The sequence below is a fragment of the Enhydra lutris genome, unplaced genomic scaffold (genome assembly GCF_002288905.1).
Source record: "Enhydra lutris kenyoni isolate GAN:26980312 unplaced genomic scaffold, ASM228890v2 scaffoldscaffold11, whole genome shotgun sequence".
Taxonomy (NCBI): Eukaryota; Metazoa; Chordata; class Mammalia; order Carnivora; family Mustelidae; genus Enhydra; species Enhydra lutris.
Genome location: NW_019154095.1, coordinates 18,757,541 through 18,828,996, shown reverse-complemented (window position 1 = coordinate 18,828,996; position 71,456 = coordinate 18,757,541). Strand labels below are relative to the sequence as shown.

Sequence of the window (71,456 nt, the reverse complement as noted above, 5' to 3'; positions counted from 1 at the left end):
CTCACGACCGGGCACTTAAAATGAGAGTCTGATCCAGATACTTGCCCAAGAATTTGGGAACCCGGGAAGTTCCACAATCAGAATGAAAATCTTTTGGTTTTTTTTTTAATTTAAAACATTCTTTGGCATTGCAGAGCATGAAAATAAATACTTCCACATACACGCCCTTCTTTATTGGCAGATTTTCCACAAAGGGGTCCTTCAACATTCTTGTGAGACCAGGCTCAGTATTGCCCTTCAGGGCTCCCTGATTTGCTCCCCATTTGTACTCCATCTCCAAGAACAGGGCATCCGAAATGCCAGAAGCTTAAGGTGGTTAGGAGCATGGGATGTGAGGTTGGCAGTTGGCAGACAATTAGTATGTTCCCAGAGTTAACTTTTCCCAGCTTCTTTAAAAAAAAAAAAAAAAAGATTTCACAAGAAAGCCATTTCAAATAAATCATCTCATCTCTCTGAGATAGAGTCTCTCCATCTATAGAATAGGCACGACCTGCTTGGCCCTTCTGTATAAAGCAGAAGCGTAAGGAAGACAAGGAGCTCTCCCGAGGTCAGAAGGCTTCTGAGTTCCTCAGTGATGGCCAGTGCATTAGTGTCGTAAGTCAGCCTTAACCAAAGACCATGCATTGAGGGCCCTAGACAAGCAAAATGTATTGTTTCACAGCTCTGTGGAGGCTAGAATTAGAGATCAAGGTTATCAACAAGACCATGCTCCCTCTGAAGGCACTAGGGAAGGATCTGTTCCAGGCTTTTCTTCTGGCTTCTGGTAGCTCCTTGGCTTGTGGCAACGTAACTCCAGTCTTCATGGGTGTTCTCTGTGTGTGTGTATGTGTGTCTGTCTTCTCACACGGTACCCTTTTTATAAGTTCACTAGTCCTACGGGATCAGGGGTCCACCCTACTCCAGTGTGACCTCCTCTTAACTGATGACATCAACAATGACTCTATTTCCAAATAAGGTTACCAAATAGGTGCTGGGGATCAGGACTTCAACCCATGAATCTGGAGGGTGTACAGCGAACCCCGTGACAGCGAGCGATAGCACAGTTGCCCGGAGAGGGCAGTCCCATGTTGAGTGCCCGAGTCTGTTATCAGTAATGGTTCTCAGTCATTCGGAGGCTGGAGGAGGAGGAGGAAGAAACAAACAACTTGCACCTGCTCGAAGACTGTATGGCTGTGGACCTGCCAGTGTTGGAGTAAGAGTCCGAGAACTGCCGTGCTGCTTCTCAGTAACCAAGGGGAGGTAACCAAATGCCGCTGTGGGGCCTTATGAGACAGCTGGCTGCGTGGGCTGATGGCTGCGACGAAGGTGGGACAGAGCGTGACACCAGGAGGTTTGCAGGTCCCGGTGAGAATGTGACACGGGGCTTCTGAGGCTCAGGCAGATGGCCCTAGCTCGCTGCCTTCACCATGTGCAGGGGCTGCCCCTCCCCGCACCGGTGCCCTTCGGACAGATTCCCCGAGGCTGACTCACCTCGCTCGCAAGTCCGCACACTGAAATGTCAGCTTTTTATATCTGCCGAAGGTTCTTTCTTTCCAGTAACAGAAACGCTCCCATTCCTGTCAGGAGCCCAGAAGCTTCACATGTTAACATGAATCAGAAGGATGCTGAATGAGCTTGGAGTGAAGGCTGGTGAACCTGAAGCATCACCCTCACCTGACCCACCACGGTCAAGGCCTTTCCAGTGGGGAGCCCAGGGGAGGGTGCCCCTCTCTCCCCAATGTTCTGGGTGAATGCTGGGGAGCTCTGCCTCTGCTGTCCTCTCTCTGCGCCCCAGGCCGACCCCTCCCTGACGCTCACACGGTCTTTCTCCACCAAGCCTGTGGGAGATTCTTGTGAGGGTTCCTCCAGATGTCCCCAGGGGAACCCAGGGAGGGAAAGGGGAACGGGGGTCCTCTGTAGTCTCCACAGGACTAGTGAGATCCCCTCTCTGTGTGTCTGAGAAAATGAAGAAAGCTTCCTCTCTCCCCACCTTCCCCAGCCCCCAGTAATCCTAGGTCTTTCCAGCACATCTGCCTCAGTGGGTCATGTACCTGAGGAAGAACACAGCTGGCTGGGGGTCTCCTTCAATATCCAGGCAGGCCAGAGGTCAGAGGCACTCTAGGGACTACCTCAAACACGGATATTACAGTTCAGCTGCACCCTCTTCTCCCCGCTAACTCTCTCTCTCTCTCTCTCTTTCAGCTGGCCTCCAGAAAGGACCTTCAGTATACCAGTTGCCATCTGTTGCAAAGCCGAGGTGTTGGAGCCCCCTACATGTAACGCTTCGCTAAAACTATTCTCCAGAAAGTTTCTGCCTGCCAGAATTTGGAGGAACATCAAGAATTAACTCAGTAATTCTACTCCTAAGAACATACTTATTGAAAATAATTCCATATGCCCACACTACACACACACACAGACACACAGACACACACACACACACACAAGTGCTTACTGGAGCTTTTCTTATATAATAGGAAAAATTAAAAACCTAAGTGCTAGCATTAGGAAATGATTTTAAAACATTTGTTTTATCCACACAATGAACTATGAATTGGTTGATTTAAAAACAAATTCTTGCAGATGTTGCAATGTCTTCGGGAGATGCCCACGAAGTAATTATTAAAAGAAAAGGGTAGGCTATGAGACTATATTAAAATAACATTCTCTAAAAGGCTAGTGGTATTTATCCTTAAGTTTTAGTATATGAGTGATTTAGTCTCCTTCTTAAGGCTCTTTTTTTCCCTTTTTCTTTTCTTTAGGCTTTTCTGTATTTTCTAAGTTTTCTATAATAAGTAAGTGTTACATTTATAAACAGAGAAAAACAACAATAATGAACACATAAGAAACTATGTCTCGTTCTTTCCCAGAGACCTTCCCACCTGGTCCCTGGGCCTTGTGTGGTGGAATTTCTCCACTTCTTCCTGTGGCTCCCTAAGAAGTAAACAGGCTGGATCCAATACCTAGCCAAGGTCAACCTTGCTTTTCTTCACTAAGACAAGTCGCTCTGGCTAAATTCCTCTCCTCATTCCTCCTCCCTATACCCTTGACACTCCTGGCTCCAACACAGAGAATCCTCCCAAATGTGGCAAGCAGCAACCTGGTCTTTGCCCCTTGGCCCTGCAAGGTTCCCTTTGTCCTAGCCAGAGCGAAATTTCCCCAGAGAGAGCAAGCAAAAGAGGGAGGGAGAGACAGAGACAGAGGAGAAAGGGGGTGGGGGGACAGAAGCTGACTGATCTGGCCTTTGGCCATCTTGGATGGATTTTGTCCCGTTCAGACAGGACGAATGAGGAACACAGGCCCATTCCTTCCCACATGTTTGGAACCCTGGCCCCGAGCCCTGAGTCCAGCATTCCATTTATCCTTTTTGTGGGCTGAACAGATGAAATTGCTTTAGCTGAAATAAGTGGCATGAATTTACTTATGTATTAGATTCACAGGATGCATCCATCATACCGACCCTGGGACCGACTGGAATCATGAGCCAAGTACACATTCAAGCAGACATCTGAGTGCCGGGCGCTCCTGTCTCGGGGCCAACAGGGTGGGCAGTGCAGCCCCCTCTCCGTGCACATGGGTAGGGGGCTGCCGCCCTGGGCCGCTCCCCTTCCTGCCTGTAGCAACGCTCCCAAGACCCCACAACTGGCAAGAGGAAAGGCTGGTCCCTGGGAACTCCACTTGCCTTCTTGCCGGCACTGTGAGACCCGGGCCCGAGGCTCGTCTCAGAGCTTGGCCGTCCTCACATCTCCAGCCAAGCGGACAGCGTGAGACTCGTTAAGATAACCCATCCCGGGGCGCCTGGGTGGCTCAGTGGGTTAAAGCATCTGTCTTCAGCTTGGGTCATGATCCCAGGGTCCTGGGATCGAGCCCCGCATGGGGCTCTCTGCTCAGCAGGGAGCCTGCTTCCTCTCTCTCTCTCTCTCCCTGCCTCTCTGCCTACTTGTGATCTCTGTCTGTCAAATAAATAAATAAAATCTTAAAAAAAAAAAAGATAAACTGTCCCAAAGGCAGTTCTTTATGTTCTTCTTTCCTCTCTGCCCACAAACTCTGCCCTCCCCGACCCCTACCCATTTAACAAAGAACTCGGCCTTGTTTCATCTCTCACCTGTTCTAAGACATCTTAGGCTGAAATGCCACAGGGTCCTTCTGTGATGAATATTAATATTAAACCTCTCTCCCTCCCAGCACCAGGCTCTCCTCCATACCTCAGAAGGGAGCCCCCCTGCCACCCCCCCGGGGCCCTCCAATTCCCCATTTTCACACCCCCACGATGGCTGCATTCCTCCCTTACCAGACAGAGGCAACGTGTTAACGTGTCCCCACCTGAGACAAAGAAAGGAGCCTTTGTTATACCTGCAAGATCCGAAATATTATCACCATGTAATTACTGCCGTTCTCCCAAGCCAGCTTTTGGCAGGAGGCACTCCTTCAGCTAAATAGGCTTTTAAGTTTTCCCAGGGAGGCTGCATCAGAGGTAATTTGTGAATAGAGACTAATTTGGGGTGTTGCTGCTGGTATAAAAAGGTGACTCCAAGGTAACAGAGCCTTACAAGACAAACAGGTGAAAGGTTAGGCATTTCCTTTAGGCACAGATCATCTTTTGGAAAGGGCCAACCCTCTCCAATTCAAGGTATAGGGCACAAACCGGTGGACTGTATTATTAACTGGCCCAGATTTCAGTTCTTTTTCTTTTTCTTTTCTGTATCTCTCTCTCTCTCTCTCTCTCTCTCTCTCTCTCTTTTCCTAACACGAGGAGAGCTGGGTCACATTCATTATGCCTAGGGTTGCCGGGAATTGTCTCTGGCTTGTGTGCTGAGGCAGAAGGACAACTTGACTTCAGTCTTCTGGTATGTGCATCCACCAGGAGTGTCTGCTTGACCCTGAAAGGTGTCAGAAGCTTTCAGATTCTACAATGTCGCTCCGTCTGCAAATAGTATCAAGTGTGCCATACCTGAAAGGACGACATTCCAGGCAAAAATGGCCCAGACTTTGGAAATGGGAACCCTGATTTGCGGCAAGCGTTAATGGGACCGTGGGAACTCAGACGCAGCTCACACTGCCAGGACGTTTCTAACTGTATGTGGTTAGGTCACAACCCTGCCATTTCCTTACGACATTCTCATGGAACATCTCGATTACGGGTTGCTTTAATGCTCCCAGCTGGAGCAGTTCCCCAGTAGTACTCAGTTTTGGCCACCTAGATTGGGAAGAAAATCAGCTCAATCAAGTCAACGAGATCATTGACTGTTCCTGAAGTCAGTGGACTGGGGCTAACACCCATGTGTCCCACTTTTCTCTCTCCATCTTAATATTATTATTATAATTGGGACATAAATGACATATAACATTGTGTAAATGTAAGGTGTACAACGTGTTGACTTCATACATTTGTATATTGCAGTGTGATTAACTACACCTCTGTCCATCACATAATTATTTTTTGTGGTGAGAACAATTAAGATTTAGAGTCTTAGCAACTTTGAAGTTTATGATACAGTAATTGACCACTGTAATCCCCAGGCCATGCATTAGCGCTCCAGTAATTATTTATTTAAGATTTTATTTATTTATTTGACAGAGAGAGATCACAAGTAGGCAGAGAGGCAGGCAGAGAGAGAGAGGAGGAAGCAGGCTTCCCGCTGAGCAGAGAGCCCGATGCGGGGCTTGATCCCAAGACCCTGGGATCATGACCTGAGCTGAAGGCAAAGGCTTTAACCCACTGAGCCACCCAGGTGCCCCAATTATTTATCTATTAATTGCAAGCTTGTACCCTTAAATGATATCCCCTGGATTCCCCCAACCCCAACCCTGCTAACCACCTTTCTGCTCTTTGTTTTTACCAAGTTTACCTTTTTAAAATTCCACATATAAGTGATATCATATGGTATTTGTGTTTCTCTGTCTGACTTATCTTAACATTATGCCCTCAAGGTCCATCCATGTTGTGGCAAATGGCAACATTTCCTTCTTTGTCACAACTGAATAATATTCCATTATGTGTCTTCCGATGGAATATACAGCATCCTAATCTCAAAGTTAAGGATAATTGTAGTTTGCAAGTTCTATCATTAGAAGTCATTCTTAGAGGGGCACCTGAATGGCTCAGCTGGTTAAGCATCTGCCTTCTGCTCAGGTCATGATCCAAGGGTCTTGGGATCGAGCCCCACATCGGGCTCCCTGCTCAGTGGGGAGCCTGCTTCTCCCTCTCCCTCTGCTGCTCCCCTACTTGTTCTCTCTCTCTCTCTCAAATAAATGAATCTTTAAAAAAAGAAGAAGAAATCATTCTTAGAGCACCATTTGCTTCAAAACTCTAGAAAAGCTAATGAAATTATAAAAACAACGAAGAAAACATATGGTGAGGTCAGGGGAAAGTGGTCAAATGTGAACTGGGTGAACTCTGCAGACAGAAATTAATGATGATACGACCACAAAAGAAAAAAAAAAAAAAGAAGGGGAAAGAATACACATCACCATTATGGCAAAACTTTATTTTAAAAAAAAATGAGATAAGTAGTTATCTCACTATTTTTACCTCCTTAAAATGCATACATCAAGATTATCTGTCACATGCATTCTTCCATTTTCAGACCCAAAGTGACCATGCTTTGTGAATGTGTGTGTTAAATACAGAATAGTGTTCCTTCGGAAAGCACTCAGGTGTAGGTGAGGGTGTGAGCAGACAGATGTAAAGAAACATAGTTCGAGTCAAGAAGAAGGTTTAGGCGTGTGTAGGGACATTACCAGGAATCGCACCCTGAGAAGCCCTGAGGAGAAAAGTGAGGTGGGAGGTTTGGGGTCCCCTCTGCTTAGAGAATTGCCCCACTCAGAATCCTGAATGTTTTGTTTATTTCATCCTGACGTCACCTTCTTGGTTCTGGTGTCGAAAACACCGTGTGTTGGAGGGACTCTCTGCACACCGCCTGGAGAGGGCTCATGTGTGTTTGTGCTCAGTGCGATGTTCTGATCCCAGCATGTCTGTGTCAGCGTCAGGAGCTTTGCTGGGATCCTGCAGCGTCTGCGAGGTCATTCTGTTTTTGAAGAGACGGGCAGCTGCTGGACAACGGTGCCACACCCTGTCATCTCTGGGCAATGCAGGTAACTGTTCTCTAAAGGAAAAACCAGTGCCCTTCTCTGCGTCCCTCTCCTCACATGGAGAACATCAGTTATTGGACCACTCACTCCTTGCCAAAATCTGGGAGAAGTATCTCACACTTACTGTAGTAGATCAGTATCATTTAGTGTGTTCAGCCCACCTTGAGAGTTACTTGTTAATAACACCTAACCACTTAGGTGTTACCATCCACATCTTACAAACATAGAATGAGTCTCTGAAAGTTAAACAAAACAGGAAAAAACTTTGTTCCAGGTCACTGGTAAGTAGTGTCAGACCTGAGATTTGGAGCTGTTCTTTTAAGTTCAAAATTCTTTTTTTTTTTTTTTTTAGTTCTTGGGAGAGCAGACAACTTCCTTTTGGTGGTGGCTTGCATCCCTTCTGTTTCAAATGAGGTTGAATGATCTACGTGTGGATTTAGACATTTACCCACAGATGCCTTTGTGGGGGGGCATCCTTGCATCTGCCTGGCCACACGGGGCCTCTAAACACCTTTGCTTAAAGTTTTTATTATTTTCTTCAAATACCCTTTTATAGCACAGCAAAATAGCTGTGCCCTCTCTGAGGCTCAAACTCAGGACCTTCAGATTATGAGACTGACACGCTGCCCACTGCGCTAAGAGGGCTGTGAGAGTAACCTTCAACATGAGGAATAATGCCTCTTCAAGCGGTTAACTCCTTAAAGAGAAAGGTATCCGCTCATCTATGTAGTTCAATACAATGATTGAGTGGATTTATAATAGCATCAAAAATGTTCTTTTCCCACATCTCCTCCCATAGCAGTAGATTCCTAAGTAATCTGGAAGATAACTCAGCAAATGATGCATGTACTTTGGAAAAACAAAAAGACCTCATTATGTTAATTGTAGCCCATAAGCAAAAGAACCAAAATGTGATTAGGCCCATTTAAAAGAGTAGGTGTATAAACATATAAATATTAACAAAAATTAAGCACTTGTCTACTTTGGTACAACTATCACTTCTTCCTTGGGTATTGGAAACTTATCCATTCTAGAAAAGCCAGAGTCAAGGTGTAGACAGTTGAGTTGAAAAATTATTGAACAAGACTTCTGAGTGAAAATAGAGTAACGAATGTACCTATCTGTAGCCACTCCTTCCTGAAACCTCCTGAAATAACAATAAAAAGATCTTGAAAGGCATAAATGCAAAGGACAAATGGAGAAAGAGAAAGGACAATAGCAATAAACTTGGAAGGTAGAAAATAATGTTATGGAAACCGTGTCTTCCTTTGTAGAACCTTCCAGAAACTCAGGAGCTGGTAGCACCAGATACTTCTGAAAGTGGAGGTAAACATGGAGCTAAAGACAGAAAACTGGTCTAGTTAGTTTGTTGAAAAACTAGGGAGACCCTCGGGTGGCCTTCCCAAAGCCGAACACCAGGCAGATTCTCCTGCCCTCACCAGGAAAAGACAGGAAGTATATTCTCTAAAGGGTAAAACAGAAAGTCTCTGGACAAGAGATACCAGGCCCACTGAGGGAGCCACTCTGGAAATGCAGCCACATATCAGGATAGAACTTCTCTAGCCTTTTGCCCTAGTTGGCTCCCCAAATACAGGAAGTCAGGATTGGACTTCTGCTTAAAAGTTCATACTCTGTGGGATATGACCAGCTCAAGAGAGGGAGGAAGAAACGAAGGGTACGAACATCAGGAATCTCCTTGAAGAAAACAGTGCAGCAAAATCACCTTACAAGGAAGACCACCCATGAGCACAGAGCTCTAGCAATCAGCTGTTTAGTACCTCATGCATAAACATGAACAGAAAGTCGAGGATCACCAGACATTTGAGGAAATCATATAAAATAAAATACAAAGACTTAAACAACCTGTATTAAAAGAACTTAGAAGAAACAAAGATTATATAGGGGTAAGAAAAAAGTATTTAATTAAGATCAGTATTCTTGGAGAGATAAGATACATTTGGATCCATAAAGCAAGAATAGATGATACACAAAGTGAACATTTGGGATAGCACATAAATCGCATTTTATTCATACAGTAGAGTTACCAAAGGCAATGAGACTGAATAATTATTGCCGTGTGTCGTGATGAATCCCACAAACATGATACAGAAATTTAAAAAGGCAGACACACACAAAAATGTATATATTCTGTGATTCCACCTATATAACGTTACCACAAAAGGCCACAGGGTTGAGATTTAGCATGACGGTTACTCTGGAGAGAGGGTGCGGAGAAAATCTTTTCAGTTTCCCATACAAAAATAAAAATAAAACAGGTTTTATACAAAGATTAGGAGTTGGAGTAATACTGAATTTCTCAACAACAACTAGAAACTACAAGATAATAAAGCAATTCCTTCAAATTTCTGAAGGAAAGTGATGTCCATATCCTGCAAATCATCAATTACTTGTGAAGTTCCACTGATGATATTTCCAAACATCCAAGTTATTTCAAGATTTACCTTCCTTTTACCTTTTTTCAGGCAAGCAACTAGAAGCTCTCAGGAGCTAGATACACCAGAAATACACCCACGGAAAGAGACAGAAGGGATCCAGGAAATAGATGAACCAATGGAAGAAAGAAGCAATGAGAAGTCCCAAGATGGCGGCCAAGGGGGAGCGAGCCCAAGGTGACAGGTAAACAGCAAGCCTAGAGAGCCACAGTACAGTGATGTCCTCGAGATTCATTGACTCACCACACAGAAGAGACACAATTAGGGAAAGTTTAAGATTAAACATATGTATATTAGATACACGTACTATTGTAAGTGTTTATAATTAAATTGTATACATGTAGTATTGTAACTAATATATTATGCACATTATGAAACAAAATGTAAATAAGAAAGGATGAAATAAAAAATGCAAATAAGAATGCTGTCATGTTCTTCCCTTGCCCTGGTTAATATCAGACACCTCTCTTGCTTGTACCCCACAGTGCACCCCTCATATAAGTGATAACTTCCTTGTGGTGGGTGATCAGATTAGCCAGGGAAGATGGTGCCTTAAGGAAATGGGCCACAGAGAAGGTAAATGTGGACACCTGGGAGAGAAGACCAAACACTGGCAAATGCCAGCCTCCGCTCACTCCAACATGAGGCCCTAGAGCCTCAAAAGACCTGGATCAGAGAATCAAAAACTCCCAGAGAAAGCAAATACTTTTAAGACCATCTCAGTTACAGTGCTCAGTTTACCAAAGAGAACAATATAATACTTCAGAATCTTGCCTAAATCTAGTTCTAAATCCATTTAACATATCTACATTTTATGGATGCCCAAATGAATGTATGAAAAACAAGTAGAAAGAAAAAAAAATTTCTTTTAATTTTCAGGTAATCTCTACACCCAACATGGGGCTTGAACTTATGATCCCGAGATCAAGAGTAATGTGTTCTACCTACTAGGCCAGCCAGGCACCCTACAAACCTAAAGAAATCTTACGTGTGTTTAATTTCTTGTCCTCATTGTCTTCCACTGCCTAACTGGGCTGCCAACTCTCTTGTTTGCCAGGATCCAGAATATGTGCTTTCTGGATCAATGCCTCTGCAGTTCCTGTGTAGGTTCTGAGCTGGAGCTGGGAAGTTTCTTCAGAAAATACCCTCGGGGTTCCTGGGTGGCTCAGTCAGTTAAGTGGCTGCCTTCCGCTCGGGTCATGATACCAGGGTCCTGGGATTGAGCCCCACATCAGGCTCCTTTCTCTTCGGAGAGCCTGCTTCTCCCTCTCCCCCTGCCTGCTGCTCTGCCTACCTGACCTCTCTCCCTCTATCTCTCTGTCAAATAAATAAATAAAATCTTTAAAAAAGACAGAACATCCCCTGAAATATTTTGAAGAGCTTCACAGAGCCCTTGTTATCTAATAAATAGACCAAAAATCTGACTGCAGGCATGTTTTCCTTTTCTGTTCCATCAAAGGAAAATAAAGATGAAAAGACTTTTTCTAAGTGCTTATGTCTTATTAGGACTTTTTTAAAGTAAATAGCTTTAGTCATAAATATTAGAGGCAATCTGCCTAAAACAGAAGTATATTTAATCGGTTAGATTTAATAAATTCCAATTTACAAATTGAACTCATTGGCCATAATCGCTTACAACAGTTGGCTGTAAACAACTATGAAAGATTAGCATAATTGTGATTGCCACTCCTATTAGCATTTATAAATATAATTAGAGCCAAGTATTGGGCTGTGCTGGAAAGATGCCACTGAAATTTCTCTTGTGAGGATGTGAGAAGCCCATGTTCCTCCACCAGGAGGCAACATCATGATTAAGGGATGGATTGGTTCTTTGACCTTTAACCTCTCAGTGTCTCATTTTCCATCAGCAAAACACTGTGTTTAAATATGCACTTAATATGCATGAAAAGGGGACTGGTTGAGGAATTCCACTCAAGATGGAATAAAAAGGAGAGATTTTGTCTGCTGCCTGAAAGAAACAGACACACAAACAAAAAACAAATTTGGAGAGCTCTACTATTGCCCCAGCTTACTACCTCCAGAAAGTTTCCAAGCTGTGACACAGGAAGGGGGGCCCAGGCAGAGCCTGGTGGACTCCCCAAGGTGAGGAGATGAAGGTGGGGGGCCAGGGAGACCAGGCAACTGGAGTGCACAGACAGAGCACCAGACCAGAGATAGTGACACCAAGAGAGCATGCTGGTGATCTGGAGGGGGTCCTCTCGAGCTTTCAGCAGAGTTCTCATCCTTACACACATGTGAACCTACTACCTAATGCCCGAGGAAGAAACAATCTGATAGGATCAGGTAAAAGCACCCAACACTCTCACAGCGCCAAGAACATAGCCCGTTCCTATAGTCAGCCTGGAAAAAATTCAGATTTAGCAGGACACTGGACAGAATATTCATGAAGGTTGTGCCTCATCAGTGGCAAATATTTAGACCCAAACCAAACACTGACCCAGATCCACCGCATAAATCAGAAAATAGATCTGAAGAGCTCAAACTATTTCCAAGTAATTTAATGGCATCCCAATGCAAAGCTCAAGAATGGCTATAGAAAAACAAAATATTTTATATCCAACAAAGGTAATAACACAATGACTGGCATCCAGTCAAGGATTGCCAGACATTCAAAGTATAAGGAATATGTAACCCATAGCGAGGAGAACAATCGGTCAATCAAAACTGACTCAGAACTGAAATAGATATTAGGATATTAGCTATTAGACAAGAATATTAAACTGTTGTTAAAACTGTATTTCAGATATTAAGAAGGTTAAGTATAAACATAAGAATGTTTCCAGATAAGCATACCCAAACTGAACTTCTACAGATGAAGACTGAAACATCTGAAATGAAAAATAAACAGAAGGGATTAATAGTGGATTAGACTTTGCATAAGAAGACATTCATAAATTTGAGGGGCACCTGAGTGGCCCAGTCAGGTAAACATCCAACTCTTGATCTCAACTCAGGTATTGATCACATGGTTGTGAATTCAAGCCCTGCATTGAAAAAAGAAAGAAGGAAGGAAGAAAAGAAGGAAGGAGGGAAGGGACGGAAGGAAGGAAAGAGGAAAGGGATGGATGGAGGGAGGAAGGAAGGAAAGAAAGAAAGAGAAATGAAGAAAGAAAAGAAGAAAGGAAGAAAGAATGGGGATGTCAGTAAACTTGAAAATGTGACAATAGAAACTATGCAAAATAAAACCCAAAGAGAAAAAAAAATCTGGAAAAAATGAAGAGTATCAAGTGGCCTAATGTATGTGTAAGTGGAGTTGCCAAAAGAGAGATGATGAAACAAATATTTGAAGAAAAATAAGTCCAAAAATATTCCTAATTTAATTAAAATTATAACCTCACAGATCCCAGTTCAACCAATCCCCAAGCAAAATAAGCATGAAGAAAATTACATCAAGATCTGCCATAATCAAATTGCTGAAGAAACCAATGATAAATGGAAAATTTAAAGGCATCTAGAGAAAGGGATAAGATATTATATAAAGAGACACAAAGATAAGGGTGGGAGCAGAGTTTTGTCAGAAACAATGTAGGCAAGAAGATATCTTTAAAATATTGAAAGACAAAACTGCCAAAAAAAAGTTTATGCCCAGGGACACCTGGGTGGCTCAGTCAGTTAAGCATCTGCCTTTGACCCAGGTCATGATCCTGGGGTCCTGGGATCTAGTCCCACATTGGGCTCCCTGCTTGGTGGGGGGCCTGCTTCTCCCTCTACCTGCTGTTCCCTCTGCTTGTGCTCTCTCACTCTCATTCTCTCTCTCTGACAAATAAATAAATAAAATATATTTTTTAAAAAATTTTTGCCCATCAAGAACATCTCTCAAAAATGAAGGCAAAATAAAGATGTTTTTAGACAGACAAAAACTGAAAGAATTTACCAGCAAACTCACACTACAGGAAATTTTAAAGAAAAGTCTTTTGGGCAGAAGCAAAAGAAGACCAGATGAAATCAGTACAGATCTACATAAATGAATAAAAAGCTCCAGAAATGATTAATATATTTTTTTCTGATTAAATCTTTTTATATGATTATTGTTTGTCTAAACAAAAATTCAAACAATGTATTGTGGGGTTTATAATATATGTATAGGTAAAATATGTGAGAGCAATAGCATAATAACCAGGAGAGGGAGGTGGAAATTTTCTATTCTAAGGTTTTTACATGCATGAAGTGGTAGATAATCATTTAAAGAAAGACAGTAATAAGTCAGAGCTGTGTACTATCTTATACACTGTATACACCATATTTTAGCAGCCATTAAAATAACAAAGCAAATATTTATAGTTAAGAAGCCAACAAAGGAGGGTAGATGGAAGCACAAAAAAATTAGTTAATCCAAAAGATGGCCAAAAATAGGACAAAGTGGATGAAGAAGACATGGAACATATAAAAACAAATAACAAGATAATAAACTAAACCTAACTATATCAATAATCACATTAAATGTAAATTATCTAAACAACTCTAATTAAAAGACAGAGATTGATACATTGAATGAAAAAAAAAACAAATTGCAAATGAATGTTACCATAAGAAATGTGCTTTAAGTATGAAGTGTGAAGACTTTATTAAGTGTGAAGACACAGGTCAAAAGTGAAAGGATATGAGATGATACACTATGCTAATACAAGTCAAATGAGATCTGGAGTGGCACTATAAATAACAGAAGCACATAATAATAGAACTACAACTACACGAAATAAAAACTGACAGAAGTACAAAGAGAAATAAACCCAAAATTATAGTCATAAATTTCAATAATTATCTCTCAATAATTGATAGCACAAGTAAAAAGAAAACCAGTAAGCATATAGAAGATTTAAAAGTCCTTCTTAACTAATTTGATATAATTGACATTTATAAAACACTCCACCTAAGAATAGCAAGATCCACATTATTTTTAAGTGCACACAGATCATTTACCAAAATAGACCATATTCTGGACTATAAAACAAATTATAATAAATTTTTAAATGTTCAAGTTATATAAACTATATAAATGTTCAAGTTATATAAAGAGTATAAAGTATTCTCCAGTCACAGTGGAATTAAATTAAAATAACCTGTGGAAATAATCTCTGGAAAATCACAAATTTTTGCCTAATGGAAATGAAATAGTACACTAATAAATACTAAATGAATTAAAGAAGAAATAAAAAAAGATATCAGAAAATATTTTCAGTGAAATGAAATAAAAAATATGTGAAATGCTCTTAAAGCAGTTCTTGAGGGAAATTTATGGTACTAAATGCTATATAGTTAAATCAATTACCTCAACTTCTACCTTAAAAAAAAACAACTAGAAAAAAGAAGACCAAATTAAATGCAAATTTATAAGAGTCTTTGAGTTTGCTTAACACTTACGGATTTTTTATGATAGCTTCTTTAAAGTTCTTATCAGAAAATTCCAATATTATATCATCATATCATTGGTGTCCATTGATTGTCTTTTCCCATGAGTGGAGGTTTCTGTAGTTCTTTATATGACAAGTAATTTGGGTTCATGTCCTGGACATTTTGACTATTATGCTATAAGACGATCTTATTTATATCTGCTAGTTTCATAGTACTTAGAATTCTGGGTTCCTCCCCAATCTGCCTGCTGATTCAATTTTCAGAGTTCTCAAAGCGCTGTTCTTGCATTCTGTCCAAGTTTTATAATTGAGTTCAATAGGAAATAGAGAGATGTGTGTTAATTTCACATGATCCCCAGACTTCTAAGATTAGTCCCAAGATGCTGCCCCTCGTGTAGATGCCCCTCATAATGCCTACCATCCCCTTCAGTGTGAGCAGATTCATAAATATGATGGAATATCACTCCCATGGTTATGTGACTTTATTTTTTTTTATTTTTTTGGTCTAGTCTTATAGTTCTTTGTATTTTTTTAAGTAAGCTCTAGGCCCAGCTTGGGGCTTGACCTCAGAACCCCAAGTTCAAGAGTTTCATGCTCTACCAGCTGAGCTAGGCAAGCTCCCAAATTATATTATTTTATATAGCAGTAGGGATCTTACAAATGTAATTAAGATCCCTAATTGGGCGCCTGGGTGGCTCAGTGGGTCAAAGCCTCTGCCTTCGGCTTGGGTCACGGTCTCAGGGTCCTGGGATCGAGCCCCACATCGGGCTCTCTGCTCTGCAGGGAGCCTGCTTCCTCCTCTCTCTGCCTGCCTCTCTGCCTACCTGTGATCTCTGTCTGTCAGATAAATAAATAAAGTCTTTAAAAAAAAAAAAAGGTCCCTAATCAGTTGACTTTGAATTAATCAAAAGAGCTGATTAGATCAAGATGTTCCTGATCTAATTAGATGAGCCCTTAAAAGCTGTCAAAGAGGTTCAAAGCCAGAAAGGCTCTCGGCTAACCTTGAAGATGCAGCTAGAATGTAGCTGAATTCAGCAAAGCTGCAAGGAAATGAATCCTGCCCGCAGCATATGAGCTGAAAAGAAGCCCTCGAGCCTCAGATGAGACCACAACCCCCGCTGTCACTTTATTTTTTTTTTTAAGATTTTTATTTATTTACTTGACAGAGATCACAAGTAGGCAGAGAGGCGGGCATGGCGGGGGGGGGGGGGGGGGGAGAGGCAGGAGGAAGCTCCCCGCTGAGCAGAGGACCCTGAGATCATGACCTGAGCAGAGGCTTAACCCACTGAGCCACCCAGGCGCCCCCAGCTGTCACTTTAATTGCAGACCTGTAAGATCCTGAGCAGAGGGCTCCGGTGAGCCCTGCCTGGGCTTCTGACTTAGAAGAAACTGGGAAACTAACCCAGTGAGCAGTGTTGCTTTGAGCCTCTGTGTCGGTGATAATCTGTTCCACTACAAAAATCTAACGTGCTTTTTCCTACCCGCAGCAGTGTTGGAAACAACGTGCCTGTTCTCTATGAGCGAATGTTATTCCAAAAGCGTTGATTATTTCTCAATATGTTTTTAGCTAAGTTCTTTGTTGGGTTTTCTTCCTCTGAATTCCCAGGATAGTATTAGAGAAATATCTCAATATTTCAGATCTGCTCCTTATCAACTTTCTGGCAGAGTTCAATGCAGCAATCCATCTGTGTGTGACCATAATCTGCTTTGTTGCTTTCCTTCCCTTTGCTCCTCTTGGCTCATCAAGCTCAATGAGTTTTAGGAAAGAAAAACTAATCTTACTAGATTATTGTATTAATTATTACGACATGAATCACCCAACAGGGACGAATAGCACAGCTGGTATAATTAGTAAACTAGAAGTAGCCATTTTTAGCCACCCATCAGCCGAGTTATCATGCCAAGTTAAGATCACCATGAACTGACAGGTTTTTTCCCCCCTAAATTTAACAGTTGTCAAAAGAAAAGCATGATCTCCCCATGATAGATGAGAGGAGTCATACCCATCTAATCCACATATGGGGGGGGACATGGGACACATAGAAACAAGACAGCGTTATCTTTTGGGGACATTCCTTGAGAAAAAAATCTCTAATCAAATATTTGGGAAATACTACATACAAACAGGCACCACTTCTAGATCCACAACACTCAGTAAAGACAATCCAAGACCTGATTAACTTGGTAAATGCCAGCATTTCCCAAATTTATGAATTATGTATTCTGTCCAGGTTTTATAGTTGAGTTCAGTGGGAGGCAAACAGAGGTGTGCGTTTAATTCACATGCTAGGTAGAATCATTTCTTTGGCGCACCGATTATTCCCTAGAAACTCAAATGTTTTTGCATGGAAAATATTTTGGGAAATGTGGACCTACAGATTTAAGTTGATTGTGTTCATTCATCCTGTCCCCTCTTTCTGATGATATTCCACTCTAGGTCAAGTGTTGGTAACATGTGAATTGGCGGGAAAAATTCCTAGCGTAACTATTCTCAAATAGAAATAGCTCTCCCAACCTCACTTCAAGCTGCTGTGAAGCACTGATGCTCCCTCCAGACATAAAATGCATCCTCACGGGATGCCTGGGAGGCTCGGTCGTTAAGTGTCTGCCTTCAGCTCAGGTCATGATCCCAGGGCCCTAGGTTGAGCCCCACTTCCGGCTCCCTGCTCAGCAGGGAGCCTGCTTCTCCCTCTGCCTCCCGCTCCCCCTGCTTGTGTTCATGATCTCTCTCTCTCTCTGACAAATAAATAAATAAAATCTTAAATTAAAAAAAAAAAAAGAAAAAGTCGGTTAAAATGCATTCTGTGAAACTCAAAACTGTCCCACCAAAGCATTCACCAGACATTTGCTAGGAACAGACTTTGTGCTAGGCTCAGTGCATTCCTAGCACGCCAGCAGGACCCTGGTTTTGCAGGTTCACAGAGGTGTGGCCCCAACTCCCAGAACCCCCAGAGGCTCAGGGGTGGGGGTGGGTAGATGATGAGCAGCCCAGCTGGAAAGTGACATTCAGCCCCAGTACGGAGGCCCTCACAGGAGGTGGTGGGGTGAGAGCTTCCCTGACTCTCAAGCAGGGCCTTGGACGGGACTGGGTGGGGTAGAGAACCAACCCCCCAAAAAGCAAAGCCAATTTATAGCACACATGAGGTTAAATCAACCCCTGAAGGAAATTTCTTCAAATTAAAAGACACACACACACACACACACACACACACACACACACACAGGACTAGGAGAGAGAGGAATGTCAGAAAGGGAAAGAAGGAGTTACTTTGCATTTTGCATTGATTCTAAGATGTGTGTGTTTTTTTCTTTTGTTAACAACCCTAAACTCTGAAATCGGAATATGTCTTCTGACGCAGAGCATCTTACAATCGCGTCCTCCAGGCGTCAAGGCGACCCAGTTGTCCTTGCCCGTGCGTGCCAGGTCATTCACCACTGATGCTACTGTCATCACTTCAGCGGGATGCTGGGCCTTGTTGGTCCTACATGTTCAGGGTTTAACTGCCATGTCAACCGTCTTTAGAAAGAGTCCCCCATGGTTCAGGACTGAAAGGAGAACTTAGGTGTATTAAAAAAACCAGGGAGCCACACATCTGATATTTGTGACGTGAACATTCATTAGAGGAGACGGGCTTGTGATTCCATTGTTTCCTGCGAAACAAACCAAGTGCTTTCCCCAAGCTGCTCAAGTTGTGGTCCCCAGACCGGGGACCGGGGTGCTGCTGAGCGTGAGCCCTGCACGATGCCACGGCTGTGGGTTCCAGGCTGTGGACCATCCTCCCGCTAGTCACAAAAATGGCCTTTGACTCCTTATCCTTTCAAGTGATGTTTACATCCATTATTTTGTATTTTTTTCTTCGACAACTCTTATTGTGTCTTAGTCCTTATCATCTCCTTGAGTCCGACAGCCATCCCTGGCGAGTGGCAGCGTGAGCTGGGAGTGGGAACTTTGGGTGGTATTTGTCCTTTCCAGGGTAGAGGTGAAGAAAATGGGTCCAAGATGGCCCTGTTGGTGAATAGCGGAATTGCGATTAGAGCCTCAGGCTTCTGAAGGTTGTAACTGGAAAGCAGGTGTTGTTGGCATTCTGTGCAAGACAAATCGGCTCGGGAAGTTCAAGTGAGTCTCCCACGCTTGAAACTGTCACCGTTGGGGTATCCGGGCAGTTTCTTCTATTCCCGACTCCTTGGCAAAATCTGCTTAGTTGTTCATGATTTGGAGAGCTTCCTGTTTCGGCTATAAAGTAAAGAGCTGAATGGTCATGTTAACTTCACCGAAGAGCATGGGTTTTATTTGAAAATACTGAAGTTAGTCACCAGGGAGCTGTAGCCCTCACGTGTATCTTTGAGAGCACTTCAGGCAAGGAGTGTCACTGGGGCAGAGCCCACACCTGCCACACCTTTGATCCACAGCTTTTATGCCAAAGCCCCATCTCCTCCTGTCTGATTCCAGAGTACAGCCGAGCAAGGCAGGGTCCCTGAGCCAGGGCGTCCCTGCCCAATGTAGGAATCCTTTGATGGTCAGGCTTTGTGCTGGGACTCCCCAACAGCCTGGCCAACACTTTCTCAGGGAGGCGATGTGGACTGGGTGTCCTACCTCCTCCTCTCCTAGTTTCAGAATAATTTTTGTTATCTACAAAAGTTTCACCTTACTAGGACTCTGTTAGAAATGGTGTTGAACTTGTAAATCAGTTTGGAGATAGTCACATCTTTCCCATATTTGGTCTTCCAATCTATGAATTCAGTATATCTCTCCTTTTATTTATACTTTCTTTGCTTTTTTTTTTTTTAAGTAGTTTGCACACCCAGTGTGGTGCCCAACATGGGGCTTGAACTCATGACCATGAGATCAAGAGTTGCATGCTCAACCAGTTGAACCATCCAGGCACCCCTACTTTCTTTGCTTTTTTATTAGCACTTAGCTAATAAAGTGTTGTTCTTAGCATACAAGTCTTGTACACATTTTGCTAGATTTCCACCTATTTTTCTGTCTCTTCTTTTTTAGCAAACGATAAATTGCATTGTGTTTTTAATATCAGTGTCCACCTGTTCATGTTTAGTACATGGAAATACTTTTATATCATGATCTTCTATCTTGCAACCTTGCCAAATTCACTCATTAGTTGTAGTAGTATTTTGTAGACATGGGGAGATATTCTGTGCTAGGCTTTCTAGCACTACGTTGAATCAGAGTCATGAAAACCAACATTCTTGCTTTGTTGTCTGTTTCTTCCTGGTTTTCCAAATTTTATTATTTTACAGTTTCTTTCATGTCTGGAGAACTTCTTTTAGCCGTTCTTTGCAGGGAAGTCTGAATTTATTTTACAAAAATCAGAGCAGAGCCTTGGCCGTTTGTTCATCAGTTGTCGGTAGCTCCCTCCCTCCTGGAACGGCAGGGCTGAATAGTTGGAGGCGATGTTCCAATCCACGAGTCTCCCCAAACTGCAGACGTTTTGAGGTTCTTGATGTAAGGCTTTCTAATTCTTCACAGAAATCTTCCCTACCCCTAACACTTCTGACATTCCTGCATCTACCAAGCCAGAAAATTTCTTGCAACTCCCTGAACACCTATGGTGGAATGGAGGAGAGAAAGATTACTGCGGAATCTTAGCTCAAGTTACCCCACTGTCCGTGTCCTGGGTGCCACTCCCAGAGGCAAACGGCCCCTCTCGAATCCCCTCTGAAAGCTGGTTGTTGCCCAAAGACGTCAGATCCTAATCTCTGGAGCCCACAGAATTCCCTTATATGGCAAGGCTTTGTAGATGCAGTTAAGGATCTTGAGATGGAGAGATGACCCCGGATTATCTGGGTGGGTCTTACATACAAACACACGTTTCTTTATTAGAGGCGGAGGCAGATTCCTCATGCAGAGGAGGAAAAGATAATGTGACCATGAGGCAGAGACTATAGCAATGTGGCCGCAGCCACAGAACACCCCAGAATGGAGGACAATCCTGCCAGACTTCCAGCTATCTGAACGCAAGAGAATCAGCCTCTGTGGGAGCTTGTTGGGGAGCTACAGGGAATTAATAAACCCTTCCTTTACTTACTGTGCAAAGGCTAGACATCAAGTTTTTGTTTTGTTTTGTTTTGTTTTAAGAATTTTATCTATTTATTTGAGAGAGAGAGCAGGGGGAGGGGCAGAGAGGGAGAAGCAGACTCTGCGCCGGAGCCTAGATCCCCATGCAGGGCTTGATCCCTCAACCCTGAGATCAGACCTGAGCCGAAATCAAGAGTCAGACACCAACTGAGCCACCCAGGCACCCCTGGAAGTCAAGTTGTGAATATAAACGGGGCTATTGTCAGCTGAAGAAGGAATGATGAGGGGAGGCATTTGGTGATGTCTCTCACCAAATTTTTCCCTAATACTCTATTTCTAAGGTGCACTATAGCAGTAGAGAAGTAGAGAAAGCTAAGGTATTCTGGGGCACCTTATCCTGAAAAGTAGGTAGGGTTTTGTTCTCATCTTAACAGAGGAGTTAGTGGTGGCTCAGAGAGTTTGTCACATAAGCACCAAGAGTGTGACAAAGCCCGCAAAAGATTTGTCCTGATATTTACATTCCGTGCCCCCCCACTAGCCATTTCTCAAGGATGATACTCTGTCTCTTTTAAGGAAGCCACAGCAAACTGATAGGGACCCTACTGGTAAGTATCTACCCATTTGCTTCATCCCTCTCCCCCTGCCCCCAATTTGGGGACAAAAGACTGCATCTTGAGAAGGTGTATTTTGCTCCGTGATATTTGCTGCCATCTGCTGACCAAGGGAATAATGGCACAGAGTAAAGAAGTTTTTGTAAAAAAAGACCCCTGCTCATCCCTGCCAAGCCACTCTGTGGGCCGGGGTGGTGGTCGGACGCCAAGTCTCAGAGTGTCTGGGCCCTGTGCAGCGTGTAATTAATACTTGCAAGGCAAGTACTGAACTCACGGAGTCACCGTGGACAGATCCCCGCAGTTCCTTGCCTCTGCTTTCCTGCGGCAACCGTATGAGACACACTCGAGTTATCCTAACTAAACTCTTACTGACGCAGGTATGTTCAGATAAATAACCACCATAAACACGAACACACAAAGCCATCCCATTTACAACTGGGTCTAGAGACGAAAACCAGGGCTGGGCTTCTGAGACAATAAAATACCACTTTGTTCCACTAGGGGGAGTCAGAAGACCAGACGAAGCTTTTCCTGGGCCTTGACAAGTATTTCCCGAACCCTGGGCAGTTTTAATTCTGGTGGAATCTGTGAACAAGGTTCTAGGGAACCCATGTCCATCCTCATTTACATGTTCCCCACATCAGCCATCCTTTTATGTATAACTTACTCTTCCACCAAAACCACCCCACTGTGTGTGGATGGGACCTCCGAGTACCAGGCCTTGCCTCCCTCCTGGTTACCCTCACCTTGTACATCTCTCTCTAATTCAGCCCTAAAATCAGCAAATCATGCTATCAAAACACCAAAATGTTCTACCTCGCAGACGCAACTTCTTCCTCAACTCTACTGACCATAACAAACAGACAAACGAAAACAAGGAAAGAAACGAATTTTTATTGAGGACCTGTTGTATTTCTGGCATTTCCACGTGCCATCCACAGACAAATGGATAAACTAAATGAGCTGTATACGTATAAGAATACTATTCACAAAAAAGAATGAAATTTTAGGGGTGCCTGGGTGGCTCAGTAGGTGAAGCGTCTGACTTCGGCTCAGGTCATGATCGCAGGGTGCTGGGATCAAGTCCTGTGTCAGGCTCCCTGTTCACAGAGGGGCCTGCTTCTCCTCTCCCTCTGCCTGCTGTTCTGTCTACTTGTGCTCTCTCTCTCTTCCTGAGATGACAGACCAAGAGTCATTGGCATATGTGTGAGATGGCCTGATGGTCTAGGCAGGGGGGGGAGAAGTTTGTCCCTGAGCAGGGTCCTGGAGCACCTCACACTTAGAAACCCACAAAGAGAAGGAAACTACAGAGACATGAAAAAAGGACTGTGCCGTGAGAGGAATTCCAGACAGCTGGAAGTCTTGGCAGCCTGCAGAAACGTGTTGTCAGAAGGACAGAAGGCTCAGCTCTGAAATGCTGCTCTGAGGATAGAAGACTGAACTGGAGATAGCAGATGGAAGTCACTGGTGAACTTCACAGAAGCCATTCTTGTAGAATTCCAGGGACAGAGGACTGACTGGAGTGGGGTGGGGAGGACAGGGATGAGAGAGCAGGTGCAGCAGCAACTCCTTTGAGACTTACCCTGGTGGGAAGCTAAGTCCTGGGCCAGTCTCTGAAAGGACATGTAGGAATCAGAGATGAAAGACAACATGGTAATTGCACTACTGGGTATTTACCCCAAAGATACAGATGTAGTGAAAAGAAGGGCCACCTGTACCCCAATGTTTATAGCAGCAATAGCCACAGTCAACAAACTGTGGAAAGAACCAAGATGCCCTTCAATGGATGAATGGATAAAGAAGATACGGTCCATATATACTATGGAGTATTATGCCTCCATCAGAAAGGATGAATACCCAACTTTTGTATTAACATGGATGGAACTGGAAGAGATTATGCGGAGTGAAATAAATCAAGCAGAGAGAGTCAGTTATCATATGGTTTCACTTGTGGAGCATAAGGAATAGCATGGAGGACATTGGGAGAGGAAGAGGAGAAGTGAGATGGGGGAAATCAGAGGGGGAGATGAAGCATGAGAGACAAACTGAGGGTTTTGGAGGGTAGGGGGTAGGGAGACAGGTGAGCCTGGTGGTGGGTATTGTGGAGGGCACGTATTGCATGGAGCACTGGGTGTGTTGCATAAACAATGAATTTTGAAACACTGAAAAGAAATAAAATAAAAATGAAAAATAAAAGAAAAGAAAGACCGCATGGTGCACTATACTATCTCCATTCTTCTCATCAAGTTATACTACAGATATTATTGTCTTCATTTCAGGCATGAGAAAACTGAAAGGAAAGTTCATTTCCCACCCGCCAAAATTTTAAAACTAACACACAGCAAATGCTACTGTTATAAAAGACCCGAATTATTTCCGCTAAACCCTGTCACATCCCATCAAAACAGAAAAAAGCAAAGGTTAAGAACCTCTGTTTTCCTGCTCAACACAATGACCCAGTTGAATGCCAGGGAGCACAAATGGCTATATTTTTTTTATCTTCCTGTTATTTGTTGACTTGAAATCACTCATTAAATACAGAAAGGTTTTGTCACATTTTAATCACTCTCTGGTGTTTGCCTTGATCAAGCCTGAATTTGGTTTCCAAGCTGGCAGTCCTCCTCCTCATTTCACCTCTCAAATCCATTTCTGCCGAATACACAGAGGATTCAGAAACGTCACAGTTAACGTCGTCTACAAAAGCATGAAATGAGTTGGTGTGAGCTCAGGGTTTTGCCCCATGCATCGCAGGCCACCAGAAAATGCAAGCCACTATTGTTTTGTCATGAAAGATACATGATCTCAATTTTATACTCAGCAGAAGAGTTGCTGAACTTGGCCAAAGTCTTGAAGTATACCCATAATGTGGAATTCCACTTCCAGAATTATAAAGCTTTCATGTATCCCACTATTTCAAGGCTCAATGAATGGGAAAGGAAATGCTAGCATTCTGAGCTTCCCAATGGTTCAAGGAGACATTCAGAGAAGGACAGAGTCCATTTCCTCTCTTCGCACTGCAACCCTGCAGAGTACAGACCAGAGAGACGACCCAGTGTCTGTGACTTCCCTCTATTTGGGAAGATGGGAAAAGAATATTGAGAAAGGGAACAGAATATTGAGAAAGTGGATAAGTACGAACTATGGGTATAAAGGTAAAAACGGAATGTGGAAGATAAGAAAACTGACAACTCTATACTCTTCAAAAAAAAATATATATATATAGTGATATTAGTAACTTTTATTTTCAAATGGGTTGACTTGTGTTCTATTCAATTACATGCTAACTATTAGAACAGACCATTTCAGCCTTAAAAAATGCATAATTTTTATACAGAAAGCAACACTAAAAATCTAGGGGACTAGAAGTTGACAGCAAAAATCACCCAAACAGGTGAGAAGAGTCTGAAAATGTTGGCATACCCAAGGAGACATTGAGCTAGCTTAAACAAAAGGCATCACATTTCACCATGATCCCCATCAGATCTCTGAGTCATCTATGGAATCTTTTTTAAAAATTCCTTTTTATTCATTTTTCACTTTTTAAATTTTAATTCTAATATAGTTAACATACAGTGTTATTAGTTTCAAGTGTACACAATAGTGATCCAACAATGCTCCACATTACTCAGTGCTCGTCATGGGAAGTGTGCTCTTAATCTCCTTCCCTTATTTAATCCATCCCCCTCACCCACCTCCCCTCTGGTAACCAGCAGTTTGCTTTCTATAGTTAAGAGTCTGTTTCTTGGTTTGTCTCTTTTTTTCTTCATTTGGTTTCTTAAGTTCCACGTATGAGGGAGATCGTATGGTATTTGTCTTTCTCTGACTGACTTATTTCCCTTAGCATTATACTATCTGGATCCACCCATGTCCCTGCAAATGGCACGGTTTTATTCTTTTTTATGGCTGAATAATATTCCATTGTGTACGTATTTCTTCTTCTGTAGGTGCTATATATTCACCTGTCAATGGCCATGAGTTTGCATCTCCATCAACAGTGCAAGAGGCTTCTTTTTTCTCCACGTCTTCACCAACACTTGTGGTTTCTTGGTATGGAGGGGGGGTTGTTTGTTTGTTTGTTTTTTATTTTAGCCATTCTGACAAGTGTGAGGTGATAGCTCATTGTGGTTTTGGTGTGCATTTCCCTGGTGATAAGTGATGTTAAGCATAGAGAATCTATTTTTTTTTTTAATTCCAAAGTACCCAAAGGCAAATTCACCCACACTCACGTCCACAAGCCCTAGCCCTCTACCTTCCCCAACACCCAAGAGTTAGGAACGCCCACCTTAACTCCTGGTTGTGGTTTTCACCATTCATCCAGACACCAGGCTGAACACCACCCCCACCCTTCCCTCCCCATGTTAATTTTGCTTTTCTCTTCTCCAGTAGGATCGCTTCTGTCCAAGTCTGCCATCTGTCACCTGAAGCATTACAATGAACAGCCTCCTGGCCAGTCTCCCTGACTCCTACTTTTCTCTGTTCTGCTGGAGAGGTGACCCGGCAGAACAGGGCATTGCCTTGCTTTACAACCGGGGCACTTCCTTTGTCTGCAGGTTGAGGGCGCTCCTGAGCACGACAGGTTCTTTCAGAGCACGCCTTAGCCGTCTCCTGGGGCTGCCGGGGCTGCTGCTGCCCATGACATCGCCCACGCACACATTTACACAAACACACATTTGCTGATTCTCAAGAACCCCTCCGTGGTTTTGCTCCTACCGGTTCCCCTGCCTGACCCCGTTTCCCCTTTATCAGCCTGGTGAAGTCGCATCTTCAAAGGACCAGTTTACCCTGCGTCCTCTAGCTGGCTTTCCTCAAACCACCCCCTGCCCCATCCTATCCAGGAAGGGGCCTCGCCGCCCTGTCTGATAGTCTGGGCACTGTTCCTCCTGAGGACTCCGCAGAATCAATGCGGGCACCTAGCTTAGTGGGGGCGGGGCGGGGATGAAGGCACTCAAGAAAATCAAAGCAACAAGGGGACATCAGTTCTAAATGACAAATATGCAAGCACACTAAACGAAAAGGAAAGGGTCGCTGAAATGAGAAGAATGAAGCAAGTGTGACAATGTGTCCACACTTTTAACTCACAAAATGAGAGAAGATGATTTCAGGTCCTTCTTTATTTTCAAGTGGCTCGATGTGACATTTTGTCCAAATGTACTTTAAGCACTGGAATAGTCCAATGCGGCCTCTTAAAAAAAAAAAAAAAATTGCCACATTCACCAGCAACAAGTAATTTGTCAGGTGCTCAGAAAAGAATCTGAGTTCCTTAACAGTGTCAACAGTGCAACTTGTAAATGAGGATGTGAGTAAGGCAAGATAAAAACAATGCTTGAAATATTTTTTCCTTTTTATCTACAGGGATAAACAGATTAGCTAGACAACAGACTAGAATTTTAAAACTCCCAGGAAACGCATTTCCTTAGTTACATAATGAGACAATGAGAAACACTTGAGTCTGGGCCACATTCCAAAAAATGATACTCAGATACACTGCATCAGGAAGTTCAAGGGCATGGTTTGATGACAGAGGGGAGTGTGCAGATCGGGGTGAATTCCTAAGGTCTCCTCTTCCATCTTCTGCCCAGAAGGAAACCAACCATTCTTGTCAGAAATGCAGATTATCTCCAAAAGCCAAAAGTCACGTTGGGGATTATGTTCACCTGTCCATTAGGATAAAACTGAGCAGCAGTATCGTATTGAAAAGAAAACAGCAGAAAGGAGAGAAAGTGTCAATCCTGAACCCCCTAGTAAAATATTACAAGAGTTGTCCTTTTAACCTAACAGACCTTAGCCGGAGCTTCTTGTCAAAAGGATGGTGAAGAGTTAGATTGGGGGAAAGTTGGTCTGAAATGGATTGGAAGATGGGGCGCCTGGGTGGCTTCGTTGGTTAAGTGTCTGAATCTTGATCTCAGCTCAGGTCTTGATCTCAAGGTTGTGAGTTCAGGCCCTGGGTTGGGCTCCATGGGGAGCCTACTTAAAATAAATGAATCAAGTAAATAAAAACAAAACAAAATGGACCAGAACAAAGGGGTCTACCATAGGCAAAAGTCAAACCAAATTTAGTCTTACTACCGGGCTGGAGAATGGAGTGTTCACCATTTCCGAAAACAGGCTTGTGCTTAGCCATTTCTGGGCTTTGGTCCCTCTGTCTCTGCCTGGAATGTCCTTTTCCAGCCTTCTCTGGCTCACCTGTCTTTATGACCGGAGCAAAGGCACTCCTGTGACCCTTCCATGCTTGCTCCATGTCCCCAGAAATGGCACTCTTTGCAGACCTTTCTTACAGTGTTTCTCTTTCTGTCTCCATAACTGTTTGTGTGTCTCTCTGTCCCTCTAAACTGAGCCATTGTGGTCCGTCACCAGGAATGAAAGTTCCGTGAGTGAGCTCAGTGATCACTCACGAATGTGTGGTGGAAGAGAGAATAAATTAACGCACTAACGGAAACTAAATTTCTGGCCCCAAGCCTGCTCACGTCACCCCTCATTTACCTCCCTAATCCTAGCTTCCAGGACCCCTCTGTCATAAGGAAATACAATGAAATGATTTCTAACGTGACTACCACTCTAGGATTCTATGCACATGTCCTTTGATATCCGTGAATGATTGCTGCATAATAAACCACCCCAAGAATGAATGATTTACCCCTTATTCTTTCTCTGCAGTTGCATTGGCTGAGCTCTCTCATGCCAGAGCACTCAGCAGGCTGGATGGAAGCATGAAGCAGGACTCACATGTCCAGGGTCTTGGTGTAAGCTGGGGGCCTTGGTTCCCTCCCAAGCCTCTCAGCCGCCATCCACTTACTTGGACCCGCTCCTCTGAACACGCGCTGATCAAGCCTCTCTTAAGTCCTCCATGCGCATGCCCATGGGCCTGGGCAAGTCACAGGACCAAGCAAGTCACATGACGTGCAAGGGCGCTTGCACTTCCCCTCTTGTGGACAAAGCAGCAAAACTTTGTAGTCACCTTTTTTGGTTGTTTTTTTAGAGATTTTATTTTTAGGTGATCTCTACACCCAATGTGGGGCTAGAATTTACAACCTGGAGATCGAGAGTCACAGGCTCCACCCACTGAGCCAGCCAGGCACCCCTGTATATTATTTTTAACCCACTACAACATCACAGAAATACTCGTAAGTTAATTTTGTTGTCCCCACTATTGCAAATGGAGAATGGGACCTTTTTTCTTTGCTTTGCTTTCTTTTCTTTTTTTTGGGGGGGGGGGGGGGTTGGGGCAGCAAAGCAAGTTTTATTGAGCGAGAGCAAAGTGATAGTACAAAGCTCGCAAGGACAGAGGGGACCCAAGAGGTTTGCCCCCGCAGTTTCTAAGTGTAAGGGTTTTATGGGTTTGTTGGTGGGCTGTCTTCATCTGATTAACTCTCCTCCCTGTGCCTGTCATCCAGTCAGGTTTTTGTCACCAACCTATCCTATGGGATAGGGTGCACGGCTCCTTCCAGGGTGGTGTAAAATCCTTTTCAGGGTGGTTTCCTCTTCAGAGGATATAAAGCAGGTTAGGGCATTTAGGAGACAAGGCCCAAAACACAATGCAAGACCGAGGACAGCCAGGAGTCCTGCAAGAGATAGAGGCCGTTTTAGTGAATTCTTCACCTACTTTGGGGAGGAGAGGGCTGGCCCAAAGGAATGCAATAAGGATTATGATTTTGATGGATATAGGGAAAGTAACATTTAAGAAGACTTCTCTGTATCTTGTCACTTGAAGACTAGTCCTCTGTGGGTTCAGAGGCATTTTGGTTCCTTGTTGTTAGGCGCCGTTGGGGATCAGGGTTTGACTCTGGAATGGTGGGTCCAGGCTTCAAATGTAGGCGCTTTGACACTGTCGGAGTGACTAAAATCCCCTTTTCGGGCTTTCCCAGACCGGCTCGCACAAGTGCTTGCTGATTATCCCATTTGCTGTTGCGCTGGCCCCCAGGCCAAGGCCATTCCCTTTAAAGCTGGGGCACTGAGCAAGGCCCTCTTGAGATTTTTAAAAGCTTTTTCTGACTCTGGATCCCACATTACTAGATGGGTACCGGCTGTCGGGGTGTCCTTGATCAACCAATAGAGGGGCCTTGCTCTTTCTCCAAATCCCAGGATCCTGTTAAACCCAAAAAACCTTTCCGACAAGGGGAAGTTGTGGGGTCCTTAAGGAGTATGGGAACGGGCACTGACCCACTTTGGCTTGATCTGCCCAGACCTGGGACTGAGTATCAGCCTCTACTAAGGGGAGGGCTTTGCTAGTCTGCCCAGGGGCTACCAGTAGGAGAGTGAAGAGCTCTACCCCGGAGACGGGTGGGGCTCCCAGCATTAGGAAAGGGTGAGAGATAATTGGATCTCCCCAGGGATATCCCAAAAGGCGAGAAAAAAATGTGACTATCGGGTCCCCCGGTGACACCCTTAACGACAACCCTGCGGTTGGACAGTTGGCCTGGGGTGGAGCAGAACAGAAAAGATGGTTCCAGTATCTGAAGGAAATAGACCAGTTTCCCTTCTATGTCCAGAATTACCTGCCACCCCCGGTTCCCTGGGGTGAGCAGTTTCAAAGAGGCCATCACATAGAGCCCCAGACCCCATCAGTCCTGATCGGGGGTGCTGGCCACCTGAACCTTCACAGCTTGAGGTCCCCCAGGGCATTCAGATTTCCAGTGTCCCCCTTCTCAAGTGGGACAAGGGTTGCTGGGCCTTGGTTTTTGCCAATGGAGGCATTCTCACTTCGGGTATCCTGGGTGGCCACAGAGATGCATTTGGTGGCTGAGCCTTGGGAGGCGGAGCTGATGACGGTTTGCAAGACCACAAGTAAAGCCTCAGCTTCTGGTCCTCACTCTCCTCTTGTTCCCAACTGCAGAAAACCCACTGGCAGCTCGTTAGAGCTCCTCTAGGGTCCCCTTGGGGCCAAACAGCCAACTTTTGCAGTTTTCTTCCAAATACCTGGGGCCCATTGGGTCTTAGAGAAAGATCTTGACCTTGGAAGAACTGAGGAGGTAGCTGTGTATTGAGAGCCTCTCTCAAGCTTTCTAAGAAAACTGTTGGCTTGTCTTCTTGAGTTTGTGTGGGCAGTTAGCATGTTTACCAACAGACCCAATATCCTTTAACAGCACAAACCAGGGGCGCCTGGGTGGCTCAGTGGGTTAAAGCCTCTGCCTTTGGCTCAGGTCATGGTCCAGGGTCCTGGGATTGAGTCCCGCATCCAGGCTCTCTGCTCAGTGGGGAGCCTGCTTCCTCTTCTCTCTCTCTCTCTGTCTGCCCCTCCCCCTACTTGAGATCTCTGTCTGTCAAATAAATTAAAAAATCTGTCAAATAAATAAAAGATCTTTTTAAAAATAATAAATAAATAAAAGCACAAACCTCTGTCTTGTTATCAATGCTTTTCCCACTTACTCCTATTTGGAAAAGACCTGGATGTAATCCCATTGATCATCCAAGCAAAACTTTCTTAACAATTACCCAAGAAAACTTGGAGCTAGACAAGATTAACTGCCATTTTTAAAAAAGATTTTATTTATTTGACACAGAGAGAGCACAAGCAGGAGGCAGCGGCAGAGGGAGAGGGAGAAGCAGGCTCTCCGCTGAGCAAGGAGCCCGATGCAGGGCTGGACGCCACAACCCCAGGATCATGACCTGAGCTGAAGGCAGACAATTAACGACTGAGCCACCCAGGCGCCCCAGTTAACTGCCATTTTAACTCGAGTTTATTTGACCTTCAGCTAATCTAGGTAGAATCATTCCTGGTTCGAACCCTAATCAGCTTGGACAGATGAACGCACGCTTCGGTTTTTTCCACCAAAGTGGAACTATGCAGTTTGTGTCGGGCTGGAGAAGACAGGGAACTTCCCCAAAACAAATGGAGTTTCAGGAGTTTTGTGGGGGATTTTTGTTTTTGTTTTTGTTCTTTTTTGTTTGTTTTTGCTTCCTTCTTCCAACACATCTACCCTCAGATTTAGGTTCTTACCTCATTTCATTGCTTAGCCCTTCCAGGTCAACGTGAAAAACTGATTCTGAATTTATTGGGAATTTACCACTTTTCTGTTGGCTCCTGACTTAAGTACATATTCTTTTTTTTTTTTTAAGATTTTATTTATTTATATGGCAGAGATCACAGTAGGCCAAGAGGCAGGCAGAGAGAGAGGAGGAAGCGGCTCCCTGCTGAGCAGAGAGCCCAATGCAGGGCTCGATCCCAGGACCCTGAGACCATGACCTGAGCCGAAGGCAGAGGCTTTAACCCACTGTGCCACCCAGGTGCCCCTTAAGTACATATTCTTTACCACTGAGGGAAGCCTCTCTTTTTTATTTCACTAAGGGTGTTTGTTGGTATTTGTTTTAGTTATAGTAATACATACTGAATGTGAACAACAAAAAAAGAGTCTTTTAGGATGATTATTTCTTTGGGTTCATTTATACGAAGGATCGTATTAATAGATTTCCTGCTGTTGAGCGCTCATTCCTTTTTTTTTTTTTTTTTTTTTTGAAGGTCAAGCAAAACTTTATTTCGCACCAAGCATCAAGAATCAGACAGACCGTCATTCCTTTTTTTATATGGGGCCTCCCTCCCAGCCCCTCGCCCTTGGCCACCAGGGATGTGGGCAGGGCTGGGAGGGGCGACTGTTCTGCGTCTGGAGGGACTGTGGGGTAATCTCAGCCTTCCTCATCTGTTAACGGCCACATCTGTGCTGCCCCAAAGCACAGGGTACGTTCTGAGCTGCCTTGTGCCTTAAGTGTAAAACACATTAGATTTTGAATGCTTAGCACAAAAAAAGTAGACCCTCATTAATAATGTTATATTGAGTTATCATATGATCTCCCTAATATGAGGAAGTTGAGAGGCAACGTGGGGGGCTTGGGGGGTAGGAAAGGAAAAAATGAAACAAGATGGGATTGGGAGGGAGACAAACCATAAGAGACTCTTAATCTCACAAAACAAACGGAGGGTTGGGGGGGCGGGGGGGTGGGAGGGTGAGGGGGGAGGTGTAGGGAGAGGGTGGTGGGGTTATGGACATTGGGGAAGGTATGTGATATGTTGAGTGCTGTGAATTGTGTAAACCTGGCGATTCACAGACCTGTACCCCTGGGGCTAATAATACATTATATGCTAATAAAAAAATAAAAAAATTTAAAAAAATGTTATATTGAGTACATGTTGAAATGATACTATTTTGAATATATTGGGTTAAATAAAACATGGTATTAAGATTAATTTCACTTTGGGGTAAATACCCAGTAGTGCAATGGCAGGGTCATAGGGAAGCTCTATTTTTAATTTCTTGAGGAATCTCCACACTGTTCTCCAAAGAGGCTGCACCAACTTGCATTCCCACCAACAGTGTAAGAGGGTTCCCCTTTCTCCACATCCTCTCCAACACACGTTGTTTCCTGTCTTGCTAATTTTGGCCATTCTAACTGGTGTAAGGTGATATCTCAATGTGGTTTTGATTTGAATCTCCCTGATGGCTAGTGATGATTAACATTTTTTCATGTGTCTGATAGCCATTTGTATGTCTTCGTTGGAGAAGTGTCTGTTCATATCTTCTGCCCATTTTTTGATATGATTATCTGTTTTGTGTGTGTTGAGTTTGAAGAGTTCTTTATAGATCCTGGATATCAATCTTTTGTCTGTACTGTCATTTGATACAGATGGAGTGAAAAGAAGGGCCATCTGTACCCCAATGTTTATAGCAGCAATGACCACGTTTGCCAAACTGTGGAAAGAACCAAGATGCCCTTCAACGGACGAATGGATAAGGAAGATGTGGTCCATATACACTATGGAGTATTTTGCCTCCATCAGAAAGGATGAATACCCAACTTTTGTAGCAACATGGACGGGACTGGAAGAGATTATGCTGAGTGAAATAAGTCAAGAGAGAGAGTCAGTTATCATATGGTTTCACTTATTTGTGGAGCATGACAAATAGCATGGAGGACATGGTGAGTTAGGAGAAGGGAGTTGGGGGAAATTGCAAGGGGAGGTGAACAATGAGAGAGTATGGACTCTGAAAAATAATCTGAAGGGTTTGAAGAGGTGGGGGGGTGGGAGGTTGGGGGAACCAGGTGGTGGGTATTAGAGAGGGCACGGATTGCATGGAGCACTGGGTGTGGTACAAAAACAATGAATACTGTTATGCTGAAAATAAATTTTAAAAAATGATAAAAAAAAGTAATTTCACTTGTTTCTGTTTACTTGTTTTTAATGTGGCTACTAGAACATTTAAAATTACTTTAACATGTTTAGATACCTTTATACATATATAATCACATAATACCTCTCTTACACCACACCAATCCAGATGAAGGCTACTCTTTGGTTACAAATATTTCTAAAAGATTTCGATAGTCTTATTCAAAGATAATTGGACATACCTGTGATAAATGGTTGCAGGAGTGGCCCCAATTTGTTCTCATCTCCACTCCCTGGATAATCCCTTCCCACGCTCACTCTGGCCTTGGCAGTGTGACTTGGCAAGAGTGAACAGAGCTTTGCCGAGAGCTGGTGCATTAAGGGCCACCCTCTCTTGCTGCTGGAACCCTGGAGCCGGACATGGCGTATCTCTGGGAGCCTCCCAGGGACCCAAAGACCCTAAGGAGAGGCCATGCTGTGTGGGCATCCCAGCTGTGACAGCAGAGCCTAGACCCCAGCCCCAACGTCAGCGGCAAAAGGACCACCCAGCCAAGCCACAGAATCAAAAGAAATCGTCAACTGTTATTTCACGCACTAGAATTTTGGTTATAATTTTTATGCAGCAAAGGCCAACCGATTCAGTACTTTCAGTCTTGAAGATGGAACTCATGCTGTAGGTATCAATGTAATTATATGTAAGTGGAAACCACATTATCAGATCCTCAGAAGTATCTTTTTTTTTTTTTTAAGATTTTTATTTATTTGACAGACAGATCACGAGTAGGCAGAGAGGCAGGCAGAGAGAGAGAGAGGAGGAAGCAGGCTCCCCGCTGAGCAGAGAGCCCGATGTGAGGCTCGATCCCAGGACCCCGGGATCATGACCCGAGCCGAAGGCAGAGGCTTTAACCACTGAGCCACCCAGGCGCCCCCCTCAGAAGTATCTTATGATGGGTTTTAAAGTAGCCAAATCGGTCACCACGATGTCATCTCTTACCAGTGTCCTCCCTTACTTTTACCTGCCTTATCATGCGGTTCAAAATTCACGTACTTTATAGATCTCTCTCTCAAGAAACTTCCTCTTCCTCTAACCATTTATAGATAAGCACCCTTGCCTCCAGGAGGTGACTTTTATTGCCCCAGCAATAAGAGACTTTTTACAGGTGATGTGACTAACAAGTAGCCCAGCCAGGATTTCTGAATCCTAGGTCATTCCTTCTCTTGGGAGACTTCCGGCTGACACCCTGGGAAGCCAGACTCCTCCCACCAGGATTAGCAGGTGTTCCCCTAGCAAAAGAGAGAGTGCATTTCCAGTTAATTAAATCTGTTATTTACGACAGAGCGAGCCCCCAAGTAACTTCACAACTAGAATTGTTTGTGAATGGCACTCTAGTAAAATCAATTGCCCAAGAAATTTAAAACATATTTATTAAATTTTTAAAAATACTTTACTTATTTATTTATTTATGAGAGAGACAACACAAGCTGGGGGAAGGGGCAAAGGGAGAGGGAGAAGTTCGTTCCCTACGGAGCAGGGAGCCTGACGTGGGGCTCGATTCCAGGACCCTAGGATTATACCTGAGCTGAAGGCAGACGCTAAACCGACTGAGCCACCCAGGCTCAGCCCCTTAAAACATATTTAAATCAAAACCTTGAATAGCATGTGTCTGAGGTCTGATAATAGCATAGGGTACCCGCTGGCTATCCTTCTAGGTGTCAGGCAGAATGTTTCCAGTTCTGATGTCACTTTCTTTTGATCCACTGTCTTCCTCATTATACCGATGATATTTTGTATATCCTCAACAAAGAGTTATTCCAATCTAGAATTTACATTTGTAGAGAAAAAAAAAAGAATTTACATTTGTAGGGAAGAAAAAAAAGGAACTTACATTTGTATTGTCCAATTATACATAAGCATTCTACTTTCAGACATGTTCTGCTACATTTTCAGTGACTGAGAGAAAATATTTTAAATCCGCTTTAGAGTTTTGTATCAACACTGGCCCGAGCCAACTTCTAAGATTTTTATGCTTCTCCTTCTGCGAAACGAACTGAACTTTTAAAGTCTGTGGGTTTTCGACACTTGAATTTGCTTTACAGAATGACTGACTAAAACCTAAAGATCAATGAAGCAGGAGTTAAGGACTCCGGAGGTTAATGCTGCCTGGGTTTGGAGATTGGATGCACTGGTTTAATGGCCTTGGTCACGTGCTGGCTCTTGCTCTTAGGGAACCCTGGATCTACCTAAACGTTGCCTTTTATTTCAAGTTCCACCACATCGTCAACCTGAGCACCTGATCTCTGCTATGCCCTTGAGACTTACAGCTTCCCATCTTTATTATATTTTGGAAACCCTGCAAAGGCTAATTCGTTCATCTCTGTAACCATCTGGTTGAGTAGAAACTAAGTGCTCCGCTTTGTAAGTTAAGATTCCGGGAACTGAACCCGCCCAGAGGCAAACAAAGCAGCGGTGCTAGTCTTACACTCACATCAATCAGTCAAAGCAGGACCCGAGTACCTTCCCTCCACAGGTTTGAAAGTCACTTTCCTCCGCACCTCTGAATCCACATCAGGACAATAAGGAGGCTGGAGCACCTCCTCACGGTCCTGCCCTCCCCTGCGTGTTTCCGTGCACACACCCTGCGGGGCTTGCCAGTTTCTCTGTGGCTGGTTTTCGTCTGGGTCTTTCTGGTGTGGAGCAGGGTCAGGAGCTGGAGGGCACCTGGCCAGTCAAAATCATGTGCGGATATTGATCCAGTGGAACCGAAAACCTGATAAAATGCCTGACTGATGGCATCAAGCTTCACAAACAACGGACGAGTTCTACGAGTTGAACAGGTTCCGCCTGGAATTGCTTCTACAACACAGAGGTGGAGAAGAAGGCTGGGCTGGGGAGAAAGGGGTCTTTCTCGAAAGCTTCTGCTGAGAAACGGTGCTATGGTACGGCATTCGTCTGCCAGCTACCAGACTAACCAAATCCCGCACCAGCCGGGAACGGAGTAATAAGACCTGTCTGCAGGTTTCCCGGTGATGTGCTTGAGAAATCACTCTCCGGTGGCAGGAAAATAAAACCCCTCTGTGTCTCATCCTCAGGCTGTTTCCGTGAAATTCCCCCCAGCCTCTGTCTGTTGATGGGAAACGGAACTGTGAACAGAGCAAGACAGGACAGAGAACTTTCCAGCACAGTCTACACTGCTTTCTCCTCTTAGTGATGAGGGGCAGGGGTGGAAAATCTACAACCATCCAGACAAGGGGGGTTATCCTCGCTCTGGAAATAAGGAGGACAGTATGTTTTCTTATACTCCTTTTTCGTTACCAAGTCCAAAGGATCCGTGAGGCAAAACAACTGCTTGCTACATTTATTACCCTTTACTTTGCCCTGATAAATCCTATGGATTTAGTTCCCTTTAGTTCCCTTTAGAGGCACAATACTTTTTATCTTTAGACTAAAATTTCCCTTTTAATCTAACTTAACCTGCCTAATTGAAGCCTATGGACTCACAGTATAGCCTTTTTGCCTGTTACTGGGTTCAGTGCATTTCCCACACGTATTCGGATGTAGCACAATATGGTAAACACAATATTGGGTCATTCAGAGAATTGTATTACCTGCTTAGCAACCGCAAGAAAGTGTATTCAGAGTTCCAGGAAGAAAAAGAGAGAACATGTTTCTTAATATTCATGAGTATGAGCATTCACCACAATAATGAACATGGTATTATTTTTTTTAAAGATTTTATTTATTTATTTGACAGACAGAGATCACAAGTAGGCAGAGAGGCAGGCAGAGAGAGAGGAGGAAGCAGGCTCCCCACTGAGCAGAGAGCCCGTTGTGGGGCTCGATCCCAGGACCCTGAGATCATGACCTGAGCCGAAGGCAGACGCTTAACCCACTGAGCCACCCAGGCGCCCCAAGAATACCATTCTCAAACCGAAAACTATCTCAATGACCTAGAGAAACCCACCCATGCCTGGGCAACAGTCTTTGCTCTGCAGTAGGCAGGAATAGACGGGGCTGGAGAGAAGCGGGCTACGATGGAAGGCAGCCGGAGACTCCTCTCCCCGCCCACACCATGCAGCCCCATGTTTGCACAGCAGCAGCCTGAGGCTAAGGCAAGAAGGGTTTAAGATTTTATTTATTTGAGAGAGAGAGAGAGAGAGAGAGAGAATGAGCCAGGGGGAGGGGCAGAAGCAGGCTTCTCACTGAGCCTGACTTGGGACTCCATCTCAGGACCCTGGGATCATGACCTGAACTGAAGGCAAACGCTTAACCGACTGAGCCACCCAGGTGCCCGGGTTTGAAGCCTTTAGAAGATAAAAGCTAAGCAAGTTTTTGGGTTTTTGTTGTTGTTGTTGTTGCCTTTGTTTATTTTAATGGCATGATCCCTTCCGATATGTATGAGAGGGATGGCAAATAGGATCTTGCTTTGGATAGGCAACCACCATACAGAATGAAATGGAATAAATTAGAAGCTATATGCCATCATATGCACAAAAGCCAAAAGGTGGAAACAAACCAAGTGCCCCCCCAACAGATGACCGGATAAGCAAAATGTGGTAACACATACGATGAAATCTTTTTCAGCTTTAAAAAAAGAAAGAAAATTCTGACAGGTGCTACCACAGGGATGAACCTGGAGGACATTACGGTAGGAGAAGTCAGTCATGAAAAGACAAATAGTGTATAATTCCACTTACATAAGTTGCACACAGTAGTCAAATTCAGATTTTTTTTTTTTTTTTAAGATGTACGGTGTGGGGCGCCTGGGTGTCTCAGTCAGTTACGTGTCTCACGCTTGATTTCGGCTGAGGTTATGAACTCTGGGTGGTGTCAGGCTCTGCACTCTGTGAGGAGTCTCTTTCTGTCCCTCTGTCCCTCCCCACCTTTAAAATAAATAAATGAATCTTTTTTTTTTTTTTTAAAGATTTTATGTATCTATTTGAGAGTGAGAGAGAGAAAGCACATGCAGGGAGGAGAGGGAGAAGCAGACTCCCCACTGAGGAGGGAGCCTGATGTGGGATTGATCCCACTTAACTGACTGAGTCATCCAGATGCCCCATAAATGAATCTTTTAAAAAATAAAGTGAGGTATGCTGTAACTTCATTATGTGTTACTGTGTGGAAATTTTACAAAACTTCTTTAATCAACTTAGTACATATTTACATACTGCAATGATTGAGTAACTACTATGAGCTAGAAATAGTCTAGGTGCCAAAATACAGCCACAAACAAGACCAGCAAGGTCCCTAGTGCTTGGAATTTAACAATGCAGTCGGAGAAATGGACTATAAATAGGTCAATACATAATTAATAAAAAATAATTTTTGGTAGCAGTAAGTTCCATAAAGGAAATAAATTAGGGGATGTGATACTGAGCTGACTGAGTGCTCCTTTAAATAAGATATCAAAAGTTATTTTTTATAATAATAAAAAAAGTTATTTTCTTAAATAATATAATACAAAGGCTAGCAAAAGCGCTGTCAGGCTATTTGCCAACGAGGAAATCTAATGCTATATTGAAGGGACTTAGTTCTAGCTGTTTTAATGCTGTTTTAAAATAGAGAAGGAGGGCTGCCTGGGTGGCTCAGTGGGTCAAAGCCTCTGACTTTGGCTCAGGTCATGACCCCAGGGTCCTGGGATTGAGCCCCTAATCGGGCTCTCCGCTTAGCAGGGAGCCTGCCCCCCCCCACCCCCAACTGCCTGCCTCTCTGCCTACTTGTGATCTCTGTCAAATAAATAAATAAGATCTTTAAAAAAAAATAAGGAAACAAAGAATGATCATAGTTTAATTTTTTATAATTTATTTTTTATTCCATAACCTACTGAATTTGCCTTTGAAAGCCTAGCGACAGTGTTTAGGGCCTTCTCTGTGGGGAGTAAAATGTAAGGACCTTGAGAAGGACACTGAGGACACCTCACAAGAGTGCACTGATGGGGCGGGTCCCTCTGGGCCCCTGGAAGTTTATCATGTGACTTCCAGGATGACATCATTGCAGAAGATTGGAACTATGTGCTCAGTGTTATCTGTGACCAGCCTGTGAGGGCTAACAGGGGACCCAGACTTCGTCCCTTTAGAATTAGTGGCTGGGAGCTCACTATTGATCTGGAAACCCAGGGCACAGTGAGTAGATTCTTGTCTTACCATAGGACCTGTCTTCAGAAAAGAAAGCTAGTCTAGGGCCCTGGGATCAGCTTTCACGGACAGGTACGATCTCAGCAACAATTCCTTCCTGCCGCACTAGGATTTGTGCTGTTTCTCACTGAGCCTTACAATGAACTTGGAAGTCCGTGGAACAGGGACAGGGTGATGCAGGTCTGCGGTCAGACGCTACAGAGTGCAATCTTCCCTTTCTCTTACCACTGTAGAAAGTGACCCCCCCCCCCCCCCCCCCAGGGCTACCCTGCTCTGTCAGGAACACCCGGAGCTGGCCTGTATTTCACTGGTTTCCATGCTGAGAAAAGCAAGCGCTCATACAACCACCAAACAAACCCGTTCACGGAGATGCGGTAACCACCTGGTTTGGCCAGGCGGCCGTCTGGGAGACAAGCCTGTGGGTACCGTGTGGAAGAATGCGGGCAGAAGGAGACAATCGGGTTGCTAAGTGGCTACTGTGGTCAGGCCCTAAGATGGATTTCGGGCCAGAGCAGAACAAGAGAAACATCACCCCTGCCCTCAAAGACTTTACAACCTCGCGGGACAACCAGGTGGTTCAAGTAATGAGGAACTGCGGCCCGTGCTGCAGTGGAAGAGAGTGCGCGGCAGGGCCCAAGGGGAAACGTGAACTCAGTCCGGGAGACCGAGAAGCCTCCCAGAGAAAAGAGTATTTAAAGCAAAGATCTGAAGGGTGCCTTGGGGTCCAGAAAAGGAAGGCAGGATTCCAGAAAAAGAAACAGCATATCAAAGATCTAGGGATGAAAAGGGAAAAAACAAAGAGAAAAAAATCCAGGTTTTGGGGGGAATGGTGTGAAAAAGAGGCAGTGGAGGGGAGGTGGGCAGGAGTGGGTAGCTGGGGCTGGGCTGTAGGCGGCCTGAAAAGAGATTAGTGTAAGAGTGCCTGGGTGGCTTGGTTCAGTGTCTGACTCTTGATTTCAGCTCAGGTCATGATCTCAGGGTCTTGAGATGGAGTCCCAAGTCAGGATGCACACTGGGTGTGGAGCCCGTTTCATCTGTCTCCACCCTGCCCCCTGTATGTGCTCTCTTTCTCAAAAAAAAAAAAAAAAAAAAAAAAAATTTAAGGCAGAGGTTAATGTAAGCACAAGATTCAGTTCCAGTTTTACAACGTCAGTTCTGAGGGCCTGGGTGGCTAAGAGAAAGGGACAGAGTAAGTGTGGGTATAGGAAGTCACTTAGAAACCAGTCTAAGGGGAAGATGATAGGATGTCCTGGGTTGAGGGAGAGGCGAAAGGGAAGAAGGAGACAGTGCAAGGGCAGGAGACAGATTGAGGAGACAGAACAGAAAGGATTCCTATCCTCTTCCTCCCAGGTCACATGGCCTGGGCTTCCTTCATTCCACACAGGAATCCACGTGGGGAGAGGACTCAGATACTTTAAAGTCTTCCCCAAGTCTCTCTGGGTTCTAAACCACAGTAAATTAGAGATAATCTGTGAAACGCTGTTCAAAAGCAAAAATATCCTCTTAGAGCTGAGGGGGGTTTCAATTGTTTTTGGCTACACTGGCTTTGTGTTCCAGACTTCCCTAAACCTAAGAATCCCCTGAGGGCTTGCAAACCCACAGATTCCATCACACTACCCTGGGGATTCCCATTGAGTGGGAATCTGTGTTTTCCCTAAGTGATGGCCCCAGGTAATCTTGAGTTCAGACAAATGAGGGGGCTGCTGGCCCCGGGGAAAGCATGCTGATAGTCTCTTGTGGGTGATCTATATTGTGTGATTGCACTCCTACAGAATTCTAGAAAATGCAAACCAATCTATACTGACAGAAAGCAGATCAGTGATTGCCTGGGGATGGGGGGACGGTGGCAGGGGGAGAAGAGAGGGAGGATTACCAAGGGTAGAAAGAAACTTCTGTAGGTGATGGGTGTGTTTACTATCCTGACAGTGGTGATCACTTCGCAGGTGTTATGTATATATCAAAACTTAGAATATGTAATGTGTGTACTACATTGTATGTCATTTATACCTCATTAAAAATATAAAGGTCAGTAACTTCCAATATGCAATCTCAGAGTGTCTTAGATCAAATTTCAGAACACATTCATCAACAACATATTAGCAAGCAGGGGCAAAAACAGTATTTCAATCGGTTTCGTAAATTTGACGAAGTCTCAGTTCTCTCCGTCCATTGAGGGGCTCCAAGAGCATCTGACAGGAAAGTTCCCTGGAGGCAATATTCTACAGCAGGATTAGCTAACCCTCTGGCTGGGGTCGAGAGAGATGGGCTTCTCTGAGGCTGCCGCTACACACAGGGTCATTTATAAATCACAGCTGGGGCTGCATTCTTGTGGGTATTGGGTATCTAGATTCTAACACTCTGTTCCTGGAGGGCCCAGAATGCCTTGCTCCTATTTCTAGCCAATTCCCAAATCTCAGACAGGAATGACTGCACCAGTGAAAGGGCATTAGTAACCGGTACTATGTTCATTATCAAAGTCACTGGTACTGATTGAAGACAAAGATGGCTGAAGCTTGTAGATTCTGCTTAGGGAGTGTGACTTTTTTTTTTTTTTAAGATTTTATTTATTTATTTGACAGAGAGAGAGGTCACGAGCAGGCAGAAAGAGGGGGGAAGCAGGCTCCCCACAGAGCAGAGAGCCCGACGTGGGGCTCGATCCCAAGACCCGAGACCATGACCTGAGCCGCAGGCAGGGGCTTAACCCACTGAGCCACTCAGGTGCCCCAAGGAGCATGACTTTTTGACTCAGGCTCTGACATGTCGTCTACTCACCCATACAGCAACTCAAAAGGGGGAGCAATCAAAGCGTGCATCAAAGGATGACTGGATAAACAAAGCAAGGACATTCTGATACATAGCAGAACACAGAGGGACCTTGGGAATATCATCTAAGTAAAATAAGCCTCATAAATACTATATGATTTCACTTAGATGAAGTATCTCGAGGACCCAAGTTCACAGAGGCAGAAAGGGGGATGGTGGTCACCAGGGGCTGGAAGCATGAGGAGTGGTGGCAAAATGGGGAGTTATTGGTCAATGGGTTGAGTTTCAGTTTATGAAGATACAAAACTTTGAGAAATGGACATTGGTGATGGTAGCACAACAGCATGAATGTGCTTAATGTCAATGGGCTGTATACTTAAAAATGGCTGAGATAGTAAATTCCATGCCATGTGTATTTTACTATAATTTAAGAAAAAAGTTTTTAATGACAAAGGTATTCCTTTGATTCCTATATCTGGTTATTATTCACTCTAGAATGTTTAAAATTATTTCCAAATCAACACATAACTTTGATTTTAGGAATAGTTTTCATTTTAACCAATTATAAAGGTAATACACTTCCACGGTAAGAAGTATGGAAAATGAGAAAAATATCTTTAAGAATAATTTTTAGAAAAATGTAAAATCATGACTCTCACACAAGTATAAAATGAACACATGCCAAAGATTTTATTTAACTCATTATTAATAAGGGAAGGAATATGATGTTAGGACCAGTTCAAAGAAGAATGCACATTTACAGGCATACAGCTGAGAAATTTACAAATCAATGTCGAATTGGTCAGTATCCATTGGGCAATCATCATTTTGGTTGTACTGACTCAAGCTCATTTGCATTTCTTTTTTTCTTTTTAAGATTTATTTATTTATTTTAGAGAGAAAGGGAGGAGAATGTAAGGGGTAAGGGCAGAGGGGGAGAGAGAGAGAGAGAGAGAGAGAGAGAGAGAGACCCAAGCAGACACCCCGCTGAGCGCAGAGCCCCAGGCTGGGCTTGATCCCGCCACAGGACATCAGCACCCTAGCGGGAATCGTGAGTCAGAGGTCCAACCCACTGAGCCACCCAGGCGCCCCCTCATCTGTATCTTTATGAACAAAAGTCACCGACAGGTATAAAGGTATAAAGCAGCTCAAGGACGAGAAACGGACACAGGACCCTATACGGTTAGACACAACTGAAAAGTGTGCCGCACAGGACGCCCAGTAACACTCCTCCTTTTTTTGGCCTCTTCAAACTTTTCCATGGGAATAATAATAATAATAATAATTAGAATCCTCTGAAACCCTTCATCCCAGAAAAATACTCCCTTTGATTCTTTTGAGCGGGACTGGAACTGCAGTGTGGGGCTTTTACTCAGCACGCTGAACACGGTTTCTTAGGCCACCGAAGCGCCGCATCCCGGGACGCGCCGCCGGGCCGGGACCCTCGGCGCACACCTGCCCGACGCATCCCCGGCGGCCCACGGAGGAGCGCGGGCGCCGCCCGCTCAGCCGCGGGTGGCCGAAAGTCAACAGCCCAGAACTGCAAACGGACGTCGGACCCGCCGGGAGTGGAGCGGGGAGAGGCGGGCTCCGCCCGGCGGACGGGCGGGGACCGCAGGGACCGCGGCGAACCCGGGTCCGCCGAGCGGAAGGGCGGTGGCGCGGCCCCCGAGTCAGGTGCGGCAGTACGGACGGCGCCGCCCCCTCCCTCCTCCCCCCATCCAGGACCGGGCGGGCCGCGGGGCCGCGCGACGAGCAGGGGCGGGGCGACCTTCGCTCGGTCCCGGAGAGCCCGGCGGCGCGGCGGGGTGTGAACGCGGCCCGGAGCCCGCCGCGCGCGAGCTGCCCCTCCGCCTTCGGCTCGCACCCCCCACCCCTCCCACCGGGGCGGGCTGGGCCCCGCCGGCCGTCCCCGGGCGCCCGCACCTCCGGCCGCAGTCTCGGCCAGACGCGCCAGCGAACCGGTTTCGATTGGGGCCGGCGGCCGCGCGGGAGGCGGGAGCGGCGGGGACGCGCGGAGGGCCCGCGGAGGCGAGCGGCCGAGAGGGGACGGTCCCGCCGACTTGGCGCGGGCGGCAGGTGCGCGGCCCCCGGGATGCGGACGCCGGCGGTGATGACGCTGGGCATGGTGCTGGCGCCCTGCGGGCTGCTGCTCAACCTGACGGCCACGCTGGCGCCCGGCTGGCGGCTGGTGAAGGGCTTCCTCAACCAGCCTGTGGACGTGCAGCTGTACCAGGGCCTGTGGGACATGTGCCGCGAGCAGAGCAGCCACGAGCGCCAGTGCAACCAGCCGGACCCGTGGGGCTACTTCGACACCCAGCTGGTGCGCGTGGCGCGGGCCCTCATGGTCACGTCGCTGGCCACCACGGCCCTGGGGCTGCTGCTGGCGTCGCTGGGCGTGCGCTGCTGGCAGGAGGAGCCGCGCTTCGCGCTGGCCGGCCTCTCGGGCGCGGTGCTCTCCGCCGCCGGCCTGCTCAGCCTCATCCCGGTCTCCTGGTACAACCACTTCTTGGCGGACCGCAGCGTCCTGCCCGCCGACGCCAGCCCGGTCACGCTGCACGTCAGCTACAGCCTGGTGCTGGGCTACCTGGGCAGCTGCCTGCTGCTGCTGGGCGGCTTCTCGCTGGCGCTCAGCTTCGCGCCCTGGTGTGAGGAGCGCTGCCGCCGCCGCCGCAAGGAGCCCGCGGGCGGCCCGCGCCGGCCCAGCGTCAGCACGGTGCACGTCGGCTGGCCCAAGCCCGCGCTGCCGCCCGCCATCAAGTACTACAGCGACGGCCAGCACCTGCCGTGGCCGGCCAACCCCGGCGCCGCCCGCCGGCCCAAGGCCGGCTTCCCCATGCCGCGGCCGCAGCCCGGCGCCTACACCAACCAGATAGACGTGCTCCGCGGGGAGGACGCCCGCTCCTCCCGCGACTCCTTGGGCAGCACCTGGTCCTGCCACGCCTCGCTGCCCTGCGACTCCGACCTGTAGACGGCGCACCCCTCCTCTCCCAGGCCTGCTCTGGGCCGGTGCTGCGGGGACGAAGGACTCGCCCCCACCACGTCCAGCCCTGAACTTGCCCAGTACCTTGAGGCTGGAAACACCTGACTCGGCGTCCGAAATCCCGGACAGGTTCCTGGAACTGGTTTGGAGGGTGATCTTCCTTTCTTGTGACTCAGCCAGACTCTGGGCGATTAGATCAGCTTGGCTTTGCTTTTCTTTCTGTAAAATTTAGTTTTCCTCCCCAGAGGGATGAGGATCTTCTTACGGAGTGACGGGATTTTCATACTTGAAGCTGCAGGAGATCTAGAAAGGACGCCTTTGCATCGTGTTGACACAGGACCGTGACAAAAAGCCAAAATCAGCAAAGAGAGGCTCAAAAACCATGTTAACACCTTGAAATAGTATCCGGAAAGGCCAGTGAACCTTACATCAATATAATGTTTTTTTGTTTTTCCATCGTATAACTTATTCTCCTGCAGACTCTCAAGAGACCAATATACTGGCTATGTTTGATTGAAGCTCTTAAAATAAACTTGGAGCCATGCAAGCACCAGGGGCTCTTGTGGCTTTTATGGAATAACTTGATTAACTCTTATTTACATTTCTTCAGATGTACATAGGATTTGTCTTTATTACTTACTTTTGGTGTGAAAGTCGAGGTCACTGCAGTTTCCCTCCTAGAAGCCAGGTAGGATTGAACAGACTTACTGCTCCATTCTTGGGCTACCTCACACTAGACATAGGGGACCATAAATTACGTATTTGGTACAGAATGGAACCTGTTAATCACATTAGGTAAAGAACATGGGCATATATCTCTTATTTATAAATAAAAGCTGAACACAAGCGTTTCAGTAGACATACAAAAGCTTTTTTGTCTCCAATACAAACTTGGGGAGTTTGCTCATCATTACTAACGATTTCCTGGCTGCTTGGGCACTGTTTCTGAAATCTAGCACTCAGATCTTTGCCCTTCTTGGCATAAGATTACTAAAAGGAGCCAACGGGCCCCACTTAAATCCTTGATCGCTTTATTTTCAAGTTGGTGCTATTTTCTGAGCAAAGACACTTCTATTGTTTGAAAAAACTAGAAGCACCAGTTTCCAACATGAAGTGAGACTAGAAATCCTCTCCTCTTGTAAAGAGTGGTGCCTAAAATCACAGGCAGCTCTGCATTCCACGAAAGGGACTAAATCTCAGGCAGGGCCCACTCTAATTTCAAGTAGTTGATTTTTTTTTTTAAATATTTTATTTATTTGACAGAGAGAGAGATCACAAGTAGGCAGAGAGGCAGGCGGTGGGGGGGGAGCAGGCCTCCTGCTGAGCAGAGAGCCCGATGTGGGGCTCGATCCCAGGACCCTGAGATTATAACCCTGGCCAAAGGCAGAGGCTTAACCCACTGAGCCACCCAGGTGCCCCTCAAGTAGTTGATTTTAAGGGCGCCTTTCACTGAGTTGAATTTCAAGTTTAAAACCAGCCGGTGGCAGCCCATTCAGTTGCAGGAACATTCAGTTCAGCAAGCACTGGTAACAGCGAGCTACAGCAGAACGAAACAGCACATTCTACTCATTAGCAGGGGAAGGGATAGTACAGATACACTTATATTTTACATCTTTTGGGGACCAAACCTTAAAGTGCAGGCCTATGACCCGGCTATCTCTTTCAAATACAAATTCTCATTGAGTAGGTCTGGAGCAGAGGTCAGAAACGAACTTTTCCTACCAGGTCCCAGGAGGGAGCCACACCTGGGATGCCTGTGGTCCCCCCACTTGGGGCTGCGAGGCTTTCCTGGGAGGGGTCTTCACCCAAATTGCAACCCCAACTGGCGGCAGAGAATCAGACCTTTGAGAGCTTGCCGCTCCAGGGAACAGAGCCGGAGGGAGAAGAGGCAAGCTGCTTTCTCAGGGAACACCTCCAAAGGCAGGCATGAGGGCTCTGGGAAGTCAGGACCTAGCCGATTACAAAGATACCGAGTTCCTAGCAAGTGCCGAATCTACTCATCTTGCTGCATAATAATTCCAGATATTTCTCAGGGAGGCCTGCGTAAAAACAAAACTAGGGCTTTGTACGTTTTCACTTTTCCTCCCCGCCCAGCCATTCGGAGGCTTGTATCCAGAACATAACCCCCCTCTGCTAATTAAGGATTTGTTGTCAGGAATGAAAGCTTTGTTTTGCCCTAGCAACAGAAATGAAACCGAAACTCCTTTTAAAAAAAAATGCAAACTGCTTTTTGCTGTGAAAAAAGTCAAGACAGCATGGAAAGGCACTCCTGAGTCAGGCTGGGATCTGTTGTGGGCACACGGGTCATTCTGTGCCGCAGCAGCAGAGACAATGGCTCTGACACTCAAGACCCTGGACCAGGCAGGAGCCTCCGGAGCTGCTGCTGTGGGCGTGAACTTGGCCTAAACTGAAAACCCATGAGCCAGGCAACCTTCCCACAGGGAAGACACTGCTGGGGAACAGCACTGCCCCCTTGCCTCATACCCACCCGCGCCGCCCCCCCTTGCGCCATCACGACCTGTTCTTAATGAACCTGATCACATACGAAGTATGTGTCCCCAATTAATGGGCGAAGTCTTCTCGAGATTACTCAGCTGTGCCTGCCTGCAGGGACCGAGGAATGTGTGAACGTAGAGCAGACACTGTTCACAGGGCTCCTGCTCTGCCTGTTGGCCAGGCTGGCTCTGACCTAGCAGCATGCCTTCTGTGAGGAGGGGTGAAGATCTCAGCACAGAAGCTGTTGCACATTTGCAGATGCTGTAGGAGGCGCTGTCAAGATGCTTCTAGACCATGCTCTTCTTCATTGCATAGACCATCCAACCAGTAGGTGCGGGGGCACCTGTCGTTTTGTCGGCACATCTGTGGGCACCTTGGAAGAGGCTCTGCCTTTGGGGAACTTACACAATCTAGCATAGCCTGAGAGACATGTACTAGGAAAATGAGGAGAAACAGACCAGCAACAAGGGCTTGAGGAGAAGAGGGTGGTGTTTTAGGGAACGTGGTCAGGAAGGAGGTGACGCTTGAGCAGAGAATGGAAAGAAGGGAGAAGAGCACATTCCGGGCCCAGAGAACAGTGATGGCGCAGCAGGCATGGCACCAGTGTGTTTTGCTTCTATTCGGCTCTAGAACTGGCTGCTAAGGACAGGAAGAAGCTGGCTGTGTCTTTGAGTGAGGCTGGGAAAATCTTGCCCTCTGCCCTTTGTCAGGCTAAGAGCTTGAGGAGGGAATACAGTCTGTTCTGGCACAAACTCAGTCAATCATGTCTTTAAAAGCCCTAGGATCTTCCTTAGGTGTTGTCCTCTCTCAGCTTAAACTCCATTCATGGCTTGGCCAAGGCCTATGTTATCACCATCCCCCCACACACCCTAAATAGCTACTTTCCCCCAACAGCTTCGAGGGGTTCTGTTGGAACATATCACTCACATGTTCAAGTGTGTCATTTTCTTGATGTACTTTCCTGTTTTACCTCTAAATTGAAAGTAAGGGTATGATGGTTTCTATGTCTATTTGTAGTCCCAGAACGGGTGTTAACACTTGTTTGGGAACCATTAGAAATTTAATAAGTTACCTCTAAAATCTGTTTCTGTACCCTAAGTGCCTCTTTGCCTTATACACAACTTGTCTTGTACAGAGTCATTTGTGACCGAGGCCACAGGCCCACAGGGTGTGGAGGAGCATGGACGCTGGCGGGGAATGGGTCATAGGACCAACTTTGAGAACTGGGTTACCATCGGCTTGCAAGGACCAGGCCAACACAACCAGTGCCTCCTCTGGTCCCAACATGTCATGGATGAGATTTTCTCTATGTGAGGGGAACAAAATAAGGGACAACGTCACGACTTCAAATACAAACTTGTGTGAGGGGCCAGGGAGGGGAAAAATACACAAACTTGTGTGCAATTCTCATCCAATCTTCCCCGTGACCACCACGTACATTCCTCTCTCTCCTCACTGCACGCAGTTCAATGACCCCCTCCAGCAAAACTCCATTACAGAGGACTGAACACTGGAAAACAAGGACATTTGTCGGAATCAAGGAAAACACAAGACAAGGCTTTTGGAGTGGAGGACGTGGGGGAGACAATGATGACGAGAGGGCTTCCTTCAAGGTTCACATGTGGAGAGGATGGCTTGAAACAAACAGTAAAGACAACTCTGCCACCCTCCCTCAGGTCCCACTGGGCTGTCTAGCACCTCCTTCCTCTGACAGGCAGGTGGGCGGAGCCATGCTCATAAACCAGCCTGAGGTCCATACAGCCTTTCCAAATGCACTTTTTTTTTTAATTTTAAAACAAATTTTATTTAATTTTTAAATTTCGGTGTTCCAGAATTCATTGTTTACGCACCACACCCAGTGCTCCATGCAGTACATGCCCTCCTTAATACCCACCACCAAGCTCACCCACCCTCTAACCCCCTCCCCTCCAAAACCCTCAGTTTGTTTCTCAGAGTCCAAAGACTCTCATGGTTTGTCTTCCCTTCCAATTTCCCCCAACTCACTTCTCCTCTCCACCTCCTGATGTTCTCCGTGTAATTCCTTACGCCCTACTAAGGGAAACCATGTGATAATTGGGTCTCTCTGCTTGACTTACTTCACTCAACATAATCTCCTCCATTCCTGTCCATGTTAATACAATAATTGGGTATTCATCCTTTCTGGTGGAGGCATAATACTCCATAGTATACATGGACCACATCTTCCTTATTCATTCATATGTTGAAGGTCATCTTGGTTCTTTCTACAGTTTTTGACTGTGGCCATTGGTGCTATAAACATTGGGGTACAGATGGTCCCTCTTTTCACTACATCTGTACCTTTGGGGTAAATACCCAGTAGTGCAACTGAAGGTCATAGGGAAGCTGTATTTTCAATTTCTTAAGGAATCTCCTCACTTTTCTCCAAAGTGGCTGCACCAACTTGTATTCCCACCAACAGTGGAAGAGGATTCCCCTTTCTCCACATCCTCTCCAACACATGTTGTTTACTGTTTGTTAATTTTGGGCATTCTAACTGGTATAAGGTGGTATCTCAACGTGGTTTTGATTTGGATCTTCCTGATGGGTAGTGATGATGAACATTTTCTCCCGTGTCTGATAGCCATTTGTATGTCTTCATTGATGAAGTGTCATTCATGCCTTCTGCCCATTTTTTGACGTGATCATCTGTTTTGTGTGTTTTGAGTTTGAGGAGTTCTTTACGGATCTTGGGTATCAGCACTTTGTCTGTACGGTCATTTGCGAATATCTTCTCACATTCTGTGGGTTGCCTCTTTGTTTTGTTGACTGTTTCCTTTGCTGTGCAGAAGCTTTTGATCTTGATGAAGTCCCAAAAGTTCATTTTTGCTTATTTTTTCCTTTGCCTTTGGAGACATGTCTTTTTTTTTTTTTTAAAGATTTTGTTTTTATTTATTTGAGACAGAGATCACAAGCAGGCAGAGAGAGAGAGAGGAGGAAACAGGCTCCCCGCCAATCTGAGGGTTTTGAAGGGGCGGGGGGTGGGAGGTTGGGGGAACCAGGTGGTGGGTATTGGAGAGGGCACGGATTCCAAACGCACTGTCTTGAGAGTAAAGCTTAAGAATTAGATGAGGCTGAGAGGAGAGAAGTAAATGTGAACAGTGAAGGCTGAGGAAGCAGACTGATCTGTAAATCTGGTAAATGATGGCAACAAACTCCATGTTCTAGTTCCTGGTTTCTCTGGATTTCAAAAGCCTTCCAGCAGTTAAAATAGTAGGAACCTGTTGCATTGCTCCCAACATCAATGATCTCTCCCCCATTGGTTTCCTAAAACAAGTAAGTAGCAAGAGTTTAACTGAATTGCTAGCTAGAGACCTAAAAGGTCAAGTTTTACACAGGGCTCTCTGAACCTAAAGCATGAAACTATGAGCTTTTCTAAAGCTCCTTGTCCCTCTCCAGAAGGAAACCCAAACCTACCACCAGGTTACAGATGTTGACTTTTTACAAAGAAATTCAAATTTGGGGGCACCTGGGTGGCTCAGTGGGTTAAAGCCTCTGCTTTCTGCTCAGGTCATGATCTCAGGGTCCTGGGATCAAGCCCCGCATCAGGCTCTCTGCTCGGTGGGGAGCCTGCTTCCCCCTCTCTCTCTGCCTGCCTCTCTGCCTACTTGTGATCTGTCAAATAAATGAAATCTTAAAAAAAAAAAAATTCAAATTTCACATCTGCTATGGAGTTTATTACTTCGTCTATTCAGGTGGAGAGAAATTGAGAAATTAACACCTAATACGAAGATCATCAGTATTATCTTACAGTTAATATGCCTTTGCTCCAAACAGCTAAGTTTGGGTAACTGACATATGAAAGACAGTTTTGGGCATAGCAGTGGTTAGGGATTGTTAATCTTATGAATGGGTACTTAACATTTATACTTCAGTCTGTCAGTGAAAAGGAGTTCAGAGGTGTCTTGTAAATTCTTGAATTGGGGATGCATAAAGATGCATTAAACTGCATTCAAGCGGGATAATACTTAGGCACACACTCATAGGAGACCAGATAGGAGAAGACATGACTAAGCCCGGGCAGGAGGTAGAGGGAAGGGGTACCTGCGCGACACACAGATTGGGTTGCTGTCAGCCACCCTTTCACCCGGAAAAGGAAATGGTGGAGCGGCTGGGGTCTAGCCAGGAGGCGGAGCTTGTGGAGTAGAAGGCGGGGCCTGTGGAGTAGAAGGCGGGGCCGGTGGTACCATACCAGCGCACAGCCTGCGGAAGTCCAAGGTCAAGGGAGCTGGCTGGAACTCTAGTCTTGGAAGTCTGCTGGACACTTAGGGTCTGCAGGAGGTGAGGGCGACAGCTAAAGTGTGTCCAGACAAAGTGATAATGCCACTGCACGTCATTCATGCACGTTTTCCAGCCAGACTCTCGTTCGTGTCTTTTTTACTCGTTTTTCCACAGATGGAGGCAGAGCCTTGCCAAGGGCCAACTTGGAAGGGAGATGGTTCTTGGGAGCGGTGGCAAGAGAAACCAAAGAGTCACTCTGTGGTGGCGAGGGGTCTCGGGCGCTTTGGTGTGGAAATGGTTTCTCTCAAATACAGCTAAGCGCCCCCAGGAAACTGAATGCTGCTGCGGGTGTCTCCTAGCCTCGGGAAGGGTGGAACCCCTAGCATTTGTTTTTCCTGTCAAGTTGATCTGTACTTGGGAATTTTTATACTTGACTGCAAAGCACAGTCAATTTTATGTTCCATACCCACAGCTATAAGCTTAGGACTGCTCTTAGCCTTGAAGCCTACACAAACGCCTGCTGTAAGAAACGAACTTAACTATGAATAGCCTAGACAAACAGCCAAGCAAGGAAAGACTTCCAAGACAAGTCATGACTATCGTTTGGACTTAGGTTCTCAGCTTCTGGTACTACGCACTAAGCAGTGCACGTATTTTTATATCTTCATGTAATGATTCACTGGCTGATGTAGGTTCTCTTAACCCTCTTGTTACCATTGGAGAAACAGTTTCATATTAAGTGATCAGCCCCAGGTTGCCACTGAATGTTAGACAACGCTCCTGTTACCTGTCTCCCGTCACAGATTCAGTGCCCTTGATTCCTTATGTAAGAGTGTAAAGGAAGATACCATCTGGAGGGCCAAAGGGAGTCCAGGATCTAAGTAGCATCTGTGAGTTTCCCAGCAGGCTAGAGCTCATTAATATGAGCCCCAGTCCACACCGGTAATGCTATGTTGAGGCCCCCAGTGTCTACCTACTTTACTTCAAGCCTTAGACAAATCACTGTCTGAGTTTCTACATCAGTAGAATAAATCCACCTGCACAGCTGATCCTGGGGCAGACAGGGGTTGGGACACCCACCCACTGTGGTAGAAAATCCACACACGCCTTGACTCCCTCCAGACTTAACAGCTTACTGTTGACCAGAAGCCTTACCCATAACAGTCAGTTAACACATATTTTGTGTATTATATGTATTGTATACTGTATTCTAATAAAGCTAGAGAAAAGAAAATATTACTAAGAAAATCATGAGAAAATGCATTCACAGTATTGTACGTACTGATGGAAACCACCTGCACGTAAGTGGGCCCGTGCAGTTCAAACCGGTCTTGTTCAAGGGTCCGCTGTACTTGGTTTTAGAATCAAATGAGAGCATTAAAAAACACTTTTTATAAATTTTCAACAAAAGCGAGTACTAACTTTGTAGTAAAACATCTGAAAGGGAATGATAAAGAACTAATACTTGAACACTTGCTACACTGCAGAAACTTGACCTTTACCTGAGAGGTAAAGATTTAAGAGATCCTTCCCTTCTGTAAGACGAAAAAGCCAGTTCAGAGCAATTAAGTACCCATCAAAGTTAGTGACAGGACCAAGATTCAAATCCAGAACCTCTGACCAGCACTGGGCCAGTCCCACTGGGATCAGACAGTCTCTGCAGATGAGCCCTCACCTAAATCACATGGAGCTTGTGCAGAAATCCGACCCGCCTGTGACTCTGCAGTCCTCCAATCTCTGCCAACAAAACCAATCCTCCAATTTAAAAAGCAGTTATGTTAATAAGTTACCATTTTCGCACATAGTTACAGTTCATTACTTACAGACGTTAAAACAGTACACAGTGCAGTGTCTAAACAATTTTTACTGAGATGTTTCAGCTCCTTTTTCAGCAGGTTAGTCACTTTGTAATGTTAACAGTTCCTGTAGGAAAAGAGACCTGAAGTTAGAGAATACATACTATGATAGTTTTTTCTTGGTTTGCTTTGTTTTTAAAGATTTTATTTTTAAGTAATCTCTACACCCAACTTGGGGCTCAAACTCACAAACTCTAGATCAAGAGTCCCATGCTGCATTGACTGAGCCAGCCAGGAGACCCTTAATATATATACACATATGTATTTATTTTTTAAATTTTTATTTATTGGTTTTTTTTTCTTTAAAGTAAGCTCTATGCCCAATGTGGGCCTTGAACTTATGACTCCGAGATCAGGAGTCACACGCTCCACTGACTGATGTAGGCACCCATGAATACACACTACGTTAAAACAAAGCAAAACGCAGAGGTGGTTGAGTGACTGAGGTTAGGAGAGCTCTCAGAGGGACATAATTTTAGGGGTAACTCCAACTAGACCTAATAACATCCCACCCCACCATAGGACTGAGCCCCTGGTGGAAGTTCACCAAAAGCTGAATGTCTTGATTACTATTTCATGCACATTTCACTTTGGTTTGAACTAGAGATTGAAGAGAGTCTACAGATAAACCAGTTACTGAACACTCATTGGAGACACATAATAGCATCATTCACAAACCACGAAAAGCGCTGTAAGTTAACACTGCCTACTCTCACCAGCTTGGATTTTTCAGAAGGGGCATTCTTCAACTCTATCTCACAATCTGTTCTCCTCAAAGACACTTCCAGGCATACCTGCTCATCATAGGCCTCGTTGACAAAAGTCTCACTGTTCATTAGATTCTCTTCTTCTTGGGCATTGTCTTTATGGCGGGTCGAATTTCTTGATGCTGCTGCACTATTTCTAAGAATCAAAAAAACAGAGTCAAAAGAGTTGTTCCTTGAGGTTGAAGCTGGGGTGGGTCAATGGTTGGAAAGGGCCAACTCATCCCCTATCAGAGGCTACTGTTATGGGTACTATGTTCTGTTTTGTCTTTAGAATCAATCAAATGACCCAGAATGGGTGATACTTGAGTCAATTATGATTTGTTAATAGGCATTCACTTGACTTCCAAAAGAATACAGCTTCTCCACTGGGGGACTCTACTAACTGGGGTCAAGCAGAACAGAATCCAAGGACAAGTTAGTGGCTAGTGGATATTGGAGGCAGGTGAGCTAAGAAAGCAGATTAATGTGGTAAAAAGACCTGCAGTGACCATCAAAACCCCACAGGTAGCATTTCAGTCAGTCTTAACATTAGTAATCTGTTAACCAGGGTTCCCTTGGGCAAAGATACACCATTTCTCTCTCCTGGCCTTTTCTTTAGTCTGTGAGTGCTGGACAGAGACATAAGTTTTCAAACTTCCTTATCTCTGTATTTCTTGATATACAGGCTGCTTAATGTCCCTTCCCAGCATATAAGTGGACCCTAACCAGCACATGTGACCTAATCGGTGTCTTCAGTCCATGGTATTTGTTATAGCAGCCCCGGCAAACTAACCCATCCCTGCCTTTTTTTTTTTTTTTTTTTTAAGTGAACCAACTGGGAACCATGTTAAAATTTGAATTCCTGACTCACTCAGTAGGTCTGGGTTTTCTTCTTCTCTTTTTTTTTTTTTTTAAAGATTTTATTTATTTATCTGATAGACAGAGATCACAAGTAGGCAGAGAGGCATGCAGAGAGAGAGAGAGGGAGGGAAGCAGGCTCCCTGCCAAGCAGAGAACCTGATGCGGGGCTCGATCCCAGGACCCTGGGATCATGACCTCAGCTGAAGGCAAAGGCTTTAACCCACTGAGCCACCCAGGTGCCCCCATCCCTGCCTTTTTTCTCCAGCCATTGGCATGAACTCAGCCTTGTTGGCAAAGAACCTCATCACTTCATCCCTGAGATTGTGCCTCTGGGGCTGAGGCAGATTCTAGCTGCATGAATGCCTCCTACCTCTTACAATATCATTTGCCTCAGGTCCCAAAGAGGTGACCTCTGTTGTCTCTCCAGGTCATCTAACAAGTGAGGGCTGCCTCATCCCCGAGATCCTTCCTCAGAGGATAAGTTCTTAGGGAAGGAGCCATACCTCTAACCCCATGAGTCCTATAAGCCTTCTTTGGAATGAACTCTCCCATGAGGACATTTGAGAGCTGCTCACCTTTTGAATTTGTGTTCTCTTCTGGAACAGACAAATGCTCCCAGAGCGACTAGTGCGACTGCTAAGACAATGGTTAAGCTGAGGGCGATGTAGCCAGGGGCAGGTCCACGTGCTGGCTCTTCACAGAACTCTCCACCATATTCCATCGGACAGCGGCACTTTCTCAGCGGGCCTACCATTGTACAGATTCCCCTCCCGCTACAGAAATCTGTGCTACAGGGTAGATGTTTTGCTCTCTGTAAGTTCTTGGGCTGGACAAGTTCGCCTTTTTCCTTGGTTTCTGAGTTCTTGCTTTCTCTAGCAGAAACTGGAGGGATTAGTGTTTTTCTGACAGGAGAACTCATCCCCTCTGGACCTGGATATCTAGCCTTGGTGGACTTGGGAGCTTGGAAAGGTAGGGAAGCTTCTGGAGTCAACCTTTTTCCAGCCTCTGCATTTTTAGATGTTGGTGTTGAATGAGTTTTATCTGGATACGTACCTACAAAAACAGGTGTGAGTGTGGGTATATACACATATTTGTCAGAAAGGATTACAGAAGAAGAATTCTAGAAGACTTAACCAGATAAGTTTGAATCCGTGAAGTCACCATTACCACTACCTTTTGGCCGACCAAAAAACAATTAAAAACATATAAAAAACTGCATATCCTAAGGCACTTAAACTGTTTGGTTCCAGGACCAGTATATCATACCAATCTATTTTTAAAGGATGGTATGCCCAGTTTTAGTCAAGGCAGATCCCCTCAATTAAAAAAAGGTTTTATTCTATAAAGAATAGTATGGTAGATCTAAGTGGTAAATATCTAGAAAGATTTTTAAGATATATGTTTATCTGTAAATATGATTTTTTTTTTTTTGGTCCAAGTAAACAAGTTGGTTTTGCAAGATCTACAAGCTGCACATCTTCGACCAGATTTGGTGGCAGTAGTGGGCAGGAGGGAGTAGGCAACAGGGTATTTCTAACACCAATCTGAAAGTTAGGTTTGCCTGTGGGTATTTCACCTTATCCTCCATCATTGTTGGCACAAGCATCATTCTGTGTAGAAATCAGCATGAGATACTTGTTGAGGAGTGGAGCCAATTCCTGGTTGTCAGGTTGAGAGCAAGTGAGGGTACGTTAGGCTTCTGGTGTAGTTCTCAAACCAGATGGGGAAGACAATCCATTTCTTGCTCACTGACCTGCCTCTAGAGTCGCTGTAACGTGAGGTTTTTGAGAAAACCGCCTCCTTCGTGAGACCATAGAATCAACTCTGGGAATCAAAATCTATTAATTTTCCTATTTAAGATTGAAATTGCGAGGTCAGTAAGAACTCTTCACTCCAAGATTCCTTTTCCAGTTTGTTCTCTTACTAGTTAGGACAAGTTTCAGTGCCGAGCCCACTGTTGCTTCAGCTCTACAGCTGCCATGACTTGGCTACCACTGGAGTGCTGTAGAATTTGAGCATAGCGGCTACCACAGAATTAGCTACCACAGTTGCTCAGCCAACCGGACATGACAACACCTTTCCATGAAGGCCGTATTTGGCAGTAATATTTCTGTAACAACCATCTACTAGCTAGAGTTTAAGAAGTAACCTGACAATGGTATGTACTCATATGGCAGATTTAGTCACACACTCTTGTATTCTGTAACTCTTTGAGGCAGAAAGTGCTACTTCCACATTAAAAGGGGGAACCCGAACTAAGGTCAAATCGTTTACCCCACCTCCTCCTCCTGGACCATGCTCGCAATGTGATCCATTTAAACGGACAGAATCAGATGTAGTTAAATAGTGTTCTTTCAGACAGCATAAAAACTGTTGAGCCCTACGGAGCTATCACATCGCCCATACTAAAACTTTCCAGAAGGCGTCCATGTAATCTATATCCAACTGCCCATAGTTAGAAGTTTTACGTTGTTCAGTTTAAAAGCGCCAGTGATAAAAGGCAGTGATTGAGAGGATAAAAACCTCAGGGATATTATAGAATTAGATATTAAGAATTAGGTTGAGATATTAAGGATTATTTTATTAAATATCCAAAGTATGTCATGTATGGTGATCAACAGTGGGGTCCTAGATAGGAATTACTCACAGCGCATCTCGTCAGATCCATCCAGACAGTCAGCATGACCGTCACAAACTTGCTCCGTGGAAATGCACTCCCGACCATCCTCACAGGCCCGGGACGGCTCAGAGCACGGGACAGCTTCAACACATTTGCTTTCGTTAGCCAAGTAGTGCCCACTGGGGCATTTACATGTTGCTCCTTCAGGGTTTGGTAAACACATGTGGCTGCACCCTCCGTTGTCTTTGGAGCAGCTGTTACTACCTGTGGACCCCCCCGCCCCAAAATAAACCACTTTGATTTAGATGGTTTCATAAGGGTCTTCTGCCAACATTCTACAAATACGCTATCAGAGTTACAGGACCCAGATGTTTTTTCCAGAGTGGACAGCTTTTCAGTTTAACTCCGCTTGGCCAACCAGGTGCCAAGTGATCAGTGATTCTTCACCGTGAATCACACTGGAGAATTCTAAGAAGGTTCTCTCCGCAAAGCCAAGACTTCAGAAGTTTAAGCTTGACTAACATTAGTTTACAGAGTTTAGCTTTCCAGAACAAAGCAATGGAGTAGCGTTTGCTTAAGACCAATGTAGTCAACATCCCTGGTAGTGGTAGGTGTGGTGAACCATTTGAGCTCACATTGTTGGTGTTCCTCTCGCCTAGGAAAGACTGTATCTATGACTACTTTAACTAAGCCCATCATCGCTCCACTCAAACACTGGAGAAAAGCATCTGAGCACCCCCAAGCTGGACTTTCAATGATGAGTCAACATCACAAGCAGATACACATGACAATAAGTGGAATAAAGATGAGTTCTAGTGCAGAGCTAAAAGATAATTTCAATTATACCAGTTGTAATTCCTCCTACAAGAGAACATAAAATCATACTAAACTCGAGCCCAATATATATACCACTATTTTGTCTCCTAGAAAAAGTAATGGGACTAGTTTTATACCAGAACTATACTATATATAACTGCATGAAGACAAGAGAGCTATGCAGATCTATAAGAACTTGCCAGAGAAGTAACTTAGTGGGAAACACAAAACCATTTCAAGGAGATACTGCAGGGCAGAGGATCCCCTTCAAAGGGAAATTCAACAGGCTTCTGTGTTCTCGTCGCTGCAAAGTTGCTTACCCTGTTGACTAAGTTTACTGTAAACTTTTAAATCCACAATCTTCTGGTCTATTTGGAACCACTGGTCTTCTGAAAGTTCTGCCTTGCCGTACCAAACTTTAGTGATTTGTGCTGAAACAAAAGCCAGTGAACAATCATTAAGAAAAGCAAATTTTAAATTCTTTCGAGAAAAGCAAATTTTAATTTTAAGACAACTTCTTGTGCAAAGAAAATTGCTCACTGTGAAAACCGTCACCCATCTGCATAAACTCCAGTTGAAAACAAGAGTTTTACAGAAGAGACATGTGTTTTTCTAAATTTTTTTTTTTTCTGGAAAGAAATTTCAAGACAAATAAAAATGCTTCCTCCAGAATAAAATCAAGTGAAAGTTATGTTGAGCATTCATATATGTCCAGAAATACAAAGAGAGATAATTAGGATAGGAGACACTTAAATGTAGTCCATGCAAATGATGGGTAATTATTTTAAACATTGTTCTAGAACATATCTGAAAATGGCTTTCTGCAATAAGTGTCACCAGTGGATCTCAAAACAGAGCAAAGTTCTCACCACATAGCTAATAAATTAGCACCTCTGGAGGGTAGGATCTACCCAATCTGTTTTTGCAATTATAACATGGCCAGCCCAACTTGTTAATGGACCAGCATTCAGAAATATTAAAGAGATAGATTTTAAATAGAGTTTTCCAGTTTAACCAAATCTAGACTCTAGCCAGAAACAACATACTAGAACACTGTTGTTTAGGAAAAAAACACTTTAAATACCAGTAATACCCTGCAAGGACAGAATATTCCATAGTTCACCTCGTACTTTCCTGTGTATGAGTCAAGTGAGACATGTACTCATTTTATAGGCAAGGTATTCCAGCTACTAACTGACTGAGCAGTTATCGCACCTGGTTCCAATTCCTGGCCCAGTTCTCTCTGTACTATATCAGAAGCCCCTCAAAAGCAGAGAGCCTCAGATCAAAGCCAGCAATGTCAGGCAGAACAGGATTAAGCATCTTCACATATAAAGAATGACCAAATAAGTCAAAGTTTCCCCAAGTCATAGAATCCCTGTTACACATACATGTTCGATTAGGGACATTGCTTAATTAGTCCTTAAAGAAGAAAGACTTTGCCAAGATCAGTGCAAGACATTGGCAGATTTGCTTTAGAGACCCGGGAGTAAATTCAGATCACAAAGACAATCAGACATTGAATAAGACATACCATTATCAGTTGTCACCCAGAACATCACGCCTTGTCCAATGGTAAAGAGGGTAAGGTCCTCAATGCCTCTGCGGTCTACTCTGTACCCAGAGCCATCTTGTTGAATACTCTCTATGAGGCCTCGCCCTGGAGAGAAAGACTCAGTTAATCTCACTTAGCCCACCCAGCTCTACTCCATCCTGCAGCTCTTTGCGTCTTGTCTTGCCTCCCACCAGGAGGACACTGTCTTCTCTGCATTTTCTGAAGGACAGTTCTTCATTTACTCTACTCTAACAGTGATACACCAAAGATTGGCTCATGCACATTGGTTAAGTTCTCGATTTTATGCCTTCACAAAGGGACAACTGCATGACTCTGTGGGCTTATATCCTACTCAGAATGGGGTTTGTCTGGAAGGTGGTGCAGAATATGTAAACTCAGGCCTAAAACTGTTTGGAGTCATGGCTGAAGAGCAGAAAGCAGAACATCACTCTTTCTCTCTGGCCGAAGTCCTTCAGTCAGGGTGTTAGGGTGTGTTATAATTGCTTACCAGTATCAGCCCAGTAAACTCGGGTTCCCGAATCCGACAAGGTCAGGCCCGCAGGGACCTGGGATTTCTGCCACAGCACCTTCCTCCTGCGGCCATCCATGGAGGCACATTCAATGCTGGACCCGCGCCCGCCATCATCCTGGGCACCCAGGTCTGCAAAGCACATGACTGCTGAGGGCAGGTGGAGCACAACCGAGGCTGGCCGGTAGAGATTTTCACTGACCAGCACAGTGGGATACTGGCCTTTTGAGGAAGCTACATTGATGTGAGGATTCTCACTGTCAATCCAATATATGTTTCCACTCAACCAGTCCACAGCAAGGTCGGTGACTGTTCCCTCCACCGTTAGGATTTTCTTCCAAGAGAGTTTTCCAGTTTCTTTGAGCCTCAGTAGCCTGATATCACCATTATCCAACTCTGAAAGGTAGAGAGCCTTTTCCTGGACTATGTAATCCAGGGATGCAAGCTGGTTCACATTGGTAAAGGGAAGTATCCTATGTTCTGGTAAAGTTGGTTGTCCTAGTAAAGCTTCTAGATTTTTCAGATAAATCTATGGGAAAAAAATTAGGTGGATGGCACCAGCTGAATCTAGTGTAATTCTCCATCTTGATTTTGCAATAATGTCACAATATTGAGAATCTAGGGAAATCTGAACTTATCATCTAAAAACAGATAGTCATTATTTCTCTCCCTTCCTTGGAGCTTTAAGCACTTAAATGTCCTTCAATCCATGTGTTTCAAAGATCGACCCCTTTGTTAAATGCCCTCCCCTTTATTTGGTAAATGTTTGAGCTATAGTTGACATACAACATTTGTCTAAGTTTACCAGGATTGTCTAGTTTACTAAGTTTTTCGAAGGTGTACAATGTGTTGCTTGGATACACTTGTATATGAAAGGCCCTCCCCTTTAAATGAGACTCTACTATTGATATCTTACTGAAACCGAAGTCAACCCTCCATCCCAACATTTGTCATTTTAAAGTGACCAAGTTGTAAATGTGGTAGAAGTTATTAGAAATAACTTATTTGTTGGTATCTCCTTTGACTTAAGAAAAGTTCCCTCATAACTTGTACTTCCCCCTCACCAGGCTAAAACCCAGCAGAGCTGCTGGGACTAGAATTACTCTACATCATCAGCAAGATGCCTGGACAACTATGCCAGACATACCACACTCTCAGAACCCTACCCTGTGCGCTGGCGTACTAGTTCTTAAGGAGTGTCCGCATTTCATAGCCACTTCATTTTTGGTCGTGATAGCTCCCAGGACACAGTGAATACTAAAATTTAAGTTGTATGTGCAGAATATTCCAAGGGAAAGTGGGGCTGGCTGGCTTGGTCAGTAGAACATGCGACTCTTGATCTTGGGGTCGTGAGTTTGAACCCCACATTGGCTGTAGAGATTACTTAAAAAATAAAAAAAAAATTTAAAAAAGAATATTCCAAGGACCAGGACCCCTACTATTATAACTGTTGCCTGAAGAATTCGAATTAGTCAGTCCGAAACAGACTGCGGCCCAGGCACAGACATGTGAGTGAGGCTGCAGACCAGTACCTGCATGATAGCTGTGGGCAACGCGAGGAACAGAAATGCAGAATCCTCGAGCGGAACGCGGGTGGTGACGTCGTCCGTGAGCAGGAGGCCAACTGGGCAACGACAGCTTGCCTTGGATCGCGGGCTCAGAAGGCACAAGTGAGAACAGTGGGCGTCCAGACAGGGATTAGGAGCCTTGGGCTGGAGTACTTCGTGCATTATCTGCAAGAGAGTAGCTGGGTGTCACCGGGCCTTGTTGAATCCTCACAAACAGCAAGTGAATAACCCTTGCTTTTTAATCACGACACAAGGAGGTCACTACTTGGGAAGGTCATACTGGTAGCCTTTTCAGGGAGAATTAGGGGAATTTTTTTTTAAAGATTTTATTTATTTATTTGACAGAGAGAGACACAGCGAGAGAGGGAAAACAAGCAGGGGGAGTGGGAGAGGGAGAAGCAGGCTTCCCGCCGAGAATGGAGCCCGATGTGGGGCTCGATCCCAACACCCTGGGATCATGACCTGAGCCGAAGGCAGACGCTTAAGGGCTGACACTTAAGGGTGCCCCTGGGGGAATATTTCTGAAGAGTACACTGGAGACCTTGAGTCCATGAGGCTGCTGGGAACGCTTGATGAGAACAGCCCTGTTCTTGCCTGTTGTCTTCTTCACGCGCTGTACTGTTCTCGTCTTCATCTCAGACCAGAAGACTTCATCTTCAAACACAGCGACCGAAAAGGGGCTCCTGATTTGTGTTAGCTGCAACATCTAAAATGGGGATGATGAGGTTTCTGGGAGGAGTTTTATACAAGGCATAAGACATCTCACACAGCCTGATACCAAGGAATACTTACGCTAACACCAGTACCATCCAGATTAGCAGAGCCAATACAGTGAAATTTGTCATCAGACCAGAATATCTTCCAGCTCAACCGGTCGAGAGCTATGCTGGTTGGCAAGCCAAGACCTTGACTGATGAGGACTTTCCTGCCACTACCGTCCATCCCTGCTTGTTCTATTTGAGGTTCTCCTCCGATTTCAGACCAGTACATTAACCTGTGTGGACAAAAGTCAGCTGTAGAGTATTACTTCACAGACAATATCGATTCATTCCTTGAAACACTGATTTCTAGCCCAATTATATTTTCCTCAAAATTGGTCTGTGCCATAAGTGAAATTGTGAAGTAAAAGAGTTTCCCTGGAAATCTTAGGGCGCACATTCGTCATCATGTGGGGATAAAATATCACGACGGTTATAAGCAGCCAAGGAACATAGTAGTTCCTGGACCTGGAAAATAGGGAACCTGCCTATTTCTCCTGGGCCGGAGAGCAGGCTGGTTCTATGGGAAGAGGTATACCTCGGACTTCACTGGTCACAGTCAAGGCCAATAGACGCCTCAGTAACTACTGCCAGTTTCCTGAGGACCATGGTAACAGATTCCTGGTAGAAGGTATTGAAAAGGGGAGAAAGCAGATAGAGGGTACCCAGTCCGGATAACCGTTCAGTCCTAAGTTTTGCTCCATCTTGCTCTTACATTCAGTACACGCATGGCCACCACAATGACGGCTGGGCTCTGACAGTTAGGATATGTTGTTTCTAAGTTCCTGGACTTTTCCAGAGAGAAAGGACTCTGGATGGAAGAACCTTGATTCAACCTCACACACAATTATTTTCCAACTATTTTCCCCACTACTACCAAGCCCATTAATGTAAATTAAACACTATTCTTGGGTGCCTGGGTGGCTCATTTGGTTAGGCATCCGACTCTTGATTTCAGCTCAGGTCATCATCCCCGGGTCCTGGGATCGAGCCCCACGTTGGGCTCTGCACTCTGTGGGGAGCCTGCTTGAGGATTCTCTCTCTGCCCTTTTGCTCCCCCGCTTGCCCTTTCTCTCTCTCTCCCTCTCGCAAATAAATAAATAAATCTTTAAAAAAAAAAAACAAAAACACCATCCCTAATTCCATTCTTTTTCCTCCTGCCATTTAAAGCCATAAAAAAAAATATACCTCTGAAGGGAGAATTATGTTCACAGAAGAAAGTTTAGGTGAGCCACCAAGTGTGAACACCTATACCTCACTTCACTGAAATAAAGAACTTTTATCAGAAGCTTTTAAGATTACTATACGTATGGTTGACCCACATCACCATAAGATTTAAAGTCAAATCAGATAGGTTTTTTAGTCCTTCTGTGTTGAGTGAAGAGCACCAAAGTAGAACTAAAGAGGAATAATGCAATTGAACGACTTGACTGGCGTTCTGAACCCTGGACTCACCCATTTAGCGGATCTAAAGCCAAAGACCGTGGCTGAGCCAAGTCATCACCCAGGACAATCGTGTGCTCGCATCTTCCTCTCCACACAGCCGTCAGCTGAATGGCTGAAATCTGGCCTGCTGCCCCATCCACCCAGTAGAGGTTCCTCCCAATCCAGTTGACCGCCACACAGTCTGACTTCATCCCTGAAGAGAGAGCGGAAACCATGCCGCACGTGAATCCAGGCTGAGTCACGGCTTCTACTAGGTTTCAGATCGTAGGCATCAGACTCGAAAACCATGTTAAGTCATCCTACAACTGGTGCACGCGTCTCCATCAGAGCAATTTCTATTTGCAGAGGAGGATGACCATTAGAAATAGAGGCCACTGGCTGACTCGCATGGTCTACTGAGGCGACAATGCAGCTTTCCATCTCTAGCCCACTAGCAGGCCTCAGTCCATTTTAGTGGAGAAGATTTCACTGAATCAACATTTAGACTGTTAACGACCATTTCATTCTGCGTGTTATATGTAATTCGTAAGGGCAGGATGAAGCCCGCATGGGACATACCCTTCACCACGGTCCCTTTCCTCTTTGTGTCCATACTAATCCACTTAATGCTTTCAGCACCGGGATCCATCCAGAAGACCTTCTGCCCCACTAAGTCATAGTCAATGGAGAAGATCATCACGTTCTTGTCCACAGTCGTCAGAATGTCCTCCTTCAAGCTCCTCAAGCCATAGAGGAGGAAGTTGAACTGAATTACCACCAGGGTTTGGTACCTGCCGGATAAGAACTGCATTCAGCGTGTGGCCTTACGGAGCCTGAATGCTGAGCTCAGCCCTGGCAAGGAACCGGAGAGCAAAGCAGACTTTGCCTTCTCGCTGCCAGGGCTGGGGGTAGCCCGGTAGTTCTCCCCTCGATGTGCTGCTTCTGCTAATACCCACCGTTTAAAAACACTTAGAATAAAGGCATGATTAGCATAAACTAGAAAAAAAGACGTTTCTAACTAAGTATTTAAGCTCAGGTGGGCAGGAAAGAAGGGCTTGTCAAGACTTTTGACACTTATTCTAACTTGAGGTAAGGCTGACCTGTGGTTAGAGGGGCCTGAGCCATGGTTCTGTCATCACGACGGCTTATCTGTAGACACCTTCCTAGATCTAATTCCATCTGAAATACTGCATTTAAAAAGGGGATCTGGAGAATGTTCTAGGCTTGCTTGGCAGGCACAAGCAGGCAGGAGCGTTTAAGACTTGAGAAAGAAGGTCTGCGTTTGTATTCCTGGAGAGTCAGGACTTGGAAGTTCCTGACCCAGGGCTCAGGAGACATCAGGGTTCTGGCTTACCTGTTGCTTTACAGGTGTGGCCATCGGGCTCCAGTGAGTAGCCAGGGTGACAGGTGCAGCGGTAGGAGCCCTGGGTGTTGACACAGGTCTGACTGCAAGGCTGACCACCCGGCTTCTGGCACTCGTCCACATCCTTGCAGACCCGGCTACTGCTCCCCAGCTCGAAGCCTTGCTCACAAGCACATACCTGAAGAGATTTCAAGAACATTGAGACTTCCTGAAGACACTGACACATAACCTTGATGAAAACGCCTGACTTTGCTATTAAAAGCACATGGCGATGTACTTGATTTCAGCAGCTCGAAATGAAAAGTTCTGAAAACCAACTTTGCTTTAAATTGTCATTCTCTCAGTCTTATCAATGGCACTGCACACCTCACACCCTTGCTACCATGGTGGGTCCTGAGTTAACTAACGTAGAGGTCCAAGTTCAGCCCAGGACACCTAGAATCCCAGCAGAACCGGTAAGAGGCATGGAGACTGAACTGAACGGGCTGCCTGCCAATGGAGAGGTTACCATGATCAGACATCAGAACACTGTTTTCTTCTAGTTGCCCATCAGAGTCAAGGTCATGATGTTCAGCCAGCTGATAATGTTAGACCAGAACATGGGCAGTCCTCGATTTAAGGGCAGGTCACATTCCAAATACACATATGGAAGACAAGTCCATAAAAATGTCAGGCTTAGTCCCAAGTGTCACCCCAAGCTCACACAGCAGAGTTTCTGGAGGCTGGGTGGTCAAGTTCTAGGAGACACGACACAGGGGAGGAACCTGACAGGACTCAGCAGGAGCCAGGAGGGGCTCAGCGGACACGAGAGGACAGGTCAGGACAGCTCAGCCACGTAAGACTGAGGGTTTCATGAGCAGTCAGGACCGACCGACGAGCTTCCCCCCATCACTAGACTCAGTTTACGGCTGCCGGCGAGCAGTAGCGGCATGAACTCACGGGCCCGCGCGGGGACCGGTAGCAGGTGTGGGAACACCGCGCCCAGGTGCATGCTGACGACAGGCACATCCCACCTTCATCGGAGCCGTCCGCACAGTCCTCCTTCCCGTCACACAGCAGGCGGAGGTCGCGGCAGCCGAGGGAGCGGCACTGGAACTCAGAGCTCAGGCACTTCTCGGTGCGGCCTCGAGAGGATGATGCTCTACTGTTACATCGTCTGCTCCCTGCCGCCCCGAGCATCCCTTCCACGGCAAGGCTGTGCGATCAAGACACCCCCGTCCTGTCAGGGCCGGGAGCACCTGCTGGCTGAGCTGGCTTCTCGCGCCAGGAGGAAACAAGCAGTCGGTGCCCCTGGGAGCCCCGTCCCGCAGGGGGGGCCCCACACTGACACCCAGCCTCGTCGCTGCCGTCCTCACAACCTCTCTGCCCGTCACAGCGCCACACGTCAGGCACGCATTGGTCTCCGCCGGCACAGGACCACTGCCTGGAGCCACAGCGAAGCTTCTTGGGTTCACAGTCCTGAGGGGACAGTGACTCGGTCAGCAACACTGGCACTCAGAGCCCAGGATGGGGTTCTTGGAGGGAGAAAGAGCCTGGCTTACAAGACAATGCTCGAGTCCCTTTTGCAAGGAGGCCAGAGAAGCCCCAAGAATCAGAAAAACATTTTCAGCAGGTATTTAAGTGAAGAGGTCTAGGTAAAGCGAACCTGGCCATGAAGAGAAAAGAAAGGTCTTATTTTGTCAAATCGGGGCATCTTCATGTAAGAAATCTAAGAATAAGGGCACCTGGGTGGCTCAGTGGGTTAAGCCTCTGCCTTCAGCTCAGGTCATGATCCTAGGGTCCTGGGATCAAGCCCTGAATTGGGCTCTCTGCTCAGCAGGGAGCCTGCTTCCCCCTCCCTCTGCCTGCCTCTCTGCCTACTTGTGATCTCTCTTGCTCTCTGTCAAATAAATAAACAAAATCTTAAAAAAAAAAAAAGAAAGAAAGAAAGAAAGAAAAGAAAAGAAAAGAAAAAAGAAAAGAAATCTAGGAATAAAAATGATAAGAATGTGCTCTAGAAACTTTTCTTTAGAATTCCTTTGCCATTTGGGGTCAGCTGGGTGGCTCAGCTGGTGAAGCGTCTCCCTTCAGCTCAGATCATGATCTCAGGGTCCTGGGATCAAGTCCCGCTTCACGCTCCCTGCTCAGTGGCAAGTGTGCTTCTCCCTCTGCCTCTCCCTTTTCCCCTGCTCTCGCTCTCAAATAAATAAATAAAATCTTTAAGAAAAAAAAAGAAGAATTCCTTTGCCATTTCCAAAACCACCCCTACCCCATTGACATTCCAGCCTCCCTTGTACCTCCCCTGACGTGGACACTGTGCTTTGGGGCAGCATGTGCTAGAGGAGGGGAGGGGACATCTGTGCCCCTGCTAACAGCCCTGAACCTTTACAGGCATTCTCACCCCCTCAGGCACCATGAGGCCTATCTCCTACCCATTTGACAGACAAGGAAGTAGAACATGAGGGAGTAAGTGCTTTCTTCAGGTCAAACACAAGCAGCAGGATTCAAGCCAGACTGCACCTCCCACAACGTGGCAGGGTCGTGGCTGCTCAGTGACGGGGAGGCAGAGCTTTGGAGCAGGTCTCTGGGGGGACATTTATACCAGAGCCATGAAGACCCAACACTTGTAAACCTACAGTAAAAACCACTTAAACATTTGCCTTTTGACAAGAGATCTTCTCACTCCAGACACCCTGATGTCGTGATGAGTGGCTCTCTGGGCAGGAGGGATGAGAAGCCTTCTCTGTGCTTGGGTTTTCTCACATTTTCTACAGGAAGACACATGTTCCGGTTGTGAGGAGAAATCAGTTTTTCTGGAGAAGGGTGCCCTCCCTACCTTCTCGTCGGTCCCGTCTTCACAGTCAAAGTCACGGTCACAGAGCCATGCCACGGGCACACACTCTCCGCTGTCCCGGCACTTCACCTCCCCCGACGGACACCGCAGCGGCCAGGCCATAGAGCAGCCATCTTCATCCGAGTGGTCCAGGCAGTCTCGGTTCCCATCGCAGCGCAGAAAGCGTGAGATGCATTGGCCGTTCTCGCATTGAAATTCAAAGGCGCTGCACTTCGCCTGAACTAGAAAACAAAGCTTTGGGTAAGAAGTCATCCAGATGTGGAAGCCATTTGAGGGTACGTGGAGCGGTTTGAAGACTCCCCAGTTTTCTGCTGTCACCTGGGGAACTAAACCCCAGCCCTCAAGGTGGTTGAATAGTCTTAGGCTAGAAAAGTCCTACTAAATAGCCCAGAAGAACCCTGTCTCAGAGAATGAGGGCTGGGGGACAGGCAGGGGGCATACATGGAAGGACACTGGGAGAGGCTGAGGAGTAGGACTCTTCTCTGGGACCTTATTGTCATCCATGAGGAGAGAAAGTCTCTCATGACATCCAACATACCCTACATGTTATGTTCTTGGGCTCAGTTCCTACAGATAGAAGTTGCTTGACTTGGCTCAAGAAAAAAGCTTAGGTCCTACGCAAAACCATAAACATGCACTGAAAAGGAAATTATACCCGGTGTTCCTTCCTGCCTCTCCTGATGTTCTTCTCGTAAACCCAAGTGCACTGATACTGTCCAGCTACTCCATGGCCTCTGCATTCAAATCTGTCATGATACCTCAGCCAGCTTCCTCTTCTTCCCACTCAATTCTCCAAATTCTCTCTTCTGCCCTATTCCCACAATGCGATTAAGGGCCTTGAAACAGGCCACTGGGAAGACTAAAAAGAAAGATGGCATATCCTAACGAAAAGAGGGGAAAGCAATCACACCTAAAGATAAGGATGGCCGACCACACGAGAAGACCTAGGATCAAAATTAAAATCTTCAAGATGGTCGACTCCAGCTCAAGAAACATTGCATCGGGGCGCCTGGGTGGCTCAGTGGGTTAAAGCCTCTGCCTTCGGCTCGGGTCATGATCTCAGGGTCCTGGGATCGAGCCCCGCATCGGGTTCTCTGCTCAGCAGGGAGCCTGCTTCCCTCTCTCTCTCTGCCTGCCTCTCAGCCTACTTGTGATCTCTGTCTGTCAAATAAATAAATAAAATCTTTAAAAAAAAAAAAAAAAGAAAGAAACATTGCGTCAAGTAGACTGGTTTTCCACTAATGGGAATCTTGTCACAAAGAGGGAAGTGTTGTACCATGATCTCCAACATCCTTCCAACTCAGATCTTTTCATCCCAGTCTGCTAACTTTGTGATAAGTACTGTCCCTCTTCGCTATTTGCAGATTCCTTATTTACACATTCACCTACTTGCCAAAATTCATACTCCCACCCTCAAATCCATGCTCCCACGCTTTCATGGTCATCTAAAGATACGCCTACACAAAGCAGAAAAACACTTGTGTTGCCTAGCGCGTGTTTCCAGCTGAGATGGAACGAGGTGACGCTCTGCCTTCTCGTTTCCGTCCTCACACTGGAAACAAGTGTCCTTTCCAAAGTCTCTTTAGAGCCATAGTTCCCACATTTTTGTACTCTGGGGGAATTCTGCTGTTGAAAAGCTCCCCCCAAGGGCAGAGCAGAAATGCGGTCTGGCGTTCCTAGTGCCAGACGTCGAGAGCCGCCTCATGGAGCAAATGCACGTGTCAAGCTTTGTTGGGGCAGGTGTTACCGTGCTGGGGCTGCGGCTTCAGTGTCAATGAGCTGACAATGTGCACATCAAGTAGTCTCTAAACAGCCTGCACTAAAACAAGGTTTTATGTTGGTCAGTCGACAAAAGTACTGTCACGAGAGTCTCAGAAATGTCGCCCTGTGTCTCTTCTATGGGCAGTGATGTGGGGTCTGTGCGTTCGTGGTCGGTGGCAACCTTGTAGTACACAAGGTTCCCGATGTGAGCTGCACGGCACTTACCACATCCTTGTTCATCGCTCCTGTCAGAACAGTCGGGGTGGCCGTCACACAGCCAGCTCTTGGGGACACAGCGGGTCTCGTTGTCACAACGCAGAGAACAATCTTCAGCGGGCTTCCAGCAGCCCAGCTCGTCAGACCCATCGGAGCACTGCTGAGCCCCATCACAGCGGAACGTCTCCTCGACGCACTGGTTTCTGTTCAGACACTGGAAGAGCCCTGCGACGGGAAGGACCGGGGGTTTGCACGGTCTGCTCAGTCCTACTGAAGGCTGATAGTCAGATGAACG

General features: G+C 45.5%; 2 protein-coding genes, 1 long non-coding RNA gene and 1 other non-coding gene across 4 annotated transcripts; 1 reads left to right on the top strand and 3 right to left on the bottom strand.

Annotated features, from left to right (window-relative positions):
* Nucleotides 1-7,643: 7,643 nt before the first annotated feature.
* TRNAM-CAU lies at nucleotides 7,644-7,716 on the bottom strand. Its single transcript has one exon. It is a non-coding gene; the product is annotated as a tRNA-Met (tRNA).
* Nucleotides 7,717-44,617: 36,901 nt separating this feature from the next.
* Nucleotides 44,618-45,594, top strand: LOC111144642 (claudin 23). Its single transcript, XM_022499039.1, has one exon. It carries the CDS (start codon nucleotides 44,632-44,634, stop codon nucleotides 45,505-45,507), a length of 876 nt encoding a protein of 291 aa, XP_022354747.1. The 5' UTR covers nucleotides 44,618-44,631; the 3' UTR covers nucleotides 45,508-45,594.
* An 8,510-nt stretch (nucleotides 45,595-54,104) lies between these two features.
* Nucleotides 54,105-58,413, bottom strand: LOC111144649. The gene is made up of 4 exons (XM_022499046.1): nucleotides 58,365-58,413; nucleotides 56,293-56,770; nucleotides 54,905-55,013; nucleotides 54,105-54,177 (listed from the first exon to the last, which is right to left on the bottom strand). The coding sequence occupies exons 1-4, from the start codon at nucleotides 58,369-58,371 to the stop codon at nucleotides 54,151-54,153; spliced, it is 621 nt and encodes a 206-aa protein (XP_022354754.1). The 5' UTR covers nucleotides 58,372-58,413; the 3' UTR covers nucleotides 54,105-54,150.
* Nucleotides 58,414-63,487: 5,074 nt separating this feature from the next.
* LOC111144389 lies at nucleotides 63,488-65,103 on the bottom strand. Its single transcript, XR_002640391.1, has 3 exons — nucleotides 65,019-65,103; nucleotides 63,598-63,799; nucleotides 63,488-63,511 (listed from the first exon to the last, which is right to left on the bottom strand). It is a non-coding gene; the product is annotated as an uncharacterized LOC111144389 (long non-coding RNA).
* Between the last annotated feature and the right edge of the window lie 6,353 nt (nucleotides 65,104-71,456).

Excerpts from the sequence above, each read along its gene's own strand:
- LOC111144642 (XM_022499039.1), top strand. The coding sequence starts at position 44,632 with ATGCGGACGCCGGCGGTGATGACGCTGGGCATGGTGCTGGCGCCCTGC.
- LOC111144649 (XM_022499046.1), bottom strand. Across the intron at positions 55,014-56,292 it reads AGAGAACACAAATTCAAAAG|AAATAGTGCAGCAGCATCAA; the intron begins GTGAGCAGCTCT and ends TTTGATTCTTAG. Across the intron at positions 54,178-54,904 it reads ACGAGGCCTATGATGAGCAG|GAACTGTTAACATTACAAAG; the intron begins GTATGCCTGGAA and ends CTTTTCCTACAG.